Source organism: Trachurus japonicus, chromosome 10 (genome assembly GCF_045865225.1).
Source record: "Trachurus japonicus isolate A0001 chromosome 10, Traja_1.0".
NCBI classification, from domain to species: Eukaryota; Metazoa; Chordata; class Actinopteri; order Carangiformes; family Carangidae; genus Trachurus; species Trachurus japonicus.
The window spans coordinates 12028661-12088497 of NC_140916.1; the positions used below are offsets into that span (position 1 = coordinate 12028661).

Consider the following 59837-nt stretch of genomic DNA (forward strand, 5'->3'; position numbering starts at 1 on the left):
TGGGCGAAAAACTCACCAAACTTTGCACAAAGGTTCAGTCCCATGCCAGATTCACTCAACTCCAAGGACATGTGCCCCCCCCTCCTAGGGGGAGCACAATAAGTGTTTAAAATTAAAAACTTTAAAAATTCCTACCAAACCAACGGTAGATGCTACAGTGTTGAAACTTCACCACAATGTAGCCTCAATACTGCTGAAACTTTTGTCCACTTAAACTTATTACAAATTATGAAGTCCATCACTCTGTCTTTTTCAATAACTGTAAAACTTTTAAAATGTATCTCCTCCCACAATTTTTGCTCAATTGTCACCAAACTTGCTACAGAGCATCTCCAGACCGTCCTCCACAAAACTTGTTTCTCGGATTTTTGATTAAGCAAAAATTGAGCCTACAGTGCATGAAAACGTTTGACTGTAAACATATACCATCAAATTCTTGCTAAATACATTTTCAAACTTCTTGAAAAAAAATGAGAATATTCTGGAGTCATGGTTGATGAAGTTTAGCAAATATCAGAATTTTAATTCAAAAACTGAATTTTCTAGAACATTTTGAATTCTGCTCTCATGGGAACAACTGCAGTCAATGTGAGACTGGAATTTATAAACATCAGATTTTCTCTTATGAAGCAAAACACTTATCATTAAAAACAAATCACCAACATTTCCATGCTGTCAAGATGCAATTTATGTATTATCAGATTTTTGTTTAGATGACTGAATTTCTGACTTTTGACCATTTCATCACAACAGCTGCCCGGGCACTGACTCACCTGAGTGGATAAATGAAGCTACACAGCAGGTCTCACTACCAGCCGATTAGCTCAGCGAGTTAGGAGCTGGTTCTTGGTGTCAGAGATTGTGAGTTCGAGACCCAGCAAGGGTGATGATGACGATGACAGATCAAAATGTCAGATGTCCACAAGCTGTTTTGCTGTCTAAATGCAATTTATGTATTAACAGATTTTTGTTTAGATAATAGAATTTCTGACTTTTTGACCATTTTTGAAATCTGCCTTTACAACAGCTGCCCGGGCACTGACTCACCTGAGTGGATAAATGAAGCTACACAGCAGGTCTCACTACCAGCCGATTAGCTCAGCGAGTTAGGAGCTGGTTCTTGGTGTCAGAGATTGTGAGTTCGAGACCCAGCAAGGGTGATGATGACGATGACAGATCAAAATGTCAGATGTCCACAAGCTGTTTTGCTGTCTAAATGCAATTTATGTATTAACAGATTTTTGTTTAGATAATAGAATTTCTGACTTTTTGACCATTTTTGAAATCTGCCTTTACAACAGCTGCCCGGGCACTGACTCACCTGAGTGGATAAATGAAGCTACACAGCAGGTCTCACTACCAGCTAATTAGCTCAGTGAGTTAGGAGCTAGTTCTTGGTGTCAGAGGTTGTGAGTTCGAGACCCAGCAAGGGTGATGATGATGATGATGACAGACAAAATGTCAGTTGTCCTCAACACGAAACACAAGACAATTGTCCTAATGGTGGCATCACAGCAAGCCTCTAAATTTAAAAATCCAAATAGCTTGGACTGGACCATGTGCGAAGGCTCCTAACATCTTAAGAGTCACAGTAGATGTTCTACAAATACATATCATTATTTTACCTCAAAAACTGATTTTTCTTTTTACTGTGGTTTCAAATCTGCCTTCACGACAGTGAATGGCTTACCCAATTTGTGAAGCCACTGTTAAACTGCCTCTTGTCAATTAGCTCAGTGCGATAGACAACGGTCTTTGGTTCCCGAGGTTGTGGGTTCAATCCTCGAATGATGCAAATTGGACATTATAAGGTCAACTGTCCTGTCTTCCCATTCTCCTGTTTGTTGCTCAGAATTGCCTAAATATGCCCAAAAGTAGCCCGGACCCGACCCATCGCTGCGCAGCAGCTATAATTAGTTTTTGAATTTGCATAATACGACCCCTACCTGTGAGTACCGGTATTGGTAGAAGGGGCGGGCCGGGGTTAGCAGTGGCTCATTTGCATTTAAAGAGCGAAAAGAGTGCTGTGATGTTTAGTCTCACTTGCCAGACCCTCCTCCAGAGAAGAAGGGTTTGGCTGGTCCGCCTATGATTCTGCAATCGGAGAAAAAAACACTCCAGCCATTTGGAATTATTTTAACCAGTCACAATCGTTGAGGTCGGCGCCATAGCAACGGTGCGCTTGCAAAATATTGCCAGTTGGAAACTGGATTTGGGTCTGCGGTGTAACGATGGTCGGCATACGGAAGACGGACATTTCTTCTTCTGTTCAGTTCATGACATGGATATAAAATAGATCCATGGTTTGGTTCCTGTTGTTGTTTGTTGATGTTTCCCTTATTTCCGTTGTTTGTTGATGATGCGGACTGTGAAAGCTGCAACACGGAGGCAGGACTTCCACCGGGTGGCTCGTTCTGGCCAATCAGAGGCTAATCGCAGCAACACACTTCCGTCAGGCCAGACTATGTGATGTTTGATCCCTGGGCAATTTTAACCGAAGCATGTCCCAGAAATTTCTCTAAGACACCTGGGAACTATTAAATTAAAAGATTATTAATCTGTGGGGGCCTAATATGTCTCCTTTATCAATCAATCAAACATTATTTATATAGCACTTTTCATACATTAAAGGTACATTGTGTAGGAATTACTCCCATCTAGCGTTGCGGTTGTATATCGCAAGCAACTCAATCGTATTTTTCATGCTGCATTCACGTGAAATTGGGCAGACGGACGACAGCCGCTGCACGTAACGGCATAAACAAGCCTCTATGTAAACAAGTGGCCCGTCAGCACGAGGCAAAACAATACACGTGACAATATGTTGTCATGCCGATGTCGTATTGTTTACCTGACCCACGTCTTACGTTTTACCGACTTTCTCTCGACTTCTGTGACTAAAATGACATCTGGTTTGTTACTGACGGCCGTCTGCCCGACTGCACCTGAATGCAGCATCAACGCTCCATTCCTCCTCACTGCGTTACCGTGGTGAATTTTCACAGACGCCACCTCGACCTGAGCTGACAGCTCCGGTGTCTCCGCTGAGTTTCCGTGGTTTCCTACCGTCACGCTGCCACTGAACGTAAAAACATGGTGACACGACATGGCAGCTACCAACCGAGCTTACCCGCTCCATGTATATATGAATGATATGAACGGCAAATTCAGAGCTTACCGGAACACTTCAGTTTGTTGATGGGGGTGATTACTGATTAATGAAATTGAATGAATTAATGAAAAAATAATCGATTTTTGTGAATATATAACAGAAGGAGTTACACAATGTCCCTTTAAAAATGTAGCACAAAGTGCTGTAAATGTTTAAAAGCAACCCCCAGCCCAGCCCACACACACACAAATTAGTTAAACTCAAAAGTACACAGTCCTAAAACTGAAACAAATAATTTGGTTTTCAACAGCTGAACACTATTTTAGCATACCTCTTTGGATATAAATATCACCACAATTTGATTATGGTAATTGTCAGTAAAATCCACCAGAGGAAAACTACACACTTAAAATGAACAACGGAGTAGGTTGGTATATACATTGATCCAATTCTCATGCTCAGTATTGGCACCAACATATTTAATAAACTGAGGATCAGAAGTTTTCAGGTTTTCAGCACTGGCTCTGGTGTGAATCTTGTTTAGAGATAGATGCCATAGGCAATGATGTACTGCTTTTATAAAACAGATACAAATAATGAAAATATAGAATAAAAATACACAAATAATCTCAATTTGAGCAGAAACAAAATAATTGCACCGTGAGGACAATATGAAAAAACACAGGGACTACTTTGTCTGTTGCTGTTAGTGCTTTGGCTATTCTAATGTTAGCTTTACAAAGATATTTATTCAGGTTAATTTCAATGTCTCCATGGATTGCGCATCCACTAAAAAACTGTGCCGCATGGTCCGTGTACGAAGTATAATTCAATTGCGTTGTTCACTTCGAACCATGAGAAATGTCATTTTTAGGGGTATTTCCTATTTCATTGACGTAAGACGTACAACGCAATTCAGCGCAACGAAGTGCCCGCTTGTTCCTTTCTCCAACTTGTACAATGAAAATTGAAAAAGGAAGTCGAGAGCCGGAACCAGCCTTCAAAATAAAAGCTCCGCGTTTTGAAGCATGTTGGCTACAGCGCCGGACATTTTAAAAGAAAAAAAAACCCCGAAACGAATTAAATACAAACTCACAACAAATCGCCTAAACGATTATCATTTCATAAATGATATAAAGTGATATTTCGGCTACTTTCCCCACAACTGTCAGGATCCCTGGGGATTTTCACAATAAGGGCACTGGATCGCACTGAGATGCTGTCAACGACGTGAGGTGAGTGAGTCAAACTTTGTTGTGGTTGATGACTTCATCACTGCTGCACTCATGAAGTAGGTCACATGTTATGTTGTTTTTCATTTTTTCGACCTAACTTCTCCAGCCAGTGTTTAAATTGTTGACCTGTAGGCTAGCTAACGGTTAGCTCCAGAAGATAATCAACGCTAGCAATGCTAATTGTTTACAGGTAAACTAGCTAGCGGTTGTAGCTAAGAAACAGCTGTTGGATGCTAACGCCACCTCATTTGAATATTTTCTTCTCTAAGTCTGTGAGAAATGTCCTCATTTATGGTAGAAGTGAATAAATACGCGTTTTTGATTTATTAAATGCTAGTTGTGTTCACAACTGTGTAACATAACTTATTACCAGCATCATGTTTGTCCACGCAGACTACAAAGCAGTCTAAACTAAGTCTAAATGAAATATGAAATGTCATGTGTGTCTCTATTTGGCAGATGTGGGTCCACCGTGAGCTGATGCATGAACTCATCCTATGACAGCACCAGGATCAGCTTGAAAACAGCTGGTAAGTTGAGAGTAACCAGTGAGTAGAGTCCATCATTTAGACACATTTTTAGGGCATTTTGATCATCACATTTCCACGGACATGACTCCCTGTCATCATTTCATCAATTTATAATGTTTAAAGTTTGAATTCCGTGGGGAAGCTTTTAGTCTTCTTCTTTGATGTGGTGCATTTGTGTGGCAGCGTTATAGCGCCAGGCCAGCTCCACACAGGCCTGCCACAATACTACAGTATTTTGAGTTGTGTATACACAGTCTGAAAGACCTCATCATTCCTTACTGTCCAACCAGAGTACTCTGCTCCCAGAACGCAGGTCTGTTAGTGACTTCCAGTATCTCTAAAACAGACTGGGAGGTAGAGCCTTCAGTGACCGGGCTCCTTTACTGTGGAACCAGCTCTCTCCATGGGTCAAAGAGGCAGACACTCTAGCTACATTTAAGTCTAGACTTAAGACCCTCCTCTATGACAGAGCTTGCAGTTAGAGCTGGTTCAGGTAGCTCTGAACCAGTTTATAGCTACACAGCTACAGTATAGGCTTAAACTGCTGGGGGACACATCACGTTACAGGAAGCCCTCTCCTCTCCTCTCTTTTTGTGTTGTCATTATCTGTTGTACTTTGGCCTTGGTCTTACACCCTCTCTGTGTTTTCCACAGATTTCTCTAGAGCTCCACCTGCAGCGCCTGCTTTCCTCTGCCCCTACACCAACCAGCCTGCCCATCAGTACTCCTGCTCTCCTGTGGATGGAGTGTCACTCACCTCAGATGCTTTTGAAGGAGCTTCAACATGTCTGCTTTCTGAGTCCCAAACTGTACCTACTAAGAATGGCTTTCACAGCAAAACACAGCCTGCTTTCTAGTGCAAAGGATAGTACTAAGACACAGACATGCTGGGTGCTAGGATTTTACAAATGTTGAACAATTAATAAATTAATTTGGAATTTATATTACCTCCAGAACTTCCATTGGCTCACAATTCCTTATCACATTCAGTTCAAAGTCCTTCTCCTCACCTTCAAAGCCCTCCAGAACCAGGCCCCATCCTATCTCACTGACCTTGTTGGACCATCACACCCCTCCCACTGCCTCCGCTCCTCCTCCCAGTACCAAGCACAAAACCTGGGGTTACAAAGCCTTCTCCATCGCTGCCCCCTCCCTTTTGAACTCTCTCCTCAACACATCCGTGACTGTACGGGCTGAAATGCTCTCAAATATTTGCTCAAAACCCACCTTTTCAAACTTGCTTTTTATTTTTAAGTGTAATAAGCTTCTGTGTTTCATTGTTCATGTATTGATCATCTTCTTTGTTGCATTTATTTCATGTATTCTTTTATCTTGTTTGTTTTACTATGTAAAGACTTTGAGTAAATAAATAAATAGAATGTTTTTATTATTTGTATTAATCAGTGATTGACAAAGTGCTTCAGACAAGAGGCTCATGAGGTCAGCAGAAACAATCATAGGGTCACACTACCCATCTACTTCAGAGTTGGCACAACAATGCTGTTTGTCAAGTGCAGAAGCATCATTAGAGACTCCTCTGACCTTTTGAACAGCCTCTCCCAACTCCTTCCATCTGATCAGAGATATTGCAGTTGGAGACGCAGTACTGTAAGACTCAAGTCACAGTATGTAAAGTGTCTGATGACAATAAAGAGAACCTTCACTATAACACATCATAACTTAATTCTTCTGTAGCAAAAGAGTTCGAGACAGGCACCACACAGTTTAAAGCATGACAAGATATCTCATATGTGTGAACAATTGTAAAAAAGAAAAAAAAAAAGAAGTAAGAAATCCAATGCATTTTGAGTGTACAGCAATATGAACAAAGGCTCCCGCACACTGTCTTTACTTGCATAGGTTTATTAAACAACGTTTCGGTCCTGAGACCTTCGTCAGGTTCACAAGGACAGTCTCAGGACCGAAATGTTGTTTAATTAACCTATGCAAGTGAAGACAGTGTGCGGGAGCCTTTGTTCATGTTTCTCGACCACACAGGTCTTCTCCGACGCACCTGTCCGTCTGTGCCGGTGTGCATGAGTTTCAGCTCAGCTTTCAGTGTACAGCAATAGAAGTTATAGTTGTAGTAGGGTACATTGATTCATTTTCATATGTAAACACTGCCTTTTAATTTATTGGATGATGAGCAGAGATGGTTATTCTTTGTCCAGTGCCCAGATGAAACATGCACAGTAGCTCATACGGGTCACAAAAATCAAAGTCATCATAAATCATTGTGGTATTTTTGTTGTTTGTATTCATCAGTGATGGTGTACACAACATGGCCTAATTCTGTCAGTAAAGCAATGCAACAGTTCTTGAAGATGAGATCATTTTACTTGTGCAATTGTCCCCTTTCTTGCCACACCCAAAATCCTATCATAATGCTAAATGTGTCCAATAATTGGAGGGTGCTATAAAATATCCACTAACCTAAAGAAATGGTGTGTTGTAGGATGGGTACATACTGTTATGAATCATGGGTGGTAATTAAATTAAATACATTTACAGTAAATTGATGTATAAATGTATTACAATAAGTGACAAGATGCTAAGAAATCTGAATAATAAGTCTGTTATACAGCCTCTCCAGTGCAGGTCAGTGAGGTTAGGACTGAGCAAAGTTTCATGCTTCATACTGTAGTTGTAAAAAATAAAATGTCAGTACAATGCAGTTAACAAACACATCAGAGTCAGGTTCTGAGTTCCAACTTACAACATTTAATTCATGAACACAATGCATCAAAACAATAGAAAGTAACAAATTTCCAAAAACAACAAGAAGAAGAAAAAAAAAAAGAAAGATTCAGAAAGTTCCCCTGATGACTTGCATCGCTTCTGACAGCCAGGAGGGGTGTGATGGTCCAACAAGGTCAGTGAGGTAGGATGGGGCTGGTTCTGGAGGGCTTTGAAGGTGAGGAGAAGGACTTTGAACTGAATGTGATAAGGAATTGTGAGCCAATGGAAGTTCTGGAGGTAATATAAATTCCAAATTAATTTATTAATTGTTCAACATTTGTAAAATCCTAGCACCCAGCATGTCTGTGTCTTAGTACTATCCTTTGCACTAGAAAGCAGGCTGTGTTTTGCTGTGAAAGCCATTCTTAGTAGGTACAGTTTGGGACTCAGAAAGCAGACATGTTGAAGCTCCTTCAAAAGCATCTGAGGTGAGTGACACTCCATCCACAGGAGAGCAGGAGTACTGATGGGCAGGCTGGTTGGTGTAGGGGCAGAGGAAAGCAGGCGCTGCAGGTGGAGCTCTAGAGAAATCTGTGGAAAACACAGAGAGGGTGTAAGACCAAGGCCAAAGTACAACAGATAATGACAACACAAAAAGAGAGGAGAGGAGAGGGCTTCCTGTAACGTGATGTGTCCCCCAGCAGTCTAAGCCTATACTGTAGCTGTGTAGCTATAAACTGGTTCAGAGCTACCTGAACCAGCTCTAACTACAAGCTCTGTCATAGAGGAAGGTCTTAAGTCTAGACTTAAATGTAGCTAGAGTGTCTGCCTCTTTGACCCATGGAGAGAGCTGGTTCCACAGTAAAGGAGCCCGGTCACTGAAGGCTCTACCTCCCAGTCTGTTTTAGAGATACTGGAAGTCACTAACAGACCTGCGTTCTGGGAGCAGAGTACTCTGGTTGGACAGTAAGGAATGATGAGGTCTTTCAGACTGTGTATACACAACTCAAAATACTGTAGTATTGTGGCAGGCCTGTGTGGAGCTGGCCTGGCGCTATAACGCTGCCACACAATGCACCACATCAAAGAAGAAGACTAAAAGCTTCCCCACGGAATTCAAACTTTAAACATTATAAATTGATGAAATGATGACAGGGAGTCATGTCCGTGGAAATGTGATGATCAAAATGCCCTAAAAATGTGTCTAAATGATGGACTCTACTCACTGGTTACTCTCAACTTACCAGCTGTTTTCAAGCTGATCCTGGTGCTGTCATAGGATGAGTTCATGCATCAGCTCACGGTGGACCCACATCTGCCAAATAGAGACACACATGACATTTCATATTTCATTTAGACTTAGTTTAGACTGCTTTGTAGTCTGCGTGGACAAACATGATGCTGGTAATAAGTTATGTTACACAGTTGTGAACACAACTAGCATTTAATAAATCAAAAACGCGTATTTATTCACTTCTACCATAAATGAGGACATTTCTCACAGACTTAGAGAAGAAAATATTCAAATGAGGTGGCGTTAAAGAGCTGATAATAACAAAAGACGTAACGTTAGCATCCAACAGCTGTTTCTTAGCTACAACCGCTAGCTAGTTTACCTGTAAACAATTAGCATTGCTAGCGTTGATTATCTTCTGGAGCTAACCGTTAGCTACAGGTCAACAATTTAAACACTGGTTGGAGAAGTTAGGTCGAAAAAATTAAAAACAACATAACGTGTGACCTACTTAATGAGTGCAGCAGTGATGAAGTCATCAACCACAACAAAGTTTGACTCACTCACCTCACGTCGTTGACAGCATCTCAGTGCGATCCAGTGCTCTTATTGTGAAAATCCCCAGGGATCCTGACAGTTGTGGGGAAAGTAGCCGAAATATCACTTTATATCATTTATGAAATGATAATCGTTTAGGCGATTTGTTGTGAGTTTGTATTTAATTCGTTTCGGGTTTTTTTTTTCTTTTAAAATGTCCGGCGCTGTAGCCAACATGCTTCAAAACGCGGAGCTTTTATTTTGAAGGCTGGTTCCGGCTCTCGACTTCCTTTTTCAATTTTCATTGTACAAGTTGGAGAAAGGAACAAGCGGGCACTTCGTTGCGCTGAATTGCGTGTACGTCTTACGTCAATGAAATAGGAAATACCCCTAAAAATGACATTTCTCATGGTTCGAAGTGAACAACGCAATTGAATTATACTTCGTACACGGACCCCGCATCAGGTAGACCACTTGTGCTCTTATGTGGAGGGTGTGTGTAGTTTGTGTGTGTATGTTTCTACGGTCTCCCTGATTCGGTTTCCAGTAGCTCTGCAGAGATGTTTTCAGATTTGTGACTGCTCACAGTCATTTTCTGTCTGACTGGCATCAAGTCCACGCATCCCGCTTTTTCTTTTCCATTTCCTCTCTTACTAATTGTAAAGACTGTCAATGACTACCATTACTGTACCTACTTTCTCAGATGTGGAGTGATTTGTAACTAGGTGCAGCTATAATATACCACAGTTAAGAACCAATCAGGTGGCTTGAATTCACCTTATAAATGATCATATATCTGCTGTAGGCCTGTGAATATTCTCATTTGTCCAGGTCATAGTTATCTCAAGGAAATTTAAATCGAACAAAAACAGTGTAGAAGCAGCCGTGCTGATGTGGCTGCATTAAAAAAAAAAGAAAAGGTTGGTCGGGGCCAGCTGTTTTTACGGCCGTCCACCTCTAAAAGACAGAACAAGTGACTAACAGTGGTAAGAGCAGTGTATAGCTCACCTGGTAGGGCAGAGCTATAGTCCAGTCTGGGTTTGAATCCTGCTATTGGAGATCTATGCATTTTCTTGTCTCATCATCATTGTGATCACTGTATATATGTATATATATATATATGTATATAGTGTGAACGGTAACATCAGAGCAGAATTTACATGTAAATTGATCCTAGAATCATATTTGTTTGCATGTGTGTTATTGTTCTTTTTATATAATGATGATGGTTGTTCATGACTATATTAAATATAAAACACAGATGTATGGGTTTTACTCAGTAAGTGATTTAATTCAGGCATTTACACATATTTTTTGTTTTCACTGTAAGTCTGAGGACATGGTTTAAAAAACAATCATACAGACTTTAGGGACATTAGGCTGCTATGATCAGCACGACTCTCGCCAGTTGATTTGAGATGATGGACGTTTCTGTTTCAAAATGATATTGAATAGAGGATGATGACACGCTTCACCTACCTGCACCTACACCTAATTCAATCAGGACAGACTAATATGGAAAAGAGAGTCAGACTGAAAAGTGAAATTGCATTTATTGTGCATACAAATAGGCTTTGGCGCTTAGACGCCGGGGAGTAGATCATCGTGGTGTACTGATCTAGGGGTGATAGCTTGCATCTGAAGATGATGATCCCCCCGGGCCTAGACACTGGTGCTGGTAGACTCCTGGTCGAAGATCCCGATGAAGATGGTCGGCGTCAGATGGAGGTGGAGACAACACGTTCTCACTCCCAGTGCAACACGTTCTCACTCCCAGTGCGTCAACAGCCTGACGAACGGTCACTGTCCCTCATCGTCGACTCATTAGGTGCCCGTTTTTCGTCAGGTTTTGACGCGCTCGGCTTTCAGTTGATTCCAATGCAGTCCCCTCCGCGGCGATATGTGACGCTCAGAGCAAGTGATCCAGCCGACCCGGCGTGCGGCACTGAAAGACACTGTCAGCAGAGGATAACTTTTTTTTTTTTTTTAACTTTTCCTTAAAGCTTTATTGAACCTGATGCTGCTGTGTCTGACGTAGCTTTCGGCAAGGACGTCCTTTCGGTTATTTATTTATTTATTTATTTATTTAGTGATCATGGTGTTTGGTGCAGAATAATCAATCAATAAATAAATAAATTACGTCTTTGTCGGAAGCTACGTCAGACCGGGGGGGGGGGGTTGTGGATTCTACAGGTGAAGACCACTTCCGCGTTCAAAAAGCTGCTCTGTTTAATCAATATTCTGAAGAAAGATCTGATTATTAGCCATAATGCTGTAACCATCCAAGGAAGACTGTGTAACAATATTATGTGCTTCTGCTGAGTCCAAAAGCCCTGTGTAATATCAACTTTATTTTAAGAAAACATGCTTTGTTTCCAATGTCATATCACGGAGAAGCACTACATTACCCATAATCCTCGTGTCTGATAACGTGTCTGATTGGTTGACCTTGCTATTACCAGCAAACGAAAAAATAAAACAAATTGAGCTTATATTATTTTCTGTAACTAAAAGGTCTTAACATCTTTTTTGTTTTCAACATTGAATAAAAAAAACAGTGCTATATTGTTAAAATTCAACAATAAAGTGCATAAAAGTTGGCTTGACTTCTTTCTTTTTTTCTTTTTTTTCATAATTTTCACCAGCATCTTTCTGGTCCACATCACATCACATTTATTGTAATTTTTAATTCAATGAGTGAAATTTTATTTTTTATCTGAAAAACATTATTATGAATTCAAGGGTCAGAGGTTGTGTTAAAGGTGTTAAATTTACCCTTTTTGACCCTGTTTCCTTGAATAAATCACTAAGACTTTGATGCAGAAAGCTGAGATTTTGATTATTCAGAGCACTAGGGACAAAGTTTCTGTAGAATTTCAGACCTGTCGGACCTCCAGAAGGGTCACAGCTGACCGCCCAGGCTTGTTTCTCGGCCTTCAAAGCCTAGATTTAGAAGCCTTTTGTCTAATAACGTCCACATTCTTGCGGTTATAAGGCTGAAAGTTTCATGTATTTGTCCGGGGCCTAAGGCCATCCACCATGTGCAATTTCAAACCCGTGCGACCTTCACAAGTATCAAAGGTCGCTGATCTGTGACCTTTTTGACCCCGTTTCCTTGAATAAAACACCAAGGCTTTGATGCGGGAAGCTGAGATTTTAATATGAGAAATGTTTCAACAGCAATTCTTTAATAGCTTCCAGATGCTTTGGCCTATCAGGCTGATTTTTTAGCTAAAGGAGCTGGTGTACGATCAGGAAGTAGGGGAGCTGTGTACAAAGCCAATTGGTAAGTGTCAAAGGTCACAGGGGTCAAACATCAAAGTGAATCCAGCCATTCCTGCTTTTTCTCAACAAAACATACACGCTTTAAGTTATCATCATGAAATATTAATATGTTGTATATCAGAGAGTCCTCTATCAGAATATTTTGGTCCCGTTGCACTAGGGGCCCCGGGGGGCCACTTGGCTTTCCCATGCTCCCACAGAGTTGGGTCTTGGGGTGATGGATAAGGGCCTCACCATGAGTCCACAGGCCAAGTTTCAAGTGATTTGGTCAGTTTCTATGGAAACAGCGGCCTCAAGGATACAGAGGAATGCGGCTGTTTGAAGCCCCGCCTCTCGAAAAGTAATGGCTCGATCAGGACCAAACACACATCTACGCGTTCGTCTTGGGCCCCCGAACCATGTATTAAAGAATTAGAACTGTACGACTTTTGGAAATGTGTTTTGTCTATTTCGGCTTTTCTGACTAAGAGGGTCTCTCACGCTTTAAGTCTGACAGACTCTGAGTCTGAGTGGTGAGTGAGTGAGTGAGTGGTCCTCGCTGCAAGCGGCCCTGGTTCAAATCCCGCGCCGAGCGACCCTGTCCTGCGTGTCATTCCCCCTCTCTGCCTCCCATTTCCTGTCTCTCTCTGAACTATCCTGTCAATTAAAGGCAAAAAAAGCCCCTAAAAAAAATTTAAATCCCGAAAAATATGATAGGGACAAACATGAAATACAGCCTGTGTAGCGACTTGTAGCTCACTGATCCAAATCAAAAGCCTTTACAGCAGCGTAGATCCTCCTTCTCTCTGCTGATGTTGTGTCCTGCCTGTTGGTTTTCATCAAGGTGAACAAGACGGCAGAATAAACCCAGGTGTCCTCAACTCTCTGAGGAAAGATAAGAGACAAACAAAATAAGAAAAAAAAACCTGCACAACCTTTTTAATAAAGTCAAATCTGAAATTACGCTACCTGACTTATTTTAGTTCCATTGTGTTTGTGCAGGGCAACAGCTGTTGGGTTAAAAAAAAGAAAAAGAAAAAAAAATAGTATATATATCAGGATGCAGTGGTTTGACTGTAATACTTTTGGATACAAAGCGATTACTAACTTTTCTTACCATTGCAATGGTCAAAATTGTTTTTTTTCATGGCAGAAATAAGGACGACTATAACAATCAGACTTAAAACCATCAGACCACACGGCACAAATATGACTTTACTGGTCGACCACATGCAGGTTTCTGAAACAAGATGAAAAGGTAGAATCAATATTTAAGTAAGATAATAATAATGATGCTTAGTATCATATAATTCTAAATGTAAAATAAAATTTAAATAATTAAATTTTATTCAGCATATAATCTGAAACTTACATATACAAATTAATAATAATAATAATAATAAAAACAATATTACGGTTACCTTGAATGAAGTTTGAAGTTTGAAGTTTTGCTCCATTTCCAAATAAAATCTGTCCACATGTGGCCACGGCGCAGTAATAAGTCCCAGAATCAGAGGAGCTGACGTTCTTAGTGAAGTTATAAACACAGTTTCTTGGAGAGTCAGATCTCTTCTTACATTTATCAAGTTTATTTCCATCAGTGTAGATTATGTCAGGATGAGATTTATCTGATCTGGCTCTGAACCAGTACACACTGTGATCTTCTGGACACGTCTGGTCATCAGAGCCAGAGAGGAGTGAACACTGCAGAGTCACTGGGTCTCCTGGACGGTGTGGACCAGACACTGTCGGCGGCTGAACAACTTCATAGTTCGATATCTTCTCAGAGTCTCCTGAGTGATACAAAACATTTTAAAACCTTAGGGAACACTGGAGTACAGTTTAGTCTGTTCATTGATCAGAGCAATAACATGTAGAAGTGCAGAACAGATTTTGTGGAGTGAAAGGACGTCGGCCACTTATAATTTGATTGTTTTTTTTAAAGTCTGGTACATGTTATTTGGCCTTGACAGAGGTCTGCCCATCTACTTTAACGTGACCTTACTTTGATTTTATATGCTGAAATAAATCCACCTCATGTATTGGTATATGTATGTGAAATAAGTAGATGAAATGTATCTTAAAAGTGAATTAAATTTGACTAAACCTACAGGTTTTACTATTCCAAAAAGTTCAGTAACTCTGTGAGTTGTTTTTCTTCAACATTTGCACAGTGCAGCTTTAAATCAGAGAATGAATTTGCAAAACTTCACCAAAGTAGATTATATAATTACCTTCAATCAACAAATATGTCCCACTCCACACAGGATCATCAACCCAATTCTCAACTGTACAGTGATACAGTCCCTCATCTTCTTCAGTCGTCCTCACTATGATCAGGTTGACAAAATTCTTATCTTCATTTACTTTGAATCTTGAATCATTAAACTCTGGCGTAAACTCAGGTTTATACGTCTGATATGTCACTATTAATTTAAGAGTATCTCCGGGTCTTTGCTTGTACCAGCCGACTTGTCTGCTTCCAAGCTTAGTCGTAGGCAGAGAACATGTGAAGGTCACCGGCTCACCAAGCTCAACTGAGATCACTGGAACCAGTGAATCTGAATTAAACAAAACATTTCACACATGAGAAAGTAAACAACACATTTATATTTTGCTCATCAGTTCTTAATTGACTGTATAAACAGAATTAGATAGTACTGTACTTACACACTTGATGAAGAGCAAGCAGTGTAACCCATAACAGGAGCATTTTGACATTGTCTCTTGGTACGACCCACATTGATGTCTCAGTGAGTGGAGGAGGGGATCATACATAGTACTACATGTAACACTGAGAAATGCTCATGATTGGCTATCACAGATACTTTAAAGGAGCACTTCCTGTCACACTGGTCTTGTGGTTGTGAATACTGAAAATAGAAGAGAACACAATTTGTACTATAACGACCTCTCCCGGCTCCTCCTATTATGTCTCACTCTGCTCTTTTTAGGTCTTTGGGAGAGTTGGGGGGGTGGAGTCAGAGTTACCTGGCCAACAGGGTGTGGCCTCTAACAGGCATAAAAGGCCAACCTGCCCGACTGCTCGCTCTCTTCCCGCCAGGCCTGCACTCACCACCACAGCCTTTGTCTTTTGTTTGGTTTGTTCCTCACCATCCAACACACACCACACACACGTCCATACACTGCATACACTACTGACCCTTCTCTTACTTCCACTCTATACACATTCCCAAGTATTTCAGTTGTCTTTTGTTAAATAAATGGTCATGTCAAGGCCTAAAGCTGTGTGTTGCCTCCCTTCGTGTTGTCTGCCTTGAACGGGGTCGCAACAGTACTTATTTATAAATTGTGATATCACTTCATAGGCCATTTTGTAAACCATATCTTGGAACAGCTGGTTTGCAACAGATAATGTATGTAGGCCAGATAATTGTTTGACCAGGAGCAGTTTGCAGATGTTTACTGGTCCTACACAGGTGGCCTAATGCATTAAAGTCAATTTCCTCCAATTGCATTTTTAAAAACAATCTGAAGGATTTTTTACTCTCCACAGGAACCTAATTATCTATCCCTACTTGCTCTCTAACTATTTATCTGTCATTGTTCTGCTTTTGCCACATATTTGCTGTTAGTTCCTTCAAGTACCTTAACTCCTGCTGCTATTGATTTCTTGTCTTTGTCTTTTGTTCAGCTCATGCGTGTTGTCTGCTTGATTTTTGTTTTGTATTATTGACAGGGCTGGAACTTTGTACAAATTAGAACTTCATTCCCTCCTTGCGTAGTGTTTTATGCATTTTGTTTGTGCTAAACAAATAAAAAATGTTCCTTCGCTCGCCCTCCTGTTCCATCGCTCACTCGTTGGTGCTCGGTTTTGGACTATTATTCTACTTTTACTACTGATCCTGGATTACGGACATCGGCCTGACTATTGATACCACCGGTTTGGACGCTGCTTGGTTACGACGCTGATTTTGGAACACGGACTTAAGCGCAACGCCAGTTGCAAAGTTTGGTAGCATTACCTAGCAGCAGCATGCCGCCGAAGAAAGCAATGACAGCTGAGGAGGGAGACGAACTTAAAAACACCCTGGAGTTCTTGGCCGAGGAGATTTCTGCGGTTAAACAGCAGCAGAAAGACATTGTGCACTGAACATCTCCAACCACATTCGAACAGCGTTGGGTAACTTCTCTGCACTGTTAAGGCAAGGAACTATCAACCAGTCTCACTAACTCTGTTGTCATTTAAGGATATTGAAAGGGGCTCTAAATTTGATTTGTCCTCTGTGAAGCATGAATGTCTGTGTTATTCTTTACCCCTTTGTTCAATAGATGTTAGCCTACTTCAAGAAAAGGTGAAAACTTTTACCTGGTGGTGGCGGCGCTATAGCAGAAGAGTCACACAAACATAAAAGTATGATGATCCACCATATCAAGACCACGATTATCTAATTGAAATTCATAGAAATCTATTTTATGACTGTAGTTCAGTCCTTTTGAACTGACTGAAACAACTGATAACATATAATGTTATAATGTTTATGTTTTGTGTTTTCAACTGTATATTTGATACTGTTGGACCCCAGGAAGAATAGCTGTGGCTTTGCTGCAGCTAATGGGGATCTTAATAAATAAATAAACAAATAAACATGACACATTTTACCCCTTTCCCCAATTTTACCCAACCCAATTTCCCCACGACAATAGTTGCTACTACTACTACTTTTGGGTGAGGGCTGAACTAGACTTTACAAAGACCAGAACAAGAGCAGTCTAACAGGAAATACACTTTGATCCTGTGATAGCCAATCAGATTAATCCGATGCTCTGACCTCATGATTATCTCTCCTCCTCCTCCCCCACCTCCACTCACAAAATTACAAAATACATCTCCAAAGAAAGTCAGAGCCAAGACAATGCTGCTGTCAGCTACACTGTTTTTACTGCAAAAAGGATGCAAGTGCTTCTTTAAATAGCAACGAGAAAACACCTGACTCTCTAAGGAGCTGCGTCTATCGCCTCACCAAGCTCCTCTGATTCTGGGACTTATTACTGCGCTGTGGCCACATGTGGATGGATTTTATTTAGAGATGGACATTCAGGGTAACTGTTTTTGTTTTGTTTTTTTAATTGAGGGATTTGCACATTTAAGTTTCAGATGAAGTTTTATTAATGTAAAATTTTACATTTCAAAACTTGTGATACTAAACATTTACCTGTAGCCTACTAATTGTTTTTACCTTTTCATCTTGTTTCAGAAACCTGCATGTGCTCTCATTTGGCCAGTGAAGCCATATCTGTGCTGTGTGCTCTCTTGGTTATAAGTCTGGTTGTTATAACCCTCCTCATTTGTGCCATGAATTCAAAAAAGTGCAACTGTTGCAACGGTAGGAAATAATATATTTGTCACTACTCTATTTAAAAAGATTATATTCAAACTACTGCTTCATGGTTTTCTCTTTGTTTTCCATTTCAAAATCCAGCTGCCGTCTTGGCACACATTGATGGTCAGAGGGGTGTGAAGGTATAGTATTTGCATTTTGGAATAACCATCAAACCATCAAAATAAAAGTAATAAAAAAAACTTCAGGTTCCTTAAGTCTTGTCTCATATTCTCTCTCAGTGCAAAGAGGACATGAGGGTTCATTCAACTGTCACATTCACCATGATGAAAGCTACGGAGCCCCTAAAGGAACATGGGAAAAAAATATTGTGTTGATCAGTAAAATCCACCTGAGGAAAACTACTGTGCTTAAAATGAACAACGGAGTAAGTTGGTAGAAACACACTGATCTGATTCTCTTGTTAAGTATTGGCATCAACATATTTAATAAACTGAGGATTTTCTGTACTGGTTCTGATTTAGAGATAGAGACCATTTAAGCAATGATGTATTGTTTTTATAAAATGGTTACCAATAATGAAAATGAAAAGAATACACAAATAATCTCAAGTTGTTTTTATTTGAGCAGAAAAAAAAGAAAAATTGCACCGTGAGGACAACATGAAAACACACAGGGATTCTACTTTGTCTGTTCCTGTTAGTGCTTTGGCTATTCTAATGTTAGCTTTACAAAGATGTACATTTTATTTAGATCAATTTCAATGTCTCCATGTGCATCCACTAAAAATCTGTTGCATCAGGTACACCACTTGTGCTCTTATGAGGAGCGTGTGTGTAGTTTGTGTGTGTAGCGAATGCAATGTATGTTTCTACTGTCTCCTTGATTCGGTCTCCAGTAGCTCTGCAGAGATGTTTTCATTTGTGACTGCTCACAGTCATTTTCTGTCTGGCATCAAGTCCTGCATCCCGCTTTTTAGGGTCCGGGCAGCTCAGCTGCCAGGACACTATTGTATTCCTGGGAATTCTTCTTCTTCTTCTTTCTTCTTCTTCTTCTTCCAAGGAAGTCATACTTCCCATGGGCGAAAACTCACCAAACTTCACAGAAACATCCGACCCCATGCCAGATTCACTCAACTCCAAGGACATGTGCCTCCCCCTCCTAGGGGGGGGGGCACAATAAGCGTTTAAATTTAAAAACTTCTACCAAACCAACTACAGTGTTGAAACTTCACCACAATGTAGCCCAGATACTGCTGAAACTTTTGTCCACTTAAACTCATTACAAATTCACTCTGTTTTTTTCAATAACTGTAAAACTTTTAAAATGTATCTCCTCCCACATTTTGCTCAGTTGACACCAAACTTGCTACAGAGCATCTCCAGACCGTCCTCCACAAGCAAAAATTGAGCCTACAGTGCATGAAAACGTTTGACTGGAAACAGTACTGTAAACATATACCATCAAATTCTTGATAAATACATTTTCAATCTTCCTGAAAAAAATGACAATATTCTGGAGTCATGGTTGATGAAGTTTGGCAGATATCAGAATTTTATCTCAATAACTGAATTTTCTAGAACATTTTGGATTCTGTTCTCATGTATGGAAGCCCATTTCCGCCACATGAGAAAAAAAATTATGAGCTACTAAGTCATAATTATGAGATAGCTAAGTCGAAATTATGAGATACTAAGTCATAATTATGAGATACTAAGTCATAATTATGAGATACTAAGTCGAAATTATGAGATACTAAGTCATAATTATGAGATACTAAGTCGAAATTATGAGATACTAAGTCAAAATTATGAGATAGCTAAGTCATAATTATGAGATACTAAGTCATAATTATGAGATAGCTAAGTCATAATTATGAGATACTAAGTCATAATTATGAGATACTAAATCGAAATTATGAGATACTAAGTCAAAATTATGAGATAGCTAAGTCATAATTATGAGATACTAAGTCATAATTATGAGATACTAAGTCATAATTATGAGATACTAAATCGAAATTATGAGATACTAAGTCAAAATTATGAGATAGCTAAGTCATAATTATGAGATACTAAGTCATAATTATGAGATACTAAGTCGAAATTATGAGATACTAAATCGAAATTATGAGATAGCTAAGTCATAATTATGAGATACTAAGTCGAAATTATGAGATAGCTGAGTCATAATTATGAGATAAGTCACGGAGCACAGCTGTCCTCGGTGTTAAAGTCTGTTACTTCATCACAAGAAGCGTAGGCCTACACTATTCTTACTGTTTAACCCTGCTGGGTTACAAACTTTATTAAGCGTGTAACGCCCGGTTACATTCAGCTCGGTCCGGTCAGATGGTGTCACTTCAAAACATGTCCGTGTGTCACACTGAACTAAACAAAGGTTCCTAACAATAATTCTGTTACACTCGGTAGCAGGATGGCTATGGAGTTTTCATCAGTTTCAAATTACGATTCAGTGTAATTTACTTGTTAAAACATAGAGGACAGATACCACGGACTGTAACTGGAGTTAGAGACCTATTTATCTGAACGGATTAAAAAACATTAATGCTTAAGGAACAGTGCTGTCTTAGCCATGCTAGGCAGGACTAGCCGCATAGCTCCACAGCTGGATGAAGAACTTTCACAGTGAGGAAATACAGTGAAGAGGTGGGTAAAACTCCGTGGTGCTTTTGGGTCGGCAGTGGGAGGCTGCTATGATGCGACAGCGAGGCCACACAGTGTGTGAGAGGAGCACCGGAGGACCGCCACCGTTAACCGGCAGCTCTCTCTTTTTAATCAAGATGCTCGGAGCGAACTTTTGGACCACGCTGTCGGTTCGTCTGCGGTGCACCCTAGGACGTACAGGACGTGTGATGCGGATCCATAGGTGGCTGCAGCGCACTGTTCAATATGTTTACATGTGTGACACTAGTCACTCAAACCTGATAATGCAGCAGGTAACATCAGGCGGTCCTCCGGTGTTCCTCTCACACACTGTGTGACCACACAGTCCAGTGTCCAGTGTCCCAGAAGCTGGGTGATCTAATAAAACGCTCTCGGGCGGGCTGTGAATGCACCGCAGACAAACCGACAGCATAGTCCAAAAGTTCGCTCCGAGCATCACTGATTAAAACGAGAGAGCCGTCTCTGACGTGCCGGTTAACGGTGGCGGTCCTCCAGTGCTCCGTGTGGCCTCGCTATCATAGCAGCCTCCCACAGCCGACCCACCACCACGGAGTTTTATCCACCTCTTCATTGTATTTCCTCACTGTGAAAGTTCTTCATCCAGCTGTGGAGCTATGCTGCTAGTCCTGCCTGGCTAGATGACAGCACTGTTCCCGTGTCCTCCTTGAGCATTAATATGTTTTAATCCGTTCAGATATAGGTCTCCAACTCCAGTTACAGTCCGTGTGGTATCTGTCCTCACTGTTTTAATTATACGTGAACCGGAATTTGAAAATCCATAGCCATCTTGCTATGAGCCAGATGAGCTCCTCTGTGCCCCTTGTTTTGATTTAGGCTATCTCATAATTTTGACTTAGTATCTCATAATTATGACTTAGCTATCTCATAATTTTGACTTAGTATCTCATAATTATGACATAGCTATCTCATAATTTCGACTTAGTATCTCATAATTATGACTTAGTAGCTCATAATTTCGACTTAGTATCTCATAATTTCGAGTTAGTATCTCATAATTATGACTTAGCTATCTCATAATTATGACTTAGTATCTCATAATTTCGACTTAGTATCTCATAATTTCGATTTAGTATCTCATAATTTTGACTTAGTATCTCATAATTATGACTTAGGATCTCATAATTTCGATTTAGTATCTCATAATTTTGACTTAGTATCTCATAATTATGACTTAGTATCTCATAATTTTGACTTAGTATCTCATAATTATGACTTAGCTATCTCATAATTTCGACTTAGTATCTCATAATTTTGACTTAGTATCTCATAATTATGACTTAGTATCTCATAATTATGACTTAGCTATCTCATAATTTCGACTTAGCTATCTCATAATTATGACTTAGTAGCTCATAATTTTTTTTCTCAAGTGGCGGGAATGGGCTTCCATACTCATGGGAACAACTGCAGTCAATGTGAGAGTGACATTTTTAAACATCAGATTTTCTCTTATGAAGCAAAACACGTATTATTAAAAACAAATCACCAACATTTCCATGCTGTCGAGATGCAATTTATGTATTAATAGATTTTTGTTTAGATAACAGAATTTCTGACATTTTGACCATTTTTGAAATCTGCCTTTACAACAGCTGCCCAGACACTGACTTTTACCTTCACTCTGGTGTCTAACACAGCAGCAGCATCAGTCATCCAGCACCAACAACAGGTTAATCCACCGATATTATTCCCGTTTCAATCATTACTCGCGGCCTGCATCTATTTGCATTGTGTGAAAGAAAAAAAAAAAGCCGTTGACTACTCCCCGTCAGTGTTGAGGACTGGGGTGTGTGGTGGAGTGTGTTTGAGGTCACTTTCCCATCTTTATTTCATGACGTGTAGCCTACATTTTCAGGTTGTCTATCAGAAACCTTCAGTGAAGCCCAGCTCTCTTGCAATGGGGCGTGGTTTCTTCACCTGCAGCAGACACACCCTCACCGTCCGGAAGCAGAGAAAACTGCTCATTTAATTAATTTGTTTTCCTGTGGTATTATAAACTTAAAACACATATTTATTCTTGGTTAACCGGTCTTTAAAGCAGAAGTAAGTGATATATTTGTGTTAATATAAGTCTTAAATAGTTATATCTTCCGACAGCAATCACTTACATAGAGTGTTTGGACTGAAACACGGGTCTGTCAGTCCCTCTGCTCTGCTCTGAGCCGAGGAGAAAACATTTATCGTATCCTACAGTTTTTATCCAATGAGGAGAGAGAACGGCATGCAGGACTGTGTGTGCAGCCAAGGGATGCCGTGAATGTGGTGACGTAGGGACGAGGACTGTTATGGTACGTTCAAGGAAACTCGTAACTCGTGTTTTTCCGACCTGTGAAGTCGTAGGACCAGTTCAATCTGGTACGAGTTCACCGGTCAGAAGTTACGAGTGGCCGTTATAGTGACTTTCACAGGTAAAACAGGTCGGAAAAACACGAGTGGGTTGCCTGGAACGCTACAAAGTCGTAAGTTGTGACTTGAAGCTGTAATTTACGGTTTCAAAAGCCGGCCTGGAACGCAGCATTAGCCAAAACAACCGGATCGCTTACTTCTGCTTTAAGTAAATGATGATTAAATTGAACAAATACATTGATATACTATATAAATCAACCCACCCTGCACTCTACTGCCCTTAACATGCCCTGTGGCAGAGGGCCAGACACACACCTCTGTGGAGAGAGGTGTTGCTAGTTGTGGTCATATGCTCTAACATCAGAGTCCACACACTGTTGAGGTGACTCCCTCTTCTTCTTCTTTCCTCTCTTCACTCTCCTTGTAGAAAAGTCCAGCGCTGCATAATTCTCCACCTTTTCCTCATCACCCTACAAACATAGAATAATAACAATAATGATGTCTGTGTAAATTCAGATATCACTGCTGTAACATGAGATCAAGTTGAGAGTGTAAACTTCGAACATCTAAACTTTTTACTGTTGGTATAAGTGTTATTAAGGCTGAACAGTGACTTTACATAATTGATATTACAATTACCATGTTACATTTATGCACATTAAACTTTATCATATTGTAAGATACATTCTATCCCCATTGTGTGCCATGAGCATAATATGATGTACAGTATGTCCTGGTCAAATAAGAAAAGAATGGGTAAAGTATTTTTAGTCTTATGCAAATGAGCAGCTGTGCGACCGCGGCGACAGCCAATTGCGAACTGGGATTCTCACAGCCGGAGAAATTGAGAGAGCCTGAATGGACACATCTGCAGCACAGCTTGAAAGTCCCGCCCCTTTGGTCGCTTAGTTTAAGGGGCTGCTAGAGCTGGCAAGAGATGCTATAGGAGCGACCAGAGCGACTACAGGCGATTTAATCGCTTTTGATGTGAACGCACAGTTACAGTAGTTGAGTACAGTGTAGCAGGTAGCTGACGGGCAGAGCTGGCATCCACCTAGTTGGAAGCAGCTGTGCCTCGTGTTCTTTGCTGTAATAAAACCTCAGCTGTCACCAGAGTCCCTTCAGACATCCTCCTGGCTTCCCCTGCGTATTTGTGTATTTCCCTTATTCAATACCCTCCACACACATACACACACACACCCAACCTCTCACTCATCCATGCATGCTTCTACGCCACTGACCTCATCATTTCTACATGTTTATGAGTTGTACCGTTAATTTAAAGGTAGGGTTGGAGATCTGATTCTGGTTCAAGTCAGTTGGATCGTACTCAAGTTACAAGTTACGCAGAAAAGACAACACCAGTAAGATAATCCAGTGGACCACACTGAAGTCTGGTGGGTGGCAATGTAGCCGGATAGCAGGTGGTTTATCATGATGTTATGGTGTTTTCTTTCACATGAATGAGCCATGAGAAAAAGCTGGTGGAAAGTTAGCGATGCTGCTCTGTGGCATGCAACAGCATCGCTCACATTGGGGTCACATTGGGTCGCAACACAAGGGTGATACCTTTGCGCTTTCACCTTGATGCGAACCCAACGCTGAACAAGTGTTGCATGTTCCTGCGCTATGGAGGCGTGGCTTCAGACAGAAGTCTGAGGAAAGGGTCTTGGTCCTTTGAATTGTGTATTTTCAAAATGTGACCTACTCAAACCGTTTTTCCAACCCTACCTTTGTACATGTTGGCATTGTCTATAGCTGCGACTCTCATGGTTTGTCACAGCCATAAGAATGAATATAACAATGGAGAATCAACATATTTTTTTTATTCTTTCCAAGGCCAAACATAGACATTTATATTAGTTGTTTAGAAAATATTATGACCCAACCACTGTCCCCAAATCCCACTAGCACAGGGACTTGTAGGTGCGTTTAAAAACCATAACTAAAATTAGAAGTTGAATGTTGAACCTACCTTTACAATGTTCACAAATTTTCCTTTGATTTATGTAGAAAATCAGGAGACCAAAACACATCACACAGCAGGCCAACAGTCCTCCAAGAACAATGACAGCTGGGTCCCACGCTGATCCTGGATCAGAACATTCTCCAATAAGACATTGAGCCAAGTCAAAATAATGCATAATTCTATGACTATATAGCTATTATGAATAAATTGGTTCATTTTCAATGTGTTTGCCTCAAGTCTCAAATGTCAAGATGGCTACCCATTAAATTAAGTTGACCTCCTTAAACCAAGAAACTAATAATCATCAGATACTTTCATAGATGTTTTATCAAAGCTTAAAGGGACAACGAGGAGTTTTGGAAAAGCGAAGCGTTTTCTCACTACATTTATGAGCCTCCGCGCGCACCGTAAAATTCTTTGACCGGCGCAAGACAGACTCATGTTTTCATTCATCAATAATTAAAGTCAGAGGTTCAAAGAGGTTCACATACCGTCGTAGTTCCGACCATAAACGGCGATTCAGCTGCGTTATTCTCATGACTCGCCACAAAACCGAAAGTAAGGAAACGCTGGTCAGCTCGACCAGAATTTCCACCACCACTAATAATAACAAAATAACAATAGAGACAGAATGATATATTTATCGAAAATGGGCCCATTAACAAGTGTGGGTAGCGGAGATTCATAAAACGTGAGACTTTTTTATAACCGAATAGAAACTCCTTACTGTCCCTTTAAATAAATCATCATATAATTTATGACTTAGATACAACTGTAAACACGTACTTGTTTCCACTTTAGTTCCTGGACCGATCAGGATCTCTCCACATGTGACCACAGCACAGTAGTAAGTCCCAGCATCTGACGAGTCCTGTATAGTTTTGGACAAACTGTAGTCACAGCTCCTTTCTTCCTCTTCATCACTCCTGTTGCTGTGAGTGTAAATGAATCCTGGATGAAATCCCCCTGATCCGGCTCTGAACCAGTGCACACTGTGTTCACCTGGACACTGGACTCTGGTTTCTTTGTTCTTGTTGAGAAGTGAACACCAGAGAGTCATTGACTTCCCCGGCTGGACTGATGCTGACTCTGGACTTTGTTTCACGTAGACAGATTTCTGGTCTTTACGATCTGTGTGATTTAATTTTTAAAAAAAACGTCACAGGTATTTCACAGGCTCAACTGTTTCATTCAAATTATAGCACAAATAGAAAGTATCAGATACTCTACCTTTCACAGCCAAGAAACTGCCATTGGAGAATTTCTGTATATATCCTGCTCCACCGTGACAGAAGTACGTTGCTTCGTCCTCTTTGCTGACATTTCTAATGGTCAGATGATACTGACCATCCTCTTTGGTTGATATAGTAAAACGGTCAGATTTTTCTTTAAATGTTACTTTGCCATTCACTACAGTAGCAACAATTTGGAGTATTTGTCCAAGAGGCTGCTTATACCAGTGGAGCCTTTCAGCCGAGTTAGTGAGTGGACATTGAAAGTTCGCATCACCACCAAGTTCAACCACAGTCAAAGAAATCAGGCCAGGACCCTCTGCAGTTTGACTCAGAGCTGAAAATCAGACAAACAAAAACAAAGTTACAACATGAAACAACATGATTTATGAAAAAACATAAACAACTGCCTTCACAGACCTCGCCTAAAATGCCAAAAAACAGTTTGCACAGGTATTTTTGTCACACTTTGGACGCTGCACACTTACATACTGTGCTAAGAATAATCAAAGCAGTTAGTCGTCCGTTCATTGTGGCGCAACACCTTTCTCTTGCACTACTGATGTCTTCCTACCTACCTAAGGTTTAGTCACAACATCATCACAGTTTATACAGGAGAGATCAATGATTGGCTTAGATGAAAAGATAAAGCGACCTCCCTCCTACAGTACTCAAGCAAGCCTTTGATAAGAGATGCACATGTAGCTAGTTTTTTATTTTTATGGTATTATTATAACAACTTAAGGGTGGCTTATGATTTAATGATGAATTTTTTTTGTTATTATCTATTATCCTCTTTACAATTGTTGTGTTTTGTGCTTGTTTTCACTGTTTTACATGAATATTTCCATTGTTTAAATCAGCCCAGATGTAATCACACACATTTTATCTTTGGACGTAGAGGTGGCTAACCCGTAGAAGTGACACTGCTGGGGGTTCCAGCTGTTTTTACTGAGCTTAGTTAAAGTAGCTGATATTCGGAGACTTGGACCAATGTAAACGGTATGAGGAAGGTGAAAAGGACATGTGTGTTAGCAACAGTGTCGGTGGCGGTCTGTGGGTTAGGGACGGACAATTTCATGAGAAAGTTAAAAGGAAATGTCACCCAAAACCACAGAAAACCAAGAGATGTGGATGTCATAGGTAAATGTTTGTCTGAGAGAGACAATTCATGTCAGTTCAATCCACAATAAAACTGACACATTTCTTTTCTCAGGCTCCATCTTAGTTTCTGCTGTGCAAAATAAAATTCAAAAAAATTTCTACAGTTTCTAGACAGTTTTTCTACAGAAAGACACAAATGACTCCTGAGCTACTGGCAGTAAGTAAAGCGCATGTTTACTTGATTGCCACCAGATTTTTTTTTCTAACCTAAGTCTATCTATTTTGTACTTTATGTGACATTTTGCTTCGTAAACCAGTTCTCTTAAATCAGGTTTATAGATCAGGTGTGTTTCCACCAGGTTGTCTCAGCTTTGGTTTCACTTCACATTTTTGCCACTTGAAACTGAAGGAGAGACTAGTAGGTGTACACTCAGTCATCCTCTGATGAAAACTAAACTGTATCAAACACTAGAGTGCAGCTACTAACATAAATGAACCCCTGAGTCTCTCTGATCTCAAGTCACTTTGTACAGATATCCTTCACATCTCGCTTGAGCACAACAAGTGAAACTGCATGCAGCAGCTTCACTACAGACTTCACTACTGCTAAAAAAACGTATTAAACAAGCTGCTGATGTTGATGAACTCCTGAGTCTATCTGGTCTCACATCACTTTGTACAGATATGCTGTGCCTCTGCCTCAAGCACAAGTGAAACCACACAGCAGCTTCACTGCTACACAGGCTGTGGTGGGCCATCTCTCCACCATCTGACCACCTGAAGCTGTTTACTGAGAACAGACCTGAGTATGAGCTGCAACAGGATATGAAGTGATGGAAGAACTACAAGCTGCAGCAGACTAACTGTAGTTGAACACAGTGGAATGAGCATTTTAGTTTTAAATCCACTCTTTATGTGCTCTCAAAGTCCAAATAAAGTTTGTCTTAATCTTGTTTTTTGAGATGGAAGTATAGATGTATAAAAATGCAATTACATGAATCTGTGATCTTGAAACATATTAGATTTGTTTTAATTTTTCAGTTCATTCAGTAGTCATGTAAACAGGCTACCAGTCCATCACTTGCACATTGAAGCAGATTATCAAGGCTGCCAAACCTATTTGTCCATAATAGGACAAACTAAAAACCAGGTCACAGTACAAACTGCTGCTCTGCACCAATGAAGACAGAGTGGGACGAGTGAATGATCAGGACCTCCCCCGTCTCAGAGCAGCTACCAGTTAAAAGCATCAAACCACAGAAAAGTGTGATTTAAAAGAATAGACTGACAGGTGTGTGTCTTTAACTACTCCTGTAGTTAAAGACACAATGTGATATAATTAATAATCACTATAGTACAGTGTTGGTGATATTCGACTGGTCTCTATAAAAGCTTCAATGCAGCAGTGCAGGCTCAACTTCCTGAGGCTAAAATAGAGAGTGAGAAAGGAAGAGAAGCATCTTTGTTTTCACACTTTAGTTGAAAAACCACAACAAAGCTTAAGTTTCCATGCATCAGTTGTTTGTCAGATGCAGCAGCAGCGTGGACACAAAGACAGAGAAGAGAGCATGAAAGTATTTACTGCAAAGCTTTTAAATTAGTTTACTGAGTCTGTCCCTCTTTGTGTGTAACTTTGTGTTTATTATGTACAGGGGCAGGACACGGCATCGTTTCATGAGATGATGAATTTAACTGTGTGTTTTGGCCTTTTTGTCTGTCTGTTTTTGCTTTTTTTTTATATGTCAAAACTCCTGCTGTACATGTAGGATTAAAAATAACATCATTATCAACTTGTTCAGTCTTGTGGTCAACAGTGAACTGACCTCAGTACCGGCCACAAACCAAAGTGTCAGACAAATACTGATGTGTTTTTAACCCTGTCAGTATTCTACTTGTCTGATTTCAGTCTCTGTGCAGGTTGTAAGTAGCTGGAGTTGTATCAGATACCTCGACTCCTCTGTGGTCAGTGTTTGATGCCTCAGTCTGTGGTGTTGTAATCACTGTGTGTGTTTCTATGACGCTGTGAGAGCGCTGCTCTGCTGCTGTCTTTCAGCAGCGCGAGAAGATGGACGATGTGACCACAACCACCTCTCCAGCTCTGTCTGCTCTGCTCTTCCTGCTGAGGTGACTGACAATCAGAGTGGGAGGGTCATCGCTGATGATGTGGAGCGTCTGGATTGGTCGCCTTACACCATAATCAAAATGGCTCCTCAGTGCGTGGCTGTGAAAATGGCAGCTTAACCAAGAGGTAACAAAGAGTGTGGATGGATTCATTGAAAGTTTTTAATGTGCAATAGGCTACTTGTCCTCAAATCACCACAAATGAAGTTCTTGAAAAACCTTATTTTGATTTCACGTTGACTCTAAAGACCCTTCACACCAACTCACCCACTCACACCCTGGCTGAACAGATGTCTGGTGAGGTGGAAGCTTTAAAGGAAATTACATGATGTCATCAAACAAGGCGTACTTGTCAAAAATAATTAAGATGTTTTTTGAACTGCAGTAACAGCAACAACATAAACAATAACAAAAAGAGGATGTGGCAATCAAATGTACACATCCACGCACTTTCTCAGCATGCACATCTGTAAGAACATCTGTCAACACAGTTCATTTGTCATCACTTAGATTTGTGTGCTTTATTTGGTCGGTTTAATGGATCACAGTCAGGGGTGGACTGGGACAAAAATTTGGGCCTGGACTTTTTGGTCCAGACCGGCCCACTATCTGCGCGCGGATATTTTGCCAACTAGCACCGTTGATGTACAAACACACAAGCTCTTAATAACACCACTACTAAACGATATACAATATACAACAAAGTAGAGGAATAGTGTGGAATAAGTTAAGTTTGGACAAGATTACATGCACATAATGAGTCTGCATGCAATCAGAACTTTGGCTAGTTGGCTAAAGTATGGAAAACAATAGTACAATGATCTGAAAAATGGACAAACACTAATTTTATCTTAGAAAGACAGTACAGCTCAACATAATGTATAGACAATGAAGCATGACAAGAAATACTGTATGCAGAATGATGTTTTACTGTAACAGTAGTTAATCAGTGTTTTATTAATTTTAACTGTATAATGTTAAACTGTTGAAAGGACAATAAACCATAAACACTGACTGAAAAAAATATGGAAAGCATAGCCTACATATTTGTTAAGTTGTTAGCTCAATGTCCTTCATGACCAAATTTGAGTGAGGGCACTTTAATAAAAGCAACTGATCAATTAATGAGGATAGTATGAATTTATTGTTTTCCAATACTTTAGATAACTAGATTGAGCTGTAACACACCACACCATCAGAGTTATTAGCTATAGCTATTTATTATGTCAAGTAAAGTTCATAGCAACCGTTCTGGACCATTTACAGTATTTTAATGAATGTTTACAACACCATTCTGGAAAGCACATACCTGCTTAACACGGTATCACTACCTCCTTCACATGGTGGAGAGTCTTCCTCAACACTTATTTTTTCAGCCTCCTCCTGCACCATAAGGGCACTGGTAATGGGAGCCTCACTCCCTTCAGACTCACGTGAAGGACCTGCTGCTGAAGCTGCAGCATCGGTGCTTCTAGCTCCAGCCAGGCCAGGCGGCCCCTGCAGCAAACATCTGCGTAATTGTTGTACTTTCAGCAGTCTGTGCTGCTAGAGCTTTTCTTTTTCTGTTACTTTCCTCCATTTTTACGCGCCGCCTTTGCGTTTGTTTACTTTTCTTTTCCGTTTCCGTGCGCTGGTGTGTTTTTTTTTCTCTCTCGCTCTCTCTCATCATGACTCCGTGATTGGACGAGGGGGGGTCTAGAACATGCGTGGGTGGGACTCCTGGGCCTCTGTAGCCTCTCATAGGGCCATTGGGCCAGGTAGACAAGCCACTAGGCCAATCGTCACCTCTCTGCTGTGTCTGCAGCTGAGCACTGTGGGCCGAGCCGATGCATGTCTCTCTCCCTGAGCCGGGAGAGTTACAATAGGCGAGGCGAGGCATGGCGGAAAAAAAAGTTAAATAAATAAATTAAAAACGGCCGCCTATCGGCCCATTAGTGACCGGCCCACCGGGAAAACTCCCGGTACTCCCTATGGCCAATCCGCCCCTGATCACAGTATGAGGCAAACACTGACTATATTACTGAATATAAATATCCATGAATCACTAAAAATTTAGCACCTGATATTTATTCTAACTTTTGTTGAACCCAGATGACAACCTCAGTAAATATAGTGGCATTACTGTGAATTAAAACACATAGAAAATATTTTGTTGTGTCATTTTGTGTTGTGTTTTTCTGACCCATAACTCCTACTGGATAGTAAAGATAATATCAGCTGAAAAGTCAATACATTTTTGTGGAAATATAAAGAAATGTAATGTAGTGGATTACTGAACACTTACTGTTCACAACAACTCCCTGGTTGTTGTGAACTCTCAGTGTCAGATATAGAAACCCACCACCAAACATGAGGCAAAAGCTCATTGTTGGTGTTGTTTCATGTACTTTGGAAAGACAGTCTATTTTATTTCCACTGTGGTGGTACAGTCCACTGTGGTGACACGCCAACTTAACGACAGGCCAATCAGATTCTCTCACACTGTTCCCTCCCATTTCATACGACTACATCAAGACGAATCAGTTTAATATAGGGTTTAAATTAACTGTCGTCTTCAGTGGATTAACAGGAAAATGGTGATCATACTCCATTTACTGTTGTTACTCAGAGCAGGACGTAAGTACAAATCATTTTCTTGTTCACTGGAGATTAATGAATCCATCAGTGTTATTGATCATGGTTCTTCTATTCAATTTTATTTTCAGGATGCACAGACAATCTGATCTTTAAGACAAAGACAGTTGATGTTGGAGCTGATGTGAAGTTGACGTGTCCTCGCCGGACATCGGATCACAACGCCAACTTATTTTGGATCAGACTTGTTTCTGGAAACTTGCCTGAATTTTTAGGAGGAACATATTCTTTTGACTTTAAACATGTTAATAAGACTCCTCATATTACAGCAGAGCAAGAGACTGGAGCTTTTGTTCTGCATCTCAGTGAAACCGACTTCAGTGATACTGGACTTTACTATTGTATAAAAGTAGAATGGCTAAATTTGACGTTTTTGAACGGAACATTTCTGAGAATTAAAGGTAAAGATAATACAGTATGTAGACATTTTATATCAATTGAAACACTATAATTACAATGGTAACACCAAATGTTACGCCCCTGTAAAGGGGAATAATAATGAATACACACAGACACGGTGTATCGTCAGTCACGTCCAGTGTAATAATGTATTTTCAATAGTTCACAACCTTCTTCACAGCATTGTACATTGTTAATAAACCAAAACTGTTTAAGCACCTGTTCTGTCAATATATAGTTCAGTAAAAGAAATAAAGCATTGCGTTGGAAATATAAAATATATCTCTACAGTGTATTAAATCAGAATTGACTAACTGTATTTTCAATACACAGCAACTCGTGTGATAATATTCACTCACTTTTACATCTGCTTCTGTACAAATATAAACGAAAGTATCTCACATTTTATCATGTGGAATATTCACAACCAAACCTACATTCTGCAAAATGGAAGTTACTATCATTCATTCACTCATAAACAGAAAAGAATAACGGTGCAACACGTTTATCATTAACATATTCACATTAAATGTCTGACGTTGTAAATAAACAACATAACTGTACCTCTGAACCAACGTCGTCTACACGGCACGACGTAGCTAGCAAGAAACTACGGTGGAATTAGCATTGACATAAACGAAACTAAATAGTTCTCAAAAGTGACTTCAAACTCCGTTTATATACTCTCTACTCATATTTCGTGACACATAAAACATTTAAACACATGTTACAGCTGCTTTTGTTTACGTTTCTTACCTGTAAAGGGGAATAATAATGAATACACACAGACACGGTGTATCGTCAGTCACGTCCAGTGTAATAATGGACGAGCGAAACACCGTCCTTCCCCCCTACCGTTTCAGCTCAGGCAAAAGCAATCGAACCCCGAACACCCGAGGTGCTTTTAGGATTAGCTTTCAGAAACACAACTTATAAGATGAAACACTTGAGAAACAACATAAATAATATTAAGAGAGCTTTTCTAAAATAAAATAGATAATTACTTGTGTTTTACACCCTTTTAACTTGTCACTCTAACTTGTCACTCTATGCTCGCCTGTCTCACAGACCAAAACAGTAGATAATGGATCACTCGATCAACATATCATCTGGAATTTAACCTTAATCCACTTTTCTTAAACCTTCATCATTACTGATTTAATCATGTACTTTAATGAATTAAATCATTATAATACCATTCTTCCCTTTTACTGTTTTTAGTAAAACCATGTGAGTTTTTGAACCCTTGTTTTAGTTTTAACAGCATATTTAAACCATTACACACTCCCCCTCAATAAAAATGTCGTCCTCGACATGAACGATTAAGGCAGGTGCATATACAATCAAAATATTCTCACAGTTCTTATGTAGGCACTTGACCGCCCAAAAGTCCTTGAGTGTGATGTGTGGCAGATCAAGCTGCTTCAACAGTCCATCATGTGTGTGTTGGTATATATTGTCACTCTGCTTTCACAAAAGTCCATGAGCGTATGAGATGTGTATATGTGTGGTGACACTCCGCTTTCACAAAAGTCCATGAGTGTATGAGGTGTGTGTGTATGTTGGCACTCAGCTTTCTCAAAAGTCCATGAGTGTATGTGATGTGTGCATGTAAGACAGTCCATAAAATGTCTGTAGTTACCCATGTAACGACACAGGCTGGTATGTGGGATACTGTACAGAATCTGGCCACATGGTCCTTGGTTGGTGGATTCTGTAGTGCTGCATGGGGTTAAACCCATATGTGGATCTGGCTGGAGGTCCCACACTGTAGCAAACTGGATTACCAAACTCATTATAGGTGAATAGCTTTGGTGGTCGCCTTTCTCTCCTTGGCCGCTCTTGTACTTGTTCACTCTCACTGTGATTGTCACGTGGTGGAGGCGACAGAGGTGGCGATGCAGGGTTGTCTCCAAGAATTTCCGGTTCCTCTGGAGCCTCATCTCTGTCCAGCAACTCAATCTCACCTGGATCCTCTTCCAGCTGTGTCAGTCTTTGTTGTTGTTCTCCTTGCTTGTGATGTGCTCTTGCCGGTTCAGAGTCTGCTGCCTGGCCAACATATTCCTCTTGATTACCTGCCTGTGGTTGTGCATCCTGGAGAGGCTGTTGAGGTAGGTAATAGAGCCAGTCATCCTCTGAATCCTCATCACTGTCATCCTCTTGCTGAGTCTGAGTACTGATTTTTCCTTCATCTGTCTGTTTCAGGCTTTTCCTCCGTGATCTGGCAACTTTTAGGGGAACTTCCAAAGGCAGATGGTCACACGGAAGTAAGAGATTGCGATGTAATATCCTGCTATCTCGCCCCTTTCCTTGTTCCGGTACAACTTCATAAACTGGAGCATCTTTGTTTACTCGGCGAACGACCTTGTGAATGATTTCTTCCCAATGACTGCGTAGTTTGCCAGTCCCTCCTCTTGGGGTCAAGTTTCTAACAAGGACGCGGTCTCCTGGTTCCAGCTCTGAGCTCCTTACTTTGCGATCATGGTTTCTTTTTCCTCGTTCAGCTGATTTTCTTGCACTGTTCTTTGTTATTTCATAGGCTTCCTGCATCCCTTCACGCCACTTTCGCATGTACTCTCTGTGGTCAGGTGTACCTGTTTCTGGTGTCAGACGGAAGAGGATGTCGACAGGCAGTCTTGGAGTCCTCCCAAAAAGGAGATAAAAGGGAGAAAAGCCTGTGACTTCACACTTTGTACAGTTGTATGCAAAAATCAACTTGTTCAATGAGTCCTTCCAGTTCGATTTCTCTCTCTCTGTCAGTGTTCTGAGCATCTGTATGAGTGTTCGGTTGAAACGCTCTACTTGGCCGTTTCCTTCAGGGTGGTATGGCGTTGTTCGTGAGCCTAGCACTCCAGAAGTCTGCTTCAGTTGTGAGAGGAGCTGGTTTTGAAATTCACCTCCCTGATCATGATGGATGCGCTGAGGAAAGCCAAACTTTAATGCATAATCATTGAAAAGCTTGTCCGCTACTGTTTTTGCCGACTTAGAGGTGGTGGCATAAGCTTGGGCGAATCTTGAGAAATGATCAATGATAACCAATACATATTCATAACCACCTGAACACTTATCAAGATGCAAAAAGTCAATGGAGACTAATTCAAAGGGCTGGGTTGTGACAATGTTGGTTAGTGGTGCTCTAATCTCTCGGCTGGGTTTCTTTTGTTTCAAACACGAACAGCTTCGAGCCACATAATGTTCAATGTCCTGCTGCATATGAGGCCAAAAGAAGCGCTCTCTTACCAATGAAGTGGTGCGGTCGACTCCTTGGTGCCCCATGTCATCATGTAGTTCTTTCAAAACAGTTGTCTTGTACTTTTCTGGCAGAACAAGCTGTGTTCGTGTGGCTGTTTTTCGACGCAGGATGCCATCATCATCTAAGGTGAGTTTTTCCCATTCACGCATCAGTCTTTTACTTTGTGCACTGAATGATTTTAACTGTTTGTTATCAGGTCTTGTATTTAACTGACGACACTCAATCACTGGGCCGATATTTTTATCTTCCTTCTGAGCTTGACAAATCTCTGCAGGCAAGAGAGGCTGATGTTTTGACTTTGTGATGTCATTTGACTGAGCAGACAGAGCCATGGACCACACTGAACTTGGACTTGGGTCCTCAACTGACTGTACTACTGCTTGTACTGACCGAGATGACAATTCCTCAGTGCAGTCTTTCAACATGGTGTCGATGTCTACTGGCATCCTCGAAAGACTGTCGGCATCGACATTTTCCTTTCCTGGCCGGTATCGTATGGTGAGGTGGAAATCCGCTAATTCAGCAACCCATCTGCATCCAGTTGCGTTTAGCTTTGCTGTGGACAAAACATAAGTGAGCGGATTATTATCCGTATACACTGTGCATGATGAGCCGATCAAATAGTCCCTGAATTTTTCACACACGGCCCATTTTAGGGCCAGGAACTCCAGTTTTCCGGAATGTAGATGGTAATTCTTCTCGGATACTGTGAGAGTCCGGGATGCGTATGCAATTACTCGCATTTTTCCTTCCTGTTGCTGGTATAAGACGGCCCCCAGGCCCAGGTTGGACGCGTCTGTGTGTAAAACAAAGGGTTTACTGAAATCAGGAAAAGCAAGTATTGGCGGCTCCACGAGATGATCCAAAAGTTCCTCAAGCAAGTGTTGATGTTTTCCTGTCCATACAATGGGCTGGTTGGAGGACGCTCCACTGTGTCTCCTTTTCATCTGTCTCATTTTTGTTTTATGTTTGTCAGTCTTTTGTGCATCAGCAGGGGCTCTCAAGAGGTCGTACAGAGGGGCTGCTATTTGAGAAAAATTACGAATGTACTGACGATAATAACTGAGGAGACCCATGATGGCTCGTAATTCTCCCACTGTGGTTGGCTGCTTGTCTTTTAAAGCTCTGACAGCTATGGTGTCAGCAGGGTCAATTTTACTTCCCTCTGATGAAACAACACGCCCAAGATAGCGAACCTCTCGACGAAACATCTCACATTTGGCCGGCTTCAACTTTATGCCATATTCTCTTAATCTTCTCAGCACAGTTCTGACATTTTCAACATGACTTTCAAACGACTGACTGAACACAAGAATATCATCGAGGTATGGAATACAAATCTGATCTCGAATCCCTTCCAGACACTCTTCCATGCACCGCTGGAAGGCAGCCGGCGCATTCATCAAGCCGAAGGGGATTCGGATCCATTCGTACAAACCCCAGGGGGTCACGAAAGCAGTGAGGGGGCGGCTCTCTTCTGCCATGAAGCCCTGATGGTAGGCTTTCCCCTGATCTAAAAGCGAAAACCATGAGTGCCCCCCTAAGCCGTCCATAATGTCCTGCACGCGTGGAATGGGCTGACGGTCTGGTACAGTCTTGTGGTTTAACTCACGGTAATCTATACACAAGCGTAAGCTTCCATCCTTTTTACGAACGCACACAACGGGGGATGCATAAGGTGAGTTTGATTTGCGCACCCAACCTTGTGTGATGAGGTCATGTAAGTAGCTCTTCATCTCCTGGTAAAGTGGTTTTGGCACAGAGATGTAAGTTTTAGCCACAGGCTCAGTGTCTTTCAGTGAGATGGAAAGCCGCAAATTCTCAATACAGCCAATGTCATCATCAGAATTAGAGAAAGAACCTGACTCTTCTCTTAACATTTGTTTAACAATTTCTTTTTCAGATGAACTGAGATGGTTCACATCGACTGGGGGATCCCACTCACCACAACAGGTTTGTTCATTTCTTACTGTCACATTACTCACTGTTACTGGAGGAGAGGCGCAGGATCGCTCGAAGATGGTCGGTGGATAAACTGCTTGAACTTGCTGCACTGTCCCAATAACAGTTCTGCCGGTGAGCACGACGTCATGGTCTGTTGGGTTTTGCACATCCACAATTATGAATGGTTTTGCCCCTTTTTCCAGTGTCACAAGAGTATCGGTGAATTCAAGTCCCTCTGGCCACTGTGGGTCAACACTAGGCTCAAACATCAGTGTTGTCTCAACTTGTGAAGGTGCTGTCAAAACACGGCAGTCTACTTTTACAGATGTGTGTTTGGGGACATGTACTCGCTCTCTGGTCGTCTTGACAACATATTCATGTGATCGCTGCTCAGCTGTAACTTGCTCCACAAAAACTTCAGCATGATCCATCTCAAAGCCAGGAAAAGCTGCTTGGACAGTTTTAATTAGCTGCTGTTTATCAGTGGCGTTACTCTGCTGTAGCTCAGTATCAACAATCAGTCCAATAACATTTGAGCCAATAATAGGTCGTGCAAGACCGTCACCTTTAATCACCAGGGTGGGAACGACGACCTCTGTTGTGGGGACTCCTTCTGCAGCTAATCTGAATGTCACCTCTATCCATCCGACGTATGGCATGTCTTCACCATTAGCAGCAACAAGATTTAAAGTGTCATTAGCATCAATGATCTCAGAAATGTCTCTCAGTGTTACATGTGATAAATGTTCTGTTTTCCAGCGTTCACTCACCACAGTCACTTGTGATCCAGAGTCCCACAAAGCTCTAACCTGCTGGTCTTGGATATGGCAGTCAATGAGGTATTTATTTCCAACTAGAGGAGCAACTTTAATGTGTTTTCTTTTTCGTGTTGTGGCTCTGACTGTTTTACATGAGGTTGTTGAACATTTATTTCTGTGGGCCATCCAGTGTTCATGTTGACATGCTTTGGAACAGTATAACACACCTTTACATGCTGAACATTGCCTCAGCCTCACGTTTCTTCCATGTGCACCACAGTGTACGCAAAGTTGGGGCGCTGTTGATGATGTGGTCACTCCCTGCCCCGCTGGGGTAACCCTGGCCCGTTTAAAGCACTCCCTCTGAAATTACCTGATCTGCCCATTCTGCAGCCGGCGGCGAAATGTTCATTACTGCCGCATCTGAAGCAGTGTCTGCAGTCTTCTTGATTCTCCTGCTCGCAAGCATAACATCTCCTTCTACGACGTGGTGGAGGTGTGGGGAGAGGGCGTTGGCTGGCGAACCTTTGGTTGAGCTGAGGATAACCATGTTGTGCTGCAGGGGCAGGAGCAGCCCAGTGTCTCTGTGGCAGGCCATGGTGGACTGGTGCTAGCTGATGAGGAGTGCAATCTGGTGGGAAAGCTGGATCCGGGTGCTGCCTCGGTGGATAAGACGGCTGCTGCATTGACTCTTTGATGGAAGCCACTTCAGCTTTAAGGTCCTTTAAGAGAGACATGCTAGCTTTCATTTCCTGCAGTTCTGAAAGAATATCAATTTGATTCTTACTGTGACTCGGCTGACTTGTTTTCTCCTTTTTTTCTGCAGGGCTGTGGTCAGACTGAGCAGAGTGAACGGCTACAGGTCGCTGTGGTGTTGTCATTTTCCTCTTGTCTTGCCTTTCACTTTCATAAGCACATGCTGTATTCAGTTTTTCAAACAGGAGTTCATCAGAAACAGTAGCTTGTTCAAGATATGGCTGTAGATCTCGTTTGATGTTATCATTCTGCAAGCCAGTCATCACTGAGTGAAGAAACATGTTCTGTACTAGCACTGGATCATATCTTAGTCCTGACTCTGACTCTTGTGAGGCGAACAGAATCTTCTGCCTTAGATCTAGAGCACGGATGAGAAAGTTTTGAGGTGTCTCTTTTGTGCCCTGAACTTCTGATGACAACTGTTTGTATAATTCTGTGGCGCTCTTTTCTTGGTAATGACAACGGAGAATCCTCCTAAGTGTTGGTAGTCTGAGGTCACTTTTCCCCTCTAAGTAACTGCGTAACTGCATTCCTGGAACAATGGCCCTTATGACGGCATCAACAATCTCAGTCTCAGGAAAGCCCTTTAGGAGGCCATGCTCAAACTGTCGTGCTAGGCTGGAAAATGTGAGGCGATCTTTTTGTCCTGGTTCTCCGATCTGTCCTGAAATTTTAAACTCTTTGTGCCAGGGGGAGGAGCCTGACCTGGACCTGCACCTGAGACTGGCGCAGTGTGGATGACTGCGGTGACCTGAGACTTGTGTTCACTTCCGCTATAACTACTCCCTGTAAAAGGCAGTGGCTCTAACTGTGGAGGTCTGCTTTCTTGTGGTGTAGTGACCTGTGTCTTGTCTTGTCCATCTTTATTTTCATCTGTTTTTGCTTGAAGCTTAGCTAAATGCTCAGTCAAAGCTACTTCAGCATGGAGCTCAGTTACCTTGTCTTTTGCGAAGAGAAGCTCTGATATTCCCATATCTTCGAGTTCTTGTAATTCTTCTCTTTGCAGGTGATTACTTATCAATGTGATTAATGATGCTCTGTTCTTTCCTGCTACATGCTCTGATTTTTCTCCAGCAATACCAAGGAAGTCACATACTTTCTTTAAATTGTCTGCTGGCAGTGTACACAAAAGTTCAAGTATTTCCAACTGCAATGTCTCTAGCTCAATTGACTCCATTTTCCTTGCGGCAGCAACTCGATGCTCTGTAGCAGTAGTAATTTGCGTGCTAAACATCAGCAATAGCGCTCCTGGTGCTTGAAGTTCACCTCAGATTGCTTGTGCTCTTGTTGTAGACGTTAAACCACCACCGTACAAGCCAATGGATGCTGCTGGCCTGGGTAAGTTGAAGGGGACTGAATGAGAGCTGGCGACGTCCGTGGCTGGCAGAAGTCGTACCTCGTCTCACCCAATCCCAGCGGTGCCTCCAGAAAATGTTACGCCCCTGTAAAGGGGAATAATAATGAATACACACAGACACGGTGTATCGTCAGTCACGTCCAGTGTAATAATGTATTTTCAATAGTTCACAACCTTCTTCACAGCATTGTACATTGTTAATAAACCAAAACTGTTTAAGCACCTGTTCTGTCAATATATAGTTCAGTAAAAGAAATAAAGCATTGCGTTGGAAATATAAAATATATCTCTACAGTGTATTAAATCAGAATTGACTAACTGTATTTTCAATACACAGCAACTCGTGTGATAATATTCACTCACTTTTACATCTGCTTCTGTACAAATATAAACGAAAGTATCTCACATTTTATCATGTGGAATATTCACAACCAAACCTACATTCTGCAAAATGGAAGTTACTATCATTCATTCACTCATAAACAGAAAAGAATAACGGTGCAACACGTTTATCATTAACATATTCACATTAAATGTCTGACGTTGTAAATAAACAACATAACTGTACCTCTGAACCAACGTCGTCTACACGGCACGACGTAGCTAGCAAGAAACTACGGTGGAATTAGCATTGACATAAACGAAACTAAATAGTTCTCAAAAGTGACTTCAAACTCCGTTTATATACTCTCTACTCATATTTCGTGACACATAAAACATTTAAACACATGTTACAGCTGCTTTTGTTTACGTTTCTTACCTGTAAAGGGGAATAATAATGAATACACACAGACACGGTGTATCGTCAGTCACGTCCAGTGTAATAATGGACGAGCGAAACACCGTCCTTCCCCCCTACCGTTTCAGCTCAGGCAAAAGCAATCGAACCCCGAACACCCGAGGTGCTTTTAGGATTAGCTTTCAGAAACACAACTTATAAGATGAAACACTTGAGAAACAACATAAATAATATTAAGAGAGCTTTTCTAAAATAAAATAGATAATTACTTGTGTTTTACACCCTTTTAACTTGTCACTCTAACTTGTCACTCTATGCTCGCCTGTCTCACAGACCAAAACAGTAGATAATGGATCACTCGATCAACATATCATCTGGAATTTAACCTTAATCCACTTTTCTTAAACCTTCATCATTACTGATTTAATCATGTACTTTAATGAATTAAATCATTATAATACCATTCTTCCCTTTTACTGTTTTTAGTAAAACCATGTGAGTTTTTGAACCCTTGTTTTAGTTTTAACAGCATATTTAAACCATTACACAAACACTAAGAAACTTATAAAATCTGTGTTTTGAATTTTCTCAGAACCAGAACCTGATATCACCGCCATCACTGAAGACTTCCTATCTGATCCAGTTCGTCCAGGAGACTCAGTGACTCTCCAGTGTTCAGTCCTCTCTGACCCTGAGAAGAAATCATGTTCAGGAGATCACAGTGTGTACTGGTTCAGAGCCGGATCAAATGAATCTTATCCCCGTTTAATTTACGCTCATGGAAACGGTGGTGATCAATGTGAGAAGAGTCCTGAAGCTCAGATGACACAGAAATGTGTCTACAACTTCTCCAAGACCCTCAGCTCCTCTGATGCTGGGACTCATTACTGCGCTGTGGCCTCATGTGGACAAATATTAATTGGAAATGGAACAAAACTGGACATTGAAGGTAAGCGCAGAACATTTCTATATTGAAGTTTGTGTATCTAATTTTGGAATCTGGTGGAATCTATTAAGATCATGTATCACATAATATTTACTGGATTTTCATATCTTGCCAAATTAGAATTGATTAGAAAATTATGACTATCATTTGGTCTTTATATAATTTCAGGACTCAACACGGGGGAGTTGCATAAGTACAATGTAGTTCTGGTTGTATTATGTGCTGCTTTGGCTTTAAGCCTGATTGTCATTGCCGTCCTGATTTATTTCATCAAGAAGAAAACTTGTGACAAAGGTAAGAAACTCTCTACATCAAACTGCTTTTTGTAAAAGATAACTTCTCTTGGCTTACATTACTAGTCCTTTGTCTAAATTCATCTACAGCATCTTAAACTTTTATAATGTTCTGCAGCCACAGTTTCTGGACAAACATATGCTACAACAACCAGTCATGACCAGCGGGGACAGCAGGTAAGGTCCATTAAAGTTGTTGGCATGTCTGTGTGTGTATTTATTTATTTTGATATGTAGATATTCTGCTCTTGTAACATTGTTGACTGATATGTTTTCGCAGAGAGATGAGGACTCGTTGACTTATGCTGCTCCAACCTTCACCAAGAGAAAAGCTGGAAAAACAAGGAGAGCGGATGTAAAGACAGCAGAGAGAGAAACAGTCTACGCTGGTGTCAGAGCTCTGTGACACATTAACGATCCAGACTGTAGACTTGCTACGTAAAGGAGCTATTAGTAAATTTTGCCATTGCAAAACAAGCATTAGCATAAACAGCTGTTATTTTCCAGTCTACAAGGAATATTGGGAGCTCACCATGATCTGTCTCCTGTGGTGGAAACGCTTTTGTTCCTATCTTCTTCTTTTTTTTCTTCCACTGAAGTTAGCACGCTAATCAGCTAATCAATCCTTACTTTCATTACTTTCCGATACTGAGTCACTGCAGCGTCAGATTTGCCCCAAAGAACCACTGCTTATAACCTCCTGAACTGTAAATGCAACAATGGCTGAAGCTCTCTAGGTAAAAGCTGCTATGTACAAATAGCAAAACCTACTGTACATTTGTGTTTACACACCTTTCCCACATTAACTGTCTGTGGCAACTTGAAGAGGGCCTGGGCGGGGATTGAACCCACACCTCCCGGGTAAGAGTTATGCGCGCTTGCCAGTCACCCAAAGGGACATCCCTTTGACCAAGTAGCCAGGGCACATGATCAATTGGAGGCATAGTGACAGGAACCTCAACTGTCACATGTCTAACAAGCATAGGGCTCACTGTATTTGAGTTGCGCTCTGACATTATTCCAAATGTTTCCAGTCATTCGCAAATCTATAGGATTATATGGTTTTAATGATCAAAATAGTCAGCATTCATATCGGCTTGTTGCCTCGCTTAAATTTGAGTCTTTTTTTTTGTTTTTTTAAGATAATTTTTGCCTCTTTTTTTTTTTGCCTTGTTGCCACCTCTTTTATATAAAGTCTATGGTTGTCACATGTTTCTGAGTATCTGTTGTGCAAATTAAATAGCAATTTGGGGGTTTTGATTCTTTATTCACACAAAGCACACAGATCTATTGTTGTGACGTATCGGCAGTGAACTCAGGATCATGTTGGACTTTAAGGGCCCTAGTTTCTTAGACCAGGTGAAGTCTAACATCAGCGCAGCTTCGCCACGCCAACGGGGTGTGGCCCAGGTCCATTTCGCAAGATTGGTGGGCCGCGCAGTCAGACTTAGACCAGCGCAAGCCCTCCCCTCGTCCCTCCCACCGGCGCAAACGGTGAAGAGGGAGGAGAGAGGGCGGGAGGGAGACAGGAGGAGGAGAGAAAGGCGTGGAGTGGGTTTGACACAGCCGAGTCAGATCTTCACCAATCAAAGGAGCTCCTCTCCTCACCTTTAACTGCGCGGCGGGTGATGCGTGCTGCAAGTTTGTCATTTTATACTTGGACATGGACGGAGGAGACAGCGACGCCAGAGGCCGAACCTCTCCCAGGAGGAAACAGCTGTTTTGGTCCGGAGGTCCGAGCTCAGAGTGACCGAATAATGAGTTTACTAATATACTTAACCAGGATTGATCTGAAACACTGAGAACCCCTGCCCAATGTAAGAAACAACAACTAATAAAGAAACTCACATTTATTCAAACCCTGTGTAAGCAAGATGAGAGGTGTAGGCTACACTAATCACAACATGAACAAACACCATGAAATCAGCGTAAAGGACGCTCTCTCTCTCCCTCTCTCTCTCTCTCTCTGTCCTCCTCTCTCTCTCTCTCTGTCCGTCTCTTTTTTTCTCTTTTTTTTCTGTGATAGAGATGCTGAGTATACTGTAGTAGGCTATATACTGACTATCTGATACCGAGGCTGTTGTGGTGGACTAAGAGAGATAATGATTTGTGTTTTGTTTTTCATTACGGCTGCGTGATGCGGTCGCTCGCGCTAATGAATTAATAAGTAAATAAATAAATAAAGGGGATCATCACAAGGGCAGAGTGGTATGGCAGCGACATGCAGTCATCCACCCTCACAGTCCTGCTTGGGACATCCACAGCTGCTTTTCAGTGCCAGTTCGTCCCTCCTGTGTTAATTCAGGTGGAGTTTCCTTTACGCACCGACAGCCTTTGATCTCTGCTTTGATCTGACGTCAGATGTGACGGGACAATCTATATGGATATAAATTCACGTGTTGATTCCGTTAGTTGCATTAAATAGTGGTTATTGTGGATATTTATTGCATTGAAATGTGTCTGGAACTGTGGAGATCTGCCTGTGAGGTCTTGGTGACGTGTGTGCACTGCAGGTCAGTCAGCCAAACTTCCACTGCACCTGCTGCGCTTCGCCCTGCGCTGAGAGTAGACCTGGTTGGAGGTGGCGAGCTTTCAGCGCAACCTCGGCGGGACATTTTCGCACAAAACTTCCACTGCACCAAGCTGAATCTGTGACGCCTATCTCAGCGCAGCGCGATCTGCCAATCTTCCAATCTGACTTTGCGCTAGGCTGCGCTGGTCGAAACTTGCATTAGACCAGCTGCGTTACCTTGCGCCACCTGCGCTGCGCCAAGAAACTAGGGCCCTAAGATATTATGAGGTTGTCTAACAAACTTTTTTTGCCTGACTGTACATCCTGTGCTTTCAAAGGCATTTCACCCTCAGTCTAAATTTCACCAACCAATCTTGGCACACTGCGACGGTAAACTGCTGTGTATATGTCTAAAACAATTTCTCCCAGCTTAAGCTACAGAGGCATGACACACATAGATGCGCTTAGATCATCATCTTCTTTTTCTTCTCTTGTCCAAAACAAACCACAAAATGTTAATGTGCTACAAAAAAACCTGTATTAAACAAGCTGCTGATGTTGATGAACTCCTGAGTCTCTCTGATCTCACATCACTTTGTACAGACATGATGTGCCTCTGCCTCGAGTACAAGTGAAACCACATGCAGCAGCTTCACTGCTACACAAGCTGTGGTGGGCCATCTCTCTACCCTCTGACCAACTGAAGCTGTTTTCTGAGAACAGACCTGAGCTGCAACAGGATATGAAGTGATGGAAGAGCTACATGAGGCTGCAGCTGAGTAATTTTAGTTGAACACAGTGAAATAAGTGTTTTAGTTTAACCTAATTTTAAACGTGCTTATTCAAAATACAACTAGTAACATGTTTGTCCTTTTAAAGAAGCAACAACAGATCTCTAAAATTACTGTACATCCATCTCTGACTCAGACAGGCTGCTAGTCCATCATTGCACATTGAATCACTCATGGCTGCACAAACCTATTTACTGATAAGTGAAACAAGTGAATAATCAGCACCTTGCCACACTCACACCAGCTATCAGTCTATGTCAGTCATGCCTGCTCAGTCGTGTTTCAGACATGCCTGTGTTTGTGTCTGTGTGTACCATTCTCCTGATTAATACTCATAACAATAATTTAGTGCACTATGGTGTTATTCAACTTTTCTTTTAATCAAACAGCCATGCAAGCCCTACAAGACTAAAATAGAGAGTAGAAGAGGAAGAAAAGCCCCTTTGTATTCACACCTTAATTTGAAACCTAGGCCACAACAACGCTTAAGTTTCCATACATCATTTGTTTGTCACTGGTAACTCTGAATGTGTGTTTATTTGTGTCTCTCTGTGTGAGAGTTCACATAAACCATATACAGATAGTCGTCATCACTAATTATACATACATATTTTCTGGATTAAGGCGGCTCCTGTGTTGTTTATTACTTAACTGTGAGTACCTAAATATATTTTGAGTAAAAACTCCTTCTTCTAAAGCATAATCAATAATCAAATAATCCATATTTAAATATCAATGGGGTGACTCATAACTGTTGAAAGGGGTCAAGCCGCCTCAGCCTTACAGATAATACGAGCATCTTCCTGTTAATTGTTTTGATTTTACACCCTGCAACTTTACTGTTTGATTTTCATCAGTGTTTGCTCAAACAGGTTCTGATAAAGTAGCCGACAAAATGAGTGACTATCTGGGGAACATAATGAAGCATTAAGGCAAGGCAAGGCAATTTCATTTGTATAGCCCGTTTTTACAAACAGTTTGTCTCAAAGCGCTTCACATGACATCATAACAACATCCTCTGCCCTTAGACCCTCAGATCGACTGAGGAAAAACTCCATGGAAAACCCTTTTAACAGGGAAAAATCGGAGACATGCAAATTAATGCTAATGTTTCACCTTACCTGAAATAAAGGAAAGGGGCAATTGAGTGTGTTTGTTTGTTTGTTTGTTTGTTTGTTTGTTTGTTTGTTTGTTTGTTTGTTTGTTTGTTTGTTTGTTTGTTTGTTTGTTTGTTTGTTTGTTTGTTTGTTTTTTTGAAGAAATGCCTTTTACATTTGATACAAAAACATATACATGTAATAGTTGTATGTTTTAGAGGCCATCAGTTCATTTTAAAATGTATGTTTTGTCTGTTGAGTCATTTACACCAAAATACGGCTCTGATGTAAAAAAAAAATTTAAAATTTAAAAAATAAAAAGTTGTTATATGTTGTGAGTCGTGTTTTGTTATTGCTGTAGTTAGGGTTAAGTGTCATGGCAGGAAGAAGCACACTGAGATGTGATTCAGATTTTCATCATAGTTTATTTTGCCATCACAACAATTGTTCCCAAACTCTGACCAAGTAGTTTAAATCATTTCACCTTAAGCTTAATGAAAAACTAAATATCCAACACATAAGGATTTGTCACTGAACATAATCTTCACTCAGCATCAAAGTTTGGACAGCACCACACCCTGTGAATCACAAAACACTGAGCAGCTGCTGTCTACTTTAGGGGTTTTGGAAACTAGGTTACCAACACCACATATAATCACAACACAAAACCTGCTACCTTGTCATCCAAGTGTGTTTTCACAACTTCTCACGGGTTTCAGTGAGTTTAGTACAGTTTACTCTCCAAAAGCATCCAAGCTGTGGGCAGGCCAAAAGACACACATTTTGTTTGTTTGTTTGTTTGTTTGTTTTCCTCTACAGAGACATTATAAACTGATCTGTTGTGTTCACGCTAAGTTTCAGTTATAGAAACCCACCATGACACATGAAACAAAACTCGCTGTTGTGTTGTTTCATGTCTTTAGGTTGGAAAGAAGGTTGATATAATTTCCTCTGAGGCAGAACAGTGAAACGCCAACGTAACGAGAAGCCAATCAGATTGCTGTGAAATCATCTCCTCCCACTTGATATGTTTATATGCAGCTGAATCACTTTCTAATGCTGTTAAATTTTGAACAGACTCAAAAAGAGCAACCAGAGAAATGCTGATCATATTTTATTTACTGCTGATGCTCAGAGTGGGCTGTAAGTATACGTGGATTTACTCCTAATTCAAAGGACTAACAGTGTTCACATTCATTTGGAAGATTATTTACTGCTCTGTTTAATGTGTTTTCAGGGTTCACAGGAGAGCAGACCACTGAGCTAAAGACTGTTCATGTTGGAGACAATGTGAACCTCACATGTGTCCGAGAAGGTTCAGGGACCTTGTTTTGGATCAGGATTGTCTCTGAAAATTTTCCTAAGATCTTAGGAAGAAGTCACAGCTTAGACGATGTTAATCCTCGAATCACAGCCACTGAAAAGCCTGGAGAATTTATTTTGCATATTAAAAAAGCAGAGCTAAGGGATACATCAGTTTACTACTGTGTAAAAATACATCAACGAGACTTGACATTTTTAAAAGGAATAGACCTGAAAGTTAAAGGTAAGTACAACAAAACAAAGTAACTATTTTTTTTAGCTGCAGTGAAAATGACTTTATTTTTGAAAGTTAAATATTTTGTGTTGCATTTTTTTCAACACCCCAGGAACAAAACCTGATGTCACTGTAGCTCCCACATCTGATCCAGTCCGTCCTGAAGACCCCCCACTGTGCTCAAACATCTCTGACCCTGAGAAGAAACTGTGTCCAGAAGAAAAGTTTGTGTGCTGTTTCAGAGCTGGAGCTGAATCTCACCTTCGTTTTAATTGTACAAAACATGTTCACGAGGAGAACCCCGATGGACTCTCAACAAAGAAATGCATCTGCAGCTTCTTGAAGAACATGACCTGCTTTGATGGTGGGATTTCCTGTGCTGTGACCACGTGTGAAGAGATGTCTGTAGATGCCTCGAAACCTACTGACGGTAACTGCATCAATTTCCCACATAATTAGGAAATTCCAATATTTGTGCATTTGATGAGAGTCCTATCTGTTCTTAAACGTGTGTAACATCTCATTATAGATGATCAATATATGTTTACTAATCAGAAACCTTTATTTTTTGTTCTTTTCCATGTTATGTCATGCAGAAAACAGTATATGTTCGCGCAAAGACAGTACAGTTTTCTTTCTGTTGTGTGCTGCGTTGGCGATAAGTCTGGTTGTTATAGCCTTTCTCATTTATTCAATCAACAAACTCAAAAAATCTTCTTACGGTAGGTAAAATCATTGGTCTATCAAACATAAATGTCACAAAAATGTGTTCACATTAACACTGGGAATTTTTATTGTTATGTCACAGGTGCTGGTGCTCTGCAAATGAACGCAACAGCCGATGCAAATCAAAGTCGGGAGGTAAAGTTTTAGTAGAAAGAAAATGTAGCTGAAAAGTTAGTATCATGTATTGTCATCTACTCTACCACCTAATATTAACATCTGACATCTGAATTTTTGCATTTTTCTTCAACATTCCCCCCAGAGAGATGAAGATTCATTGATTTATTCAGCACCAACATTCACCAGCAGACAAGCTAGTGGTAGCAGAACAGGCACAAAGGACAAGAAGACGTCAGAAGAAGAGAGTATCTACACTGATGTCAGAACTTTGGGGTTGGATGAAAAATAGTAAAATCAGTCCAAACACTACCTGATGTTTGACTGGTACTGTATATAACTGTATATATTTGACCTATACCATATTTAACATATTTAACTGAAACAATATTTTTATTTTTGACTTATGTATACTGTCAATAGACTTATGACTCTATATGACTCATAGCAAAAACATGGTGCATCATCACTGCTGTGATAGACCAGTGAATCACACAGTGTCAAAGTCCCACCCACACATCCACTAAACCTAATCGCAATCAGTCTCTCAATCATGGTGTTACATTCCCTTTCAGTGGCAGTGAAAAAGTAATTAACACCAAAGTTATCAGAAAAAGTGACAGAAGATATCAGCATGTTGAGAACAGGCAGAAACCGTATTTACAGTAACAGGTGTTTATTCGTTAGTTTGGCTAATGTCCCATATCCGCTAACCTGGACATGTACTGCAGCCAGCCTCTATAGGCGATTGAGATGTTTTGGCTTCGCAATTACCGTAGAGAGCTTTGATGTGGTCTATCTTTTTGTCATTGTTATACACCTATAGAGATCACATAACTGAGTTTTTATCCAAGTTATGAACCATGTAACCTTTTCTTTATATTCATAAGTCTGTAAACATCTTACATGTATCAATGTCATGCTGAGCTGATGTGCTGACAGGAGATTATGGATGTGTAGGTGTGTTGCTTCCTTTTTAACAGATAAAAGGCAATAGATACAAAACCTACAATTACCTCCAACCTGCAATGACATCACAATAAAACAATTTTCTACAACTTTGTGTTTCAATTCTGCTTCTATACAGCCGCCAGTGTTTCATCCTGCACAATCATATGTTATGACGTGTTCATTTTGAAACCACCTGTGTCAATGCAGGGAGCTTAAAAGTGTTGCTTAATGAATCAATTCAATACAATATAAACAACTTTTAAACTTAGAACTCAGGAAATAATCATATTACCATGGTCCATCTTTTATATTATTGACTAAACATGATGATCTGATGACACACGGATTTGAGGAACAAAATAAATATAATTATGACACAAAAAATGCCATAAATCAATTGTGCCAGTACTGCTCCACATGTTGTGTGACTTTTTGTTTCATTTGGGAATTGCTGCCTTATAATAGATACATAATACATCTTATCACTCTTGCCGCACTCAGTTCAGTCATCATAAAACTTTCACATCCCAGTCTTCCTTTGTTACTTCAGGTGTGCCCCAGGGCTCTGTCCTGGGACCCCTCCTCTTCATCATTTATCTCCTTCCCCTTGGCAATATCTTCCACAAATATAACATCAACTTCCACTGCTACGCGGATGACACCCAGCTCTACCTCACCAGTAAACCTCCAACTTCCCACCTTCCTCCCACACTGACTGCTTGGCAGAAATAAAATCCTGGTTCTCTTACGTAAATCTTTAATTAAACAGAGACAAAACTGAGGTTCTTCTTATTGGTACAATACACACTAACCAACAGTTTTTCTCTTACTATTGACAATTGCTCCGTTTCCCTCTCCCCACGGGTTAAGAGTCTGGGTGTCATCGGTGTCGACGGTACTCTGTCTTTCAATCTCACATCAATGAAATTCCCCAGTCTGCATATTTCCACCTACAAAAACATAAACTGCCTCCGTCCCATACCCTCCTTACCACTGCTATCCTTGTTCACAGCCTCATCACTTCTCGCCTGGACTTCTGCAACTCCCTCCTTTTTGGTCTCACTCACAAATCCCTCCATAAGCTTCAGCTGCCTGTGTCATCACCAGGGCCTCCTCCATCCACCACATCATTCCCATCCTGCAACGGCTCCACTGGCTCACAGTCGAGTCCCGTATAGAATTAAAAATCCTTGATAACATTCAAGGCCATCCACAACCTTGACCCTCTATTGTATATTCTTCTGACCTCCTCCATGTTGCCACTTCCTCTCACACCTTCAGATCTTCTTCCTCCATTCAATTGACTGTCCCCTCCCCTTGTCTCACCACCATGAATGCCACTGAAAGCTTTTCTGCCCGGCTCTGGAACTCACCCATGATAAGGAATATTAATTCACTCCCACAATTTAAGTCCAAAACTTCAAAACCCATATGTTTAAGATTGCCTATTCTCTTGTCCTCTCCTGTTTTTAATCTTGTGTATCGCTTGTGGGTTGTGTTGTTTACTTTGCACTTTTCTTTATTCATTGTAAAGTTTCCTTGAGTGACAGAACGGCACCTATGAAATAAAATGTACTATTATTATTCACATAGAGAAATTTTTAGTCACTGTGTTCTTCACTTTGACATTACCAGTGAAAAGAAAGAACCAGGCTGAGTTCATAGGCTTCATAAAGATCAGTGTAGCAGGAAGTGCTCTTTTGAGTATTTGTGATAACCAATCAGGAGCATTTGTCAGCGTTACATGTAGTACTGTATGTATGATCCCCTCCTTCACTCTTTGAGACACCAATGTGGGTCGTACCAAGAGACAATGTCAAGATGATCCTGTTATGGGTTACACTGCTTGCTCTTCATCAAGTGTGTAGGTACTATCTAATTCTGTTTATGTGGTCAATTAAGAAATTATATGCAAAAGAAAGATACATTTGTTGTTTACTTTTTCATGTGTGAAATGTTTTTGTTTAATTCAGATTCGCTGGTTCCAGTGATCTCAGTTGAGCTTGGTGAGCCTGTGACCTTTACATGTTCTCTGCCTACGAGTGAGATCACCAGCAGACAAGTCGGCTGGTACAAGCAAAGAGCCGGGGATGTTCTGAAATTAATAGTGACACATCGGTTTAAAAAACCTGAGTTTACCCCAGAGTTCAACGATGCCAGATTTGAAGCAAATAATGATAAGAATTTCGTCAACCTGACCATAGTGAGGACGACTGAAGAAGATGAGGGACTGTATCACTGTACAGTCATGGATTGGGTCAGTGATCCTGTGTGGAGTGGGACATATTTGTTAATTAAAGGTAATTATGTGATCTACTTTGGTGAAGATTTGCAAATGTTTCATTCTCTGATTTAAAGCTGCAGTGTGCTAATGTTTAAGAAAAACAACTTGTTTGAAAAATAGTTAAAGGATTCAGTCAACAGGTTCGGTCAAATTAATTACACGTTTAAGATTCATTTTATCTTCTTATTTCAAAATATTAGCGGTAACTTCAGGCTGCGATTCAAAGCTTAATTGTCAAATTAAAAAGCTGCCAATTTCACCACACACTGATTCTAAGATAAGAACTGGCTTTGTGTTGTTGCTCAGTTCCAAGATTTCTATTGAACCTTAATTTAAACCAAGGTGAAAAATATTCTCAGATTGTCCTTAGGCTTTTAAAACATGATAGAAATTGATGTTTAACATTGTTTTGTATTTACAGGACACTCTGAGAAGACATCAAACTACGAAGTTGTTCAGCCGCCAACAGAGTCTGGTCCACACCGTCCAGGGGCCTCATTTATCAAAGAGGGTGTAAAACTGCTACTAAATATTTGCGTACGGCGAAAAGATGAAAATGGCGTACACCCTAAATATTTACACCTTTTTCAGATCAATCAAACTGTGCGTACGCACAACTCTCCGCAATACATGACACAGGACTCAAGAATGGTGCACACGTGAACACACCTCTTACTCCGCCCCCGGAATGCCTATATACAACTATATATGGTCAGCACGTGCATATTTAATTAGCCATGTGCTCTCTGTGGCGCAGCAACTTTTGTGACAACAAAGTGACAACGGAGACAACGGGCGGAGGACGGGGGAAAGAAGCGGAACTTCTCCGCTTCTCCGAAAGCAGATACACGGGCAATAAATCAGTCAGAAAAATGATCTTGCATTTTAATAAGCTACAATAAAAACAAAAACCTCCCAAATCTCAACAAAAGGGAGCAGAAAGAAGAATAATCTTATGTAATCTGCCCGTTTATCCCAGAAAATCTTTTTTTTTTTTTTTACCTAGATGTTAAAACAATGTAGGAAGCAGGACGATAGTTACCATTACTTTGCACGCCTTTCCACTACACAGTTACAGCTCTACTGGACTCGGTTGAGGTCATTTTCCATTAGGCTACAGCTGAGTCCTTCACAGTTCCTCCTCAGGGCCGCGTTGTCTCACTCTTTATTCTCTCCTCTCGTCAGCTCCAAACACACGTGCACCTCGTTAACTCAGGTGACAGATTAATAACAGTCTAGGCTGCAGATCAGTGTGCGCTGCTGCCGATGTGTTTTTAAACTTGGATGGTTTGATCCTTGTCAGACGTCACACATAGCCTAATCAAAAAAGCAAAATCCACAATCCGCTCTGTTTATCAATTAACATAAAGCCTAGTGTTATTATAGAGCGGGTTGGATTGCCAGCATCAGCGGTCCACCACTGCCACAATTACTTCAAAAAATCCTACTGTCTCTTCTAAATGTACTCCGCTCCTCTCTCCCTCTCACACTGTAGTTCTCTGACTCAGCAACGGTGTCGCCAATTCCTCCTGTTCCTCAAAAAAGGCGTACGCCAGGGTCAAAATGGGTGTAAATGTCCGCACTTTTCCCCGTCAGGTTTTGGCTTGATAGATCCCAAATTTGGCGGAGAAAAGTGCGTACGCACAAAACGAGGGGAAAATGGCGTAAAAAAAGGTGTATCCACAATGATAAATGAGGCCCCAGGAGACCCAGTGACTCTGCAGTGTTCACTCCTCTCTGGCTCTGAGGACCAGACGTGTCCAGAAGATCACAGCGTGTACTGGTTCAGAGCCAGATCAAATATAGTATCTCATCCTGACATAATCTACACTGATGAAAATAAACTTGATAAATGTAACAAGAGATCTGACTCCCCGAGGAGCTGTTTTTATCACTTCACCAAGAACGTCAGCTCCTCTGATTCTGGGACTTATTACTGCGCCGTGGCCACATGTGGACAGATTTTATTTGGAAATGTTACAAAACTGGACATTCAAGGTAATTCCAGCATTCACACTATTGTTATTCGGTTCGGCCATTTTCTGCCTTTCTTCGTCATTTAACTAGTCCTTCATACTTTGTGCTATTTCAACAATTCAAATATCAAAATGTTCAGCCTTTTCGGGACAGGTGTGCTATGTCTTTTCTCTTTTCAACTATTCATACTTTTTGCAATATTCAACTATTTCTGATTTTTTTTTCCCCATAGAGAATGCATTGGAACAGTCTTGAAACTCTTCAAATCTTCTTACTTCTTTCAGCCTTTAAAGTGTCCACATACTTTAAGCTAGAGACTTCATTCAAATTCTGAGCTGTAGACAAACTTTTTAAGTATTCCTCTATGACTCAGCTTATTGATATCTTCAACAGTTTCTGATATTTGGCCGCTTTAAAATCATTACGTTTTTTGACAAAATCCAGCTTTATAATGGGTGTGTGTTGCGTCTAACGAGCAGGGCTTAGAGTGAGTGACATCATCGCTAGAGTGAGAGGGATCGAAAAAACATTCAGGATTTTTTCTGGATAAATTGCCAGCACGGCCACAAATTAAACTCTAGACACATGATTTCCTCACCGGTTTGTAGCCACACTTGTTGTGTCTCATTTGATGTGCTCAAAACAGCAGACAGACTTACAGAATTGTCTCAATGAGCCTAATTGTCCAGCTAGACCCGCTCCAGTGGCTCATCCACTTCAATATAGAAGTAGGAGCTGATTTTTTTAGAAAAACAGAAATGCCCCCCTTTTCTACCTTGCGACCCTGAGAAAAGTTTTTGCCCTACAAACATTTAATGCACATTGCCTCGCTCAGGAAGGTCTCCTTGCCCCAGTAGTCATGGCCACATTCTGATAAGAGGTACGGTTCTCTTTTTATGGGCTGTTTTCAGAAGCTGCACAGAGCTCAAATCTCTCTGCTCTGCTCTGCTCTGTGTGCAGTTGGTCCAGCTGTAGCGGCCAGCTCGTTATCATGTCTATAAATAGAACAGTGCAGGTGCAGCCTGGCCGCTCGTTAAGATGTTTTTAAACACAGCCCCACACAGACACATGATAAACCAGACTGACAGAGGATGTCCACGCACAAACACAGGCATCACACTCACACAGACAGACACACACAGACACTCACACACAGTCACACATGCACGCATACACAAACACACAAACACAACACTGTTCCATACAGTAAAATGTAAGCAGTTAGTTGAGTCGCCATGGTAACTTCTGAGGGCAGGCTGCCAATCAATCAGATCATTAGGGAGAGAGGAGTTCTGTGGCTTTCTGCACATGTACACGCAGACAGAGAGACCGTCAGACTCACACACACACACACACACACACACACACAGGTTTTCAGCTCACATTCAGCCTGGGACATAGGACGCAGCTTTTAACATCTATCTATCTATCTATCTATCTATCTATCTATCTATCTATCTATCTATCTATCTATCTATCTATCTATCTATCTATCTATCTATAAACCCTTTGTCTCTTTTTTTCTCTCTTTTTCTTCTTTCTTTCTTTCTTTCTTTCTTTCTTTCTTTCTTTCACCCCATTTCTTTTTACTTCTTTGTTTCTTTCTGTTTTTCTTTCTACTCCTTTTCTCTTTCTATGTTTCTACCCCATTTCTTTCTTTCTTTCTACTGCTCTCTGTATATCTCTCTCTTTCATTTATCCACCCCAATTTCTTTCCTTCTTTCTTACTACCCCTCTGTCTCTTTCATTCATTCTCTATTCTCTTTATGTTCTATTATTCTGTTTTTCTTACCTTTTTCTTTCTCTATCTACCCTTCTCTCTGTGTCTTCTTTCTTTCTGTCCTTTTGTTCTTTCCTTCTTTCTCCATCTACCCTTCCCATTTTCTTTCTTTCCTTCTGTCCTTTTCTTCTTTCTTTCTTTCTTCAGCTCATTCAGCATTGTTTCAACAATTTCTTCAGCTCATTCAGCATTGCTTTCAGCATTCACACCATTTCCATTCTTGGAAATGTTTTTTCTAGTTGTTTTTTTTGTTTGTTTTTTATTATTAATTTGTAAGTTTCAGATTATATACTAAATAAAATTTAATTATTTAAATTGTATTTTACATTTAGAATTATATGATACTAAGCATCATTATTATTATCTTACTTAAAAATTGATTCTACCTTTTCATCTTGTTTCAGAAACTTACATGTGGTCGGCCAGTGAAGTCATATTTGTGCCGTGTGGTCTCATGGTTTTAAGTCTGATTGTTATAGTTGTCCTCATTCCTGCCATGAATAAAAACAAGTGTGACCGTTCCAATGGTAAGGAAAGTTAGTCATTGCTGTGTATCCAAAAGTATGACAGTCAAACCACTGTATCCTGATTTTTTCTTTGTTTTGTTTTTTTTAACCCAACAGCTGTTGCCCTGCACAAACACAATGGAACTAAAATAAGTCAGGTAGCGTAATTTCAGATTTGACTTTATTAAAAAGGTTGTGCAGGTTTTTTTTTCTTATTTTGTTTGTCTCTTATCTTTCCTCAGAGAGATGAGGACACCTGGGTTTATTCTGCCGTCGTGTTCACCTTGATGAAAACCAACAGGCAGGACACAGCATCAACAGAGAGAAGGAGGATCTACGCTGCTGTAAAGGCTTTTGGTTTGGATCAGTGAGCTACAAGTCTCTCAGTGTCAGGCTGTATTTCATGTTTGTACCCATCACTTTTTTAAAAGTTCCTTTTTTTAAGTATATTTTCTGGGCTTTTTTTTTTGCCTTTAGTCGATAGTACAGTCGAGAGAGACGGGAAATGGGGAGGCAGAGAGAGGGGGAATGCAAAGGGCCGGTGAGTCAGGACTCGATCTGGGGCCGGCTGCAGCGAGGGGGTGCCCGCTCTACCCACTGAGCCAAATGGCTCCTCCCTTTTTAAATAGTTTAATTTCTTTAAAATGTTCTGTAAAATTTACTTGTTTACCAACAAATGGCACAGCTTTCAGAAGTTACAGTAGGACTAATTAGCAAGACAATGAAATGTACAACAAAACATTGTCACCCCAACAAAAAACAGATTCTGTACCGATAGGTGCACTTGGTGATACCAAAAAGCTGAAGGAGGAAACAATCTTATTCCAACAGCTACCTTTTTAAATTTAGATGAGTCAAAGTAATTTTGCCTGAGCTTCTTTTTGATAACAGAAGCGACTATAATTTGCCCCCAGTTCCCAGTTTCACTAAAACTGAAATGAGACATGATGTTGTGGAAGCATTGAGGGTGTTCCGTACATTGTAAACACATCTGGAGACTCAACACAGGTTCCTGGGTCAGATGAGTGAGCCTTCAGAGTGTTGTACTGTGTTGCACACTGCATGCAGCTGTCTGTCGGATCATTGTGTGGAGGCTCCAGATTCGTTCACAATGTAGAAAACAGAACGTGGTTTCAGAAAGAGAAACTGTAGTGAGGTGGACGGAGCAGGCTACAGTGAAGCTGATGGTGGAGGAGGTGGGGTTTTGATGTTCCATGTAAATAAAAAATTAAACTACGTTCAGAAAGGATTTCAGTCTGAAACTGAATGTGACACAGATCACAGATGTGGTGTGACTTTTCCCTTGTAGCACTGAAGGACGTGGAGGGACTGAGCGCAGATGTGGGCGTCACCTGACTGCTGCTTGTCGGCTTTGCATTTGTAAAATATTTTAAGAAGGCCATCCCCTTTACTTTGCATAAATCATGAATTATATTGGAACTGTGGAAATGTTTGTTATTCAACAGTGTAATGACTCCTGCTGCCAGAGGGGGGAGACAAAAGTTTCGCAGTGCAGGTTGTGGCGAAAAACTGAAGTACTTTGCTGTATCACCACTGGCAACAATATATTTGGTGGACAGAATATCAAACTGATTTGAAATAATTAGGATCAGTATCGGTATCAGTTTGAATCATAACCAGTGATGGGAATATTGGTGTTGCTAACGGCGCTTCTTTTTCAGTAACAAGTAATCAAAAAGTTACTTTTTCCCCCGTTACAATGCTGTTACTGTTACTGACAATAAAATGCACCGATATGCCATTACTTGACTCTAGAAGTCCCATCGGAAAATAATACACCTGTTTAAGTGTAGGGTGTTATATACACATTATTTTCTGTTCATCAACTGGTCAGAGAAAGCCGTTTATCTGGAAATAACCAACTCATTCAGTATTCCTCCGCACAGACAGGCTCCACGACAGCTGTATCACTCTGCCTCCTACACACGCCGCTGATCTAAACAGCTGTTAGGCGGAGTGATACAACGCATCACGGAGCCTGCCTGTGTGGAGGATTACTGAGTAAGTTGGTTAGTGTAATAGTTAGTTAAACGGGGTTTAGGAAAGGAAATCCTACCCAAAAACCCTACTTTTGGGGGAAAGTAACTAACTTTAACTGATTACTGATTACTTTTTCAGAGTAACATGCCCAACACTGATTGTAACCAATATCAGGAAAGAGAAAGAAGATCAGTCAGATCAGAAGATTTGAATGCAAGTTTATTTTATCATTACACATAAAGCTTGTTTAGTAAATGTCTCCAGATATGCATGTTGCTTTTTTTGTATTTTTATTTTGTGGCGATGCAAACTATACTTGTTAACCTAACTTGAAACTATGCCAAAAAAAACAAAACAATAAAATATTCTGTTGCTTCTGCTGCTATACACTGTGTTGGTTATTTATTAGGTGTAGGTGAAGGTGCAGGTAGGCCCAGGTGAGTCATCATCCTCTGTTCAGTGCATTTTGAAACAGAAATTTCCATCATCTCAAGTCAACCAGTGTATGTCATGCTGATCAAAGCAGCTGCATGTCCATGAAGTCTTATCTTGATTTTTCAAACCATGTCTTCAGACTTACAATGTAGACAAAAAAACATAAATTTGTGTTTTATATTCAATAAAATCACCAACAACCATCATCATTATATAAAAATAACAATAACACACATGCAAACACAATCATATGGGATCAGTTTACATGTAAATTCTGCTCTGATGTTGCCGTTCACATTTTGCATCGAACTTGAGCGTACAAGCTTTCCTCTGGTTTCAACTCTCTCTTCCGTCTCCCCCCTGAAACTTTCCTTCCAGAGAAATGTATGTCAGCGTAGTTCTGGTCAAGTCCATCTTCAGTCTGTGCCGCAAATAAAAGGCTCATAATTTAATCATGTTGCTATGACGCATGTTACTGTTGGGAATCGTGTTAATGAAACAACAAGAAATGTAACTTATGTCTTTACTCACAACGTCAAGCACTGGTTGGCTCAAGTTCTCACGTCGTCTTTCTGATGAGACATTTTCTGTTCCTATTGATGAATGGAAACACGGATATCATTAATCAGTCTGACTTTTCATTGCAAACCTTCGACTGGCTCATGTATAAATA

At 40.7% G+C, this 59837-nt stretch overlaps 4 protein-coding genes and 1 long non-coding RNA gene across 5 annotated transcripts; 2 read left to right on the forward strand and 3 right to left on the reverse strand.

Annotated features, from left to right (window-relative positions):
- Positions 1 to 7660: 7660 nt before the first annotated feature.
- Positions 7661 to 9503, reverse strand: LOC146979451 (uncharacterized). The gene is made up of 3 exons (XR_015036798.1): positions 9173 to 9503; positions 8801 to 8871; positions 7661 to 8147 (listed from the first exon to the last, which is right to left on the reverse strand). It is a non-coding gene; the product is annotated as an uncharacterized LOC146979451 (long non-coding RNA).
- A 3965-nt stretch (positions 9504 to 13468) lies between these two features.
- Positions 13469 to 15304, reverse strand: LOC146979452 (uncharacterized). The gene is made up of 4 exons (XM_085788913.1): positions 15262 to 15304; positions 14826 to 15152; positions 14013 to 14384; positions 13469 to 13476 (listed from the first exon to the last, which is right to left on the reverse strand). Exons 1-4 carry the CDS (start codon positions 15302 to 15304, stop codon positions 13469 to 13471), a joined length of 750 nt encoding a protein of 249 aa, XP_085645039.1.
- Positions 15305 to 16539: 1235 nt separating this feature from the next.
- Positions 16540 to 26707, reverse strand: LOC146979453 (uncharacterized). Its single transcript, XM_085788915.1, has 5 exons — positions 26638 to 26707; positions 26148 to 26486; positions 25704 to 26048; positions 24924 to 25040; positions 16540 to 16667 (listed from the first exon to the last, which is right to left on the reverse strand). The coding sequence occupies exons 1-5, from the start codon at positions 26678 to 26680 to the stop codon at positions 16540 to 16542; spliced, it is 972 nt and encodes a 323-aa protein (XP_085645041.1). The 5' UTR covers positions 26681 to 26707.
- A 5219-nt stretch (positions 26708 to 31926) lies between these two features.
- LOC146979454 (uncharacterized) lies at positions 31927 to 42938 on the forward strand. Its single transcript, XM_085789288.1, has 6 exons — positions 31927 to 31990; positions 32080 to 32409; positions 41807 to 42163; positions 42329 to 42454; positions 42572 to 42630; positions 42734 to 42938. Exons 1-6 carry the CDS (start codon positions 31948 to 31950, stop codon positions 42857 to 42859), a joined length of 1041 nt encoding a protein of 346 aa, XP_085645414.1. The 5' UTR covers positions 31927 to 31947; the 3' UTR covers positions 42860 to 42938.
- A 5007-nt stretch (positions 42939 to 47945) lies between these two features.
- On the forward strand, positions 47946 to 51359 carry LOC146979455 (uncharacterized). The gene is made up of 5 exons (XM_085788916.1): positions 47946 to 47996; positions 48091 to 48399; positions 48503 to 48820; positions 50732 to 50860; positions 51289 to 51359. The coding sequence occupies exons 1-5, from the start codon at positions 47954 to 47956 to the stop codon at positions 51357 to 51359; spliced, it is 870 nt and encodes a 289-aa protein (XP_085645042.1). The 5' UTR covers positions 47946 to 47953.
- The last annotated feature ends 8478 nt before the right edge of the window (positions 51360 to 59837 follow it).

What these genes read in the sequence shown, in the direction of transcription:
- LOC146979453 (XM_085788915.1), bottom strand. Translation starts at nt 26,680, where the DNA reads ATGAACGGACGACTAACTGCTTTGATTATTCTTAGCACAGTAT. An exon ending in CAGTTTCTTGGCTGTGAAAG is followed by an intron (nt 26,049 to 26,147) that starts GTAGAGTATCTG and finishes TAAATCACACAG; the next exon opens with ATCGTAAAGACCAGAAATCT. An exon ending in AATTTGTGAACATTGTAAAG is followed by an intron (nt 16,668 to 24,923) that starts GTAGGTTCAACA and finishes GTTTAACCGCAG; the next exon opens with AAATCTCCTCGGCCAAGAAC.
- LOC146979454 (XM_085789288.1), top strand. Translation starts at nt 31,948, where the DNA reads ATGGTGATCATACTCCATTTACTGTTGTTACTCAGAGCAGGAC. An exon ending in AACAAAACTGGACATTGAAG is followed by an intron (nt 42,164 to 42,328) that starts GTAAGCGCAGAA and finishes ATATAATTTCAG; the next exon opens with GACTCAACACGGGGGAGTTG. An exon ending in ATGACCAGCGGGGACAGCAG is followed by an intron (nt 42,631 to 42,733) that starts GTAAGGTCCATT and finishes ATGTTTTCGCAG; the next exon opens with AGAGATGAGGACTCGTTGAC.
- LOC146979455 (XM_085788916.1), top strand. Translation starts at nt 47,954, where the DNA reads ATGCTGATCATATTTTATTTACTGCTGATGCTCAGAGTGGGCT. An exon ending in GCTGATGCTCAGAGTGGGCT is followed by an intron (nt 47,997 to 48,090) that starts GTAAGTATACGT and finishes ATGTGTTTTCAG; the next exon opens with GGTTCACAGGAGAGCAGACC. An exon ending in TGCCTCGAAACCTACTGACG is followed by an intron (nt 48,821 to 50,731) that starts GTAACTGCATCA and finishes TTGTTACTTCAG; the next exon opens with GTGTGCCCCAGGGCTCTGTC.
- LOC146979452 (XM_085788913.1), bottom strand. Translation starts at nt 15,304, where the DNA reads ATGCTCCTGTTATGGGTTACACTGCTTGCTCTTCATCAAGTGT. An exon ending in GCTTGCTCTTCATCAAGTGT is followed by an intron (nt 15,153 to 15,261) that starts GTAAGTACAGTA and finishes TGTTTAATTCAG; the next exon opens with ATTCACTGGTTCCAGTGATC. An exon ending in GACATATTTGTTGATTGAAG is followed by an intron (nt 14,385 to 14,825) that starts GTAATTATATAA and finishes TGTATCACTCAG; the next exon opens with GAGACTCTGAGAAGATATCG.